Below are 72,089 nucleotides of genomic sequence, written 5' to 3'. Positions count from 1 at the left end.
AAATTGGGCTTTTGGCTTCTTCCCACAGATGGACGCCACCAGTTGATCCAACTCACAGTAGGGCTGTGGTTCTCATGCCCTGGATGATCGGCCAGCTCCAGGCCTCACAGACGCATTGCCTTTAACCCCACCTGTCTGCTCGCCATTGCACTACTGCAGCGTGAAGGAGAGGGCTGTCTCGATATGTGCATTTATCCTGCCTCCAGAAAAAGATGTATTTAGCAGTTTTACCACTCTCTCCTTTTCTCCTGAAGGCAGAATGTTCCAGTAGAGTTGCAGTCACTTTTGCAGGGTCTCTTATCTGGCAGCTGAGTGCTTGTAAAATTCCTTTGGCACATGATTGGAAAGTCCCTATCTCTACCTTCACGTCACTGGCTCAGATCTGGCAGGAGTCATCATTTTGCACAGGCCAATTTTCTTCTTCTTACTTTCATTTTTAGGTCGAGCCTGTAGCAGCACGCATGCGCTGCTCTGGCGAGACTTTTAGTAAGGGGCTTTGAAAAGCTCACCACACACTTGTGCGTGTGTGGCCTATTGCTTACGGTTACCCGCACGGGCGCCATATGTTTTGAATTATCATGCCCAGATACGGGCGCGATAATTCAAAACATATGGCCTGGTGCTCGCTCTCGCACCACTCGCTCCATCGTCATGGCTCATTAAGAGCATCGCTCGCGGGCACCCTTACAGCGTGCGCACATGGAACGTGCGCCGCTGCTCCCGCTAGTTTATAAGAATAAAGAGTGACCCGTTCAGTTTCTGTGTGGTTGGACCGAAGCCTGTGCTCTTCACATGCTGTTTTCATTTAGCATCTCCTAACCTTCATGCTTCCGTCCTCCTCAATCATTTTCTGTCCACATGCCATGTTGGGAGAGGTGGCTCCATTTCATTTTTACCTCCGCCACTGCGACCTTCAAATATGTTTTGGAATTGTTAATGAAGCAGCCTAAATCTGCAAAGGGAACCCATTGTAATTAATCAATGTCTAAATAAAATAGTTTCCCTCGAATACAGCAGTCTTGAAGCACAAAAATCCATGCTCTATACTCGAACAATGGTGAAAGCTGCAGCGCTGAAAGAATTAATGGCCTTCTTTTCTTGTACGATTTAAGCGCAGAACTTTTCGTTTACATTTTGAGGATGGTATGGTGAGTGACTAGAATGGCTTGCCAAAACACCTGCATAGACACTGCTCATAAATGGATAAACATTTTCTAGCAACAGTCTCCTCAAGTGTCCCTTCTGTCGCTCTTCTCCATTGAGGAGCAGAACATGTGGTGCATTTGGACCAGTCAACACCTGTGCTGTGTTTACTTTCTTATTGCCTTTTTTAAAAACTTCTGAATGTGGGTTGAATGGGAGTATTTTTCAGTTTTTTCACTTATTTGTCCTACAGACACCACCCCAGACATTAGCTCAGAAATCAGAATTGCAAGTGTAGCATTTGGGATTTTCCTTTTTAAATAGTCAGGTTTTTTTATCATATATTAAAGATACACACATGGGCAAAAAAAAAAAGAAATAGCTCACCTAGCACATGTCAAACATAGCAGTCCTTTCAAGCCCACTATTCACAGATTAAAAGGGTACGATGGGAAGTGGTACATGCATCATAAGAACAAGCTTTCCTCTGCCATTTCTAATGTGAGATTCATCACCTTCATACTCCTCAGGCGCCAGACTGTATACTCTCTCTCTCTCTTTCTAAATCTCTCTGAATCTCTCTCTCTAAATCTCTCTCTCTAAATCTCTCTCTCTCTCTAAATCTCTCTCTCTAAATCTCTCTCTCTCTAAATCTTTCTCTAAATCTCTCTCTCTCTCTAAATCTCTCTCTCTCTCTCTAAATCTCTCTCTACATCTCTCTCTCTCTAAATCTCTCTCTCTAAATCTCTCTCTAAATCTCTCTCTCTAAATCTCTCTCTCTCTAAATCTCAATCTCTAAATATCTCTCTCTATCTCTAAATCTCACTCTAAATCTCTCTCTCTAAATCTCTCTTTCTCTCTAAATCTCTTTCCCTAAATCTCTCTCTCTAAATCTCTCTCTAAGTCTCTCTCTAAATCGCTCTCTAAATCACTCTCTAAATCTCTCTCTCTAAATCTCTCTCTCTAAATCTCTAAATCTCTCTCTCTCTCACTCTCTCTCGCTAAATCTCTCTCTCTCTCTCTCTCCCCCCCCCCATCTCCCCCCTCTTCTCAATTTCCCCCCCCCTTTTGGCATTGTCTCGCTTTCAGACTCATCCAGAATCTTTCATTATTTTCCAACTAGCGCTTTGAAACCCGCTGGGTGGAGTTCGCGCTCACCCGTAAATCCTCTCCCAATCTCTCACTCTCTCTAAATCGCTCTCTCTCTCTAAATCGCGCACTCTCTCTCTCTCAATCTATCTCTCTCTCTCTAAATCTCTCTCTCTCTCTCTAAATCTCTCTAAATATCTCTCTCTCTCTAAATCTCTCTAAATCTCTCTCTCTCTCTCTCTCTAAATCTCTCTCTCTCTCTAAATCTCTCTCTCTCTCTAAATCTCTCTCTCTTTCTCTAAATCTCTCTCAGTGACAAAATAGCACTTGCATTGAAATTCTGAAGCGTGTACACCTTCAGCTATCTCACTGTAGGACGGACAGTCCCAGTCCCAATTTTGAGAAGTTGAACTGACTATTTGATACATATCTTTTTTTATGGTTGGCCCTATGTTAGTTCTTTTCATAAAAACACACACATCATTGGAGTCTTCAAAACCCATTCTTCTTCTGAGCCTATATCACACAAAAAAATCCCCCTTTTTAAACTCTGGCTGTTAGGATTTATAATGTTTAGAGCTGGGTTTCCAGCTATAAAAATGTTTTTTTGTGCAAAAGTGATAAATTAAAATACACTTTCTGAAGGTTAGAAGGAGATATTCAAACTCGCTTAGACTTCTACTGACAGTATGGGAACCTGCAGCATCACACACACTTTAAGACTTCTATTGATAATATGAGGACCAGGAAGACACACCCCTGAAATCAGATTGGTTGCTTTCGGTCCTTAGCAACTGCACTGTCTGTGTGTGTAGAGAGAGAATATTTTTGTGTGTACAGGAGGGCATTCATCACACACACTGTCTGAAAAATGGGAATTATGAAGCCCTCTTCCAAATTTCACTCAGACAGCTTTGAGAGCTCCCCTCAGTATGTGAGCACTGTAAACGTTATGAGGACCGGCTTTCCGGTCCTCATAGCGCATTGGTCCTCAGAGCGTTGGTGTGCAAACATGTTCTGGTCCTCATAAATATAGATATACAAACACACACACACACGCACACACACACACACACACACAGTAACACAATGAATATACCTCAAAATGCCTTCACACAGGTTTAGTAATATAGCTTATTATATTCTGAACAAAAAAAGACCAAAATGATAACAATTCAAAATGCTGTTCTCAAGTTATAAGTGTTTCCAAATTAACTAAAATATATAGTGCTTTACAGTTCTTAGCATTGAGAGAACACTCATGCTAGACAGATTACATACAGTCATGTCGACCGGATGACTTTGAGTTAGGACCTCAGAGAGGATCAGCAAGTCTGCATTTAGAAAATCACTATGGGTTCATGTGTGCCTAGATCATACACCCAAGGGGATCCTTCCTGAGTCATCTAAAGCCGGCACACTGAGTTCGATGCAATTGTCTGTGAGGAATGCAGCAGAGCTGACAGGGACCACTCGGTCTGTTCACAAGCAGATGTACCTTTATATGAAGCTGTGGGATTGGAGCAAGCCTGTGGCTTCACCAACCTCAAAAACTTAGATTCCAAGGCAGTGATGTCCTCAGTCAGGCCCTGACAAGTCTCGCTGGTTGGGCTGAAAATGGCTGAGGAAGCAACGGTGTCATTGCTGCACTCGGCATTACCCTGACAACGAGTCAAGCCAGGGTGCATTGAATTCACTCGGCATGCAACCCCAACATGGTTGCTTCTCTCCCACAGAGTGCAAGTCCTCACACCACATGTTTCAAGCCTGCCATTTAAGCCTGTGTGTGCAATTTATAAACTGGCATTTTAATATGGCAAAATAAACCTTTTGCCAGGACCAAACCTTTTAATACAGATAGGTTACCCCTATGGTAGGCCCTGAACAGGCCAGAGGGCAGGGCACATTGTATTTAAAGAGCTGGACATGTACATTTAAGTTTTACATGGCCTACCTGTCCCACAGGATAACATTGGAGTTTCTTCAATACATTTAATAAGCTGCACCTTCCGAATGGGAACGGGTAACCAGTTCTTGTTTGGTGTCTTTGAAACAGTAATGAAAAGTCCTCTCTTCTGACAAAGTCAAATTTGTATTATCATTAGAAAGTGGGCATTTTCCTGCCTTAGCCATTTGATGCCTGCACCCTGTCTCTAGGGCAGAAGACTGGGTGTAGTTGAGACTTGGGCTTTGTGCAGTACTCCTAGACAGCCACACACAATAAAAAGCTTTAGCAAGTCTGAGTGTGCCATCAATGGCAGGATGGAAGGGAGGAGCTGGGTAACACCTCTGCTTAGGCTTGCATAGGATGTGCCCTGCCTGTTAGGACCAGGAAGGCAGACATCATTTCTTCAGTATTCTTCTCGTCCTGTGGACATTCTGCCATAAAGAAGGATTGCTGTGCTTCTCAAAGGACTCTCTGCTGGGCTTCTGCTCCGAAGGACTACTGCCCTGCTGTGCTACCCTGCTACCTGGTGCCTTCTTTCCTGGGTGAGAAGGATTAGACATGTATCTCTTGAACCCAGGACCACCAGAGTGACTCAAATGGCTTGTTCAGTGGCCTCATGACTCCAGGACAGAAGGATACAGCAACCTAAACCCCAGCACCTGGACTCTGCCGTCTGTGAGTCTAACCTTCCAATTGGTGCCACCCCAGTCTTGGACTCTTGGAAGTGGGCATAACCAACCTCTGTGGATCCATCAGAAATGATGCATCTCCTCTGATGTGCGGTACAATCCCGAGCAGAACTGACACATTGCGGCTGCTCTGCACATTGGTTCCACCTCAAAGACCCGCATCCATCACAGCCCATCGCCTCTTCAGAACCGCTTTTTCATAGACAGAGCACTTTCTGGTTTGCTAATAACTTTGTTGCAGTTTGACAAATCTTCACCAACCTTTCCATAAATCTTTTTTATCCACCTCCGCTCTTTCCTAGAAAGTGTTGGTGTGATCTGTCAAGTGGGGGGAGATAAAAAAGAGACGTTCCAAATGCAAATTTCACTATGCATTTTCCATAGACTTCTTTCAGCAGTGCTACCACAAAAACTGCTAAATGGAATTACACCAAATTTGTCTGCATGCTAAACTTTGGTCTGTAGATTGTGTTTTTTGTGATCGGTGTAAATTATTCAGTATTTTTTCTAAACATTTTGGTTCTAAAATGTTTGTATATCTGGACGGTTGGATCTTAGAAGCTGTTTAATTGTATATGGTCCAAGGGGGATGGAGTCCCCAGGGCTTTTCAGGTTTGGTTATGGGGGCCACATAGCCCCCTCTCTTTTTTATTGGTATTTGGCCCCTGGGTATAGGGGTTGTAAGGCCAATTAAAGGCTGTGGACAAAGTGGGGTTGGCTGTTTGCGGGGAGTTGGACACAGGGCCAGGCCAAAAGTCAGGGACGGTGACCAACACAAGAACAATGGTCATGCACATCATGGTGTTGGCTGCCTCTGGGTGGCTGCCTGCAGCCAAACCCACACTGCATACAATGAAAGTGTGGAGTTGGTTGCCTCCAGATGGTTTGGTTACAGGGTCTGGCTACAGGTCAGGCTCTGTGGCAAACTCTTAGCGATACCCGGCCATAACCCCAGAGATGGTTATGCTTGTATGCTGTGCTTGCTCATTTATAGCAAAATAAAAGTGGTAGTGACATTTTTCCCATGCTAAATTGACTTTTGGCCCAGCCGAGGCTGCTAATTGGCATGCACATTCTTGGCTAGCTAAGACAGCCATAAGGCTGATGTTTACATGGTTGCTGACAACCCATTATCTAGATTATATGGCTTGCTCATTAAATGTTTTGAAACTCACTGTGTGTGTGTGAAGGAAAAGTCACAAGTCAACAACATTAAAATGCCATGTTACATAATACTTTGGCACCATTGAAATACCTCATCTATCGTGTCAAGCCAACAATATACCAAGAGAAATGTTTTTCTCAATTCAGAAATGTGTTTTTCACGCAGATACAAGTGTGCTCCTACAGGTAACCATATGCCTATCAGAGGTGCTTGTACTGGCTGTTCTGTTGCATCTTTATTTTCAAAATGTTCCTATCTAAAAGGCATTTTAAACTGAATTGTTTGCCTTTCATCTGATAAAAAACATACTAATTCCTGAGTTCACAGCTTTCATTTTTGCCTCCCAAAGAGGTTCTATACATTAGTAATGGGTATGACTTAGGGGATATTTGAGTCCCAAATTTTGTAAGGCCAAACACACAAGTTCAGTAAATAAATCTAGGTGCAACACCTGGGAGCTATAGCACAAATCACATAAGCTTGACTTAAAAAAAAATGTATAAAATATTCAGTAGTACCAAAACCGTTAAAATGTCAAAGGACAACACAATAAAAATCCCTCAACCAATTTCAAACAATGGAGACAATGTCAATTTAAAGAAATTACCCAAAAATCATTAACATCCCGTAAGGGAAGCCATAGGTATAATTCCTTTAATGTTTTTATGCAAAAAGAGCCAAGAAAAAGTAAAACTCCAAAAGGAAGTCACTGTTTGTGTTTGACTGGACACAGACACAATTCCAGGCTGACTGCAATGGATCGGAGGTTGGATACACCAGTGAAAGATTTTATCTTCTGAATTAGTCTCTGACATGAAAGTCAAACTCCTCCAGTGGGGCAACGTTAAAGGCTATATATGGCGAGGTCCTCTCAAAGTCAGATAGCTGTTGGAAGAGATCCTTTTGAAGTTATTAGTTTTGGCATGAAAAGCTAATGGTGGGAACATTTAGATTGCACAGTACCAAACTTCTCTTGCTGGGTGAATACCTGTTGCGCCTTTCTTCATGTGATTCAGGTGATTTATAGTTTAGCATACAGGGTAGTTCACTGCAAACCCAATGACGTACCTTTTCTGCTAAAATGACAATCTGTTCGCTCTATATAAGATCGGGAGGACCAACAGCTTTTTGTCAATTGAGTCCCAGTAAGTTTGGTCTATGGAAAGCTTCCTTCTGCGGCCCAGCAGAGTAGGGGCCATCGAAGGAAGGGCCATACACCAAACACCTATTTAGGGTGTACAGTGTGCTATTCTTTTTCTTTGCCAGTCACCACCGAGATTTACATGGGATAGAAATGAACATATAATGATGCTCTGCACTTAAGGAAAAACCTCCTGGGTATGGCGATCCTTAGATTTTGTTTTCAGAAACAGATTTCAATTTTGTAGTATTTTTTGTGAGAAAAAAAAAATGCATTAATGTTTGGTCAGAGTGTCCACCAAAACTGTTGTACCTTGACAAGAGTTACCACGACAGTGGTTTCTGTCAAGGTACAGAAATCACCACTGAGTGTGTGACAACACAAACCTCTAATAGAGCAATCTTGAATTGGTTTCCAAGTAGTCCTCTTGAAGTCAGACACCTTTGCTGTGATGTCTCTCATGCTCCAGAGATCTTGGAAGCCCAAAAGCTTTCTAAGTACCATCTTTTCAGACTTTCCACTTCACTTCCTTTCGGTTACTTCAAAGGCTGCCAGACCCTCAGGGTCAGCCCTCAGAAGCTAGGACTCACTTCAGCAGAGACTAACACCAGGGTCCAGTAACAGTCCAGTTGAATCTGTGCAGCTCGTCATCACAGGAATAGGCCTCCTGCATCTTATTGTTTTGCTGTAGCCACACAGGAGGTCAGAGAACTGAGCCTTAGAGTTCACTTCCTTCTCTTGGGTACACGTGATAGTAGGTCCAACCTTTTAGATCCACAGGCTACATATAATAGGTCCTGTTCTCTTTTCTACATTTGCAGGTCCAGATTTGTTCTAATAAGCTAGGGGTCAAGTGCCCCTTTTGTAGGATTCACTAGCCAACAGGTAGGGGCAGGGGGATTCCTGAACACTCATCAATCTATGTGAAAAAGTTCAAAATGGTAAACCTTCCTTCTTTTTCAGCAAATCCTGTTTGTCTTAATGCAAATGATCCCAGAGTGCACTATTCTGAGTAAAATCCAGCATGACAGAACCCTTTTGACTTAGAAGGTGGCTGATGTTCAAGCCCAGGAAAATTTGCAGCCCTTCCTCCTCAACCACACCAAACTGGTTTTTGTACTATCTAATCCTCCTACTGGGCTGGTGCCAAGCTGTTACAGTTGGTGCCAGGAACAAAGATGTCTGTTCCTCAGGTCTCCCAGTACACTTAACTATGAATGTGCAGGCTCCCCTCTGGTCCTTTTCAAGATAATGAAGTTCTTGAATCCTCACCAACGGCCCTCCCGAGTTGAGATGCATCACATATCTCACACCCATGTACTTCTACTGAAAGACCTAATCCATTGTTTCTGCGTTGGGAGATGTTTTCAAAAATGGGTACACTGTCAGGGGACAGCTGCTGGCAGACTAATGCTTATTATCCTGTTGCAGCTTCAGTCAGACAAAGTCTAACTTTTTAAATGTTACTCTTTCTATATATTTAAAATAAAATCCAACATCACTATTGAATTGGACTTTTAATAAACATTAACAACAGTGATTGAATAATTTCTGTAGCTTATCTAAAACCCAAGTACGCAAAAGTAGTAATTTATTTGCACTTTTGTTTTGCTCTTAGGAACAGATACAGCTCTGTACAGTAAAAATAGCTTTTGGGGGCTAGTCACTCTAGGTACATTCCAACACGAATATTTCTATGTACCATTTTAAAAACGTGGCATTCTTCCTTGGGGCTACATTGCATACTTAGGGGGTACCTCATTTTTAATTCAAAAGAAGGGCTCTTCAAGGGTTTTCACCTGCAGGTGTAAAAGTTGCAACAGCCAGGAAGTCATATTTTCCATGCCATCCTAGTAGATTATGCAATACGTGCTGCAGTCCACTGATAACATTTAATTGTCCATGCCATTGGTGTATTTCATTGCACCATATACTATGGCATTACTGCAAATTTGGGATTAGCCAATTTAAACGAGTTTTAAGGGTCAGAGCACATACACTGGAAACTTGACAGCAGTACCTCTGTGTGCTAAGTTCACAAACCAGTATGTGCAGTCTACAAAAAATGGAGGTGATAGCAAAAAAAGGGGAATTTCCCAAAATTTGAAATAATCACTGACGTTTGTGTTTTCGTGTGTTACATAACAAGTAGCAAGGGGCCAAATAATTTACACAATACGGGGCATTTTTGCACCATAGTTTTGGCTGAAAGGACGTGATCACATCAACTGGCCACTACAGGCCCTCACAAGCTTCCACTAAAATAAAAAATAGCCTTGGAAACTCCTTGCCTCATATGTAAGACATTTGATCTCAAAGTTCCGGAAGTCTTGCTAAATTGTTCCCTATCATCTGATGTTTTCCAACAGGGACCTTTTCACGACTCTTCCTTTGAGATAGACTTCGGTGGATTGCTTCACACAGGACTCCTTTTATTTGAATCTCCTACCATCACAACCCAGAACTGAAAATAAGCATCTGAATTAAAAAAAATCCTTAAACAACATCCTCTCTGCAAGGGCATTAGCATGAATATCACTGCTACAGCCCCCCTCATTGGATTCCTAGTCTTGTCCCGCCCATGCATTTGAGACTAAATATGGGGCCAATATCTTGGCTTTTCAGGACTTTCGCTCCTTTGTAATCATTTTGGTTACATATTCTAAGGTGATTGTTTATTAAGACTCTCCTTCGTATCGGAGAATTGTCTGGCTCCCCATCCACTCATTCATGTGACTGTACTATACTGAAACCCCCTACTCCTACGTGTGTATTTGCTAAGCCTGCGCGGAACTTGATGTTGCCGAGCGCGAGTGAGGATAAAACTCCGGTCTGCTTTGCTTTATGGCCTCACCATCAGGGGTGTACACAGTAGCGGCTTGTGGAAGGAGTGCTGTGGGGCGGTGGGGCGGGGCGGGGGAGGAGCAGGGTGAGTGGTAGTAAACTACGGAATTTGGCCAAACAGAGGTAAGTAAACAAATACATAAATACAACGAGTATCATTGCGCGCGCTGCATTGCCGTATTCCGTAGTTTACTACCCCTACCCTGCTCCTCCCCGGCCCCACCTCACCGCCCCGCAGCACTCCCTCCAGGAGCCGCTACGGTCCCTAGGGTCAGGAGGGTGGTGCCTGAAGAGCTAGACTAGGCACTCACATTGAAGGAGCTGCGTGCGGCATTACGAATGCTCCCTAAGTCTAAGGCTCCTGGGGGAATGGGGTTCCTGGTGGAGTTTTATCAGGAGTTCTTGGCTGTCCCTATGCAGAGTCTTCTTGAGGTTTTTCAAGAAGCCAAGGAGAAAGGGGTCTTACCACCCACTATGAAGGCAGGGGGCATTTGTATGTTGTACAAAAGGAGGTGTGATGGACGGAGCATCAGAACCAATCAAACACTCACACCCAGTCATTGTATGCTGCCAAAGCCGGTGGGGACAGGGCAGACAAGGCAGTGTATAGATCACTTACCAGGAAAAACTCAGATGTATTAGTCTTATGAAAACTTTTGGCTAACTGACTGAATCCAGTGATGAGAGGCCTGGTACATGTGGACCAATACCGATTTATACTGAGCCATAGTACAGGGATGAACTTATGGAACCTGTTACGTGCTTCACAAGGTGGAATGAAGTTGCAAGGAAATGGCATTTGTATCTATAGCCCTGGAGAAGGCATTTAATGCTGTGGGTTGGGGTTACTGCCTTGAGGTCCTGCGGACCATGGGGTTCAGGCCTCAGTTTTGGGGGTGGATCCCACTGCTCTATACTGGGTCCAGTGCCAGGGTATGGGTAGGGTAGTGTCAATTTGAGGGGTGTGAATTGGGCTGGGGGAATTGACAGACCTGCCCATGGTCTCCTATTCTATTTGTGATGGATCCTTTGGCAGTGTAGGCTCACAGTGAACTGTACAAATAGGGCATCGATCTGGGAGACGCACAGCACATTTTATCGCTATATATGCAGATGTTGCTCTGTTTTACCTCAGAGCCCACAGAGAATCCATCTGGATCTTGCTTTGACTACTAGACGAGTTTGCTGCAATGTCCTGCCTGTGGATCAATTGCAAAAAATCGTTACTGCTCCCTATGGTTGCGTTGGTGGGGTACGGTGAATGGCTACTTCTTGGTATCAGCATGAGGGGGGAGCTGGACAAATATGCTACCTGAACAGATAGCAATTTCTAAAATGGTGAGGCCTGTACACTATTCAGAACTCCCTGGGCTAATTTCCCTCAAGAGGGTTCAGGCAGCTGGACTCCATACTCACCTCACTTATTTGGGCAGGTGAGCACAGTAGGGTGGCTGGAGTCACCTTGATGAGGGGTTATGAGAAAGGGGACCTGGAGGTGCCGCAGCTGGAGTTCTATTACTTTGCTGCTATCATGCAACATGCTGTCCTTTCGCGGGCGGATGTCAGTAACTGGGAGAAACGATTGTCAGGGGGTATCGTTGATGGTGCAGAGCCTCTGGAACAGTTCATGGAGGGGTCACACAAATCAAGCACTTTACCGTATATGGTTAGACAGACCTCTCATGTGTGGCAAAGGCCAGTGACTGTTGCTCTCCGGAGGGCGCCTTCCCACCATGAGTTACTGGTATACATTGTTGTTCCGGTCCGACGCAAAGAGGATAACGTCCTTTCAGGCATGGTGGGAAGGGGTTGTATGTTGGTGAGGGATTTACATTTTATTGAGCTTTTCATCTCTGTTGAGGACGCACAAGCGGAGTTCCTGGTGGGGCCTGAACATTTTCTACATTATGCTGGTTTGGCCGAACGTGCCAGGCAGCCTTAAACTATGCTCCCTGCAGCACCAACGGCATCTGGTGTATTGGGCGCCCTGATGACCTGCGGCTCGGGCTGGCACCAGATATATCAGCTGCACAGAGCAATGGTGATGGGGCACACCCAGCTGAAGTGGAAGATTGGCCTGGGCGCTCCACTGCTGGACGCTGACTGGGCTCCATGTGTGCCCTGATGAGGACTGCATCAAGGAATGCTCACTTTAAACTAGTCCACTTTGACTTCCTCTATCGCACCTATATGATGCCCTTGACCCTTCACCGGATGTCCTGGTCCAAGTCAGATGTGTGCCCACACTATGGTATCCTAAGGGCTGACTTCCTGCATGTGGTCTGAAGTTCACGCAGGTGAAAGACATCTGGGACCCGGTGGTTAATAAATAATCTCGCACATATCACAGCGTCGCGGACACCCTTACCCCACAGTTTTGTTTCCCAGGGAACATTAGCAGGCCTATGGGTCCTTAAATGGTGTACATATATTTACAGTTGGGTTTGATGCTGGCCTGGCAGAGGGTGGCTATCACATAGATGGGGCAGTGCACCCTGTCGGAGGAGCACTTGCATAGGGATGTAGCAGAGTGAGCTTTAGTGCAGGATTTTCAATTAAAGCATAGCAGGAGGAATGCTAAGGTGGGGGATGACTTGCTCACATGCAGGGCCCTGGTGGAAAGGTTTGCAGCCCTGGGATACGCATTGTCAAGCTGGGAGAGCACCGACACAGACATTTGGAGCTTCTTTGACCGCAAAGCATCGGGCAGTGATTGGTGGTGTGCCTTGGAGATTTCACTGCATTGTCACTGGTTGATTGACCCCTGTGGATTTCTTGTTCTAAGTGCATCATTGCTCCCTCTGCTGCTCACTATGTTTTGTGACTATTGTTGAAAAAGCTGCACTTTTAGTTAACATGAAACTTATAAATAAAGGTTTAAAAAAATAGGGTGTTGGAAGTTTCAGGGCTGATTCTCAAATACATTTAAGAGCGCATAAAAGAGAACTGCGGAATTTAACGTGCTCCAAAATGCCTTTCAGGAGTTACTAATTTGTAAACGAACAAGTTCTGGTACCCAAAGCTGTTGTCAAAAGCCCACAGCGGGTGCAATTAAATTCGGTGAGTTGAATACCAAGTATGCATAGACTGAAATCCATCTCATGCTGCTTTAATCCACTACCAGACACTCCCTGCTCCTTCATCACACCCTTGCAGGTTCCTGCTTTCTCCCTTTGTGACAGTTTTTCCATCTTTCTCTTCCTCCATCTTCTCGTGCTACATGTTTTTTCCACTCTTGTTCTCAGTAAATGTCTGATTTGTAAAAATATGTGCTGGTCCCCATAAATGAGCACCATCGGTCTGCAGCAGCAACCACCGTTTCAAATTAAGCCATGCCTTTGTGAATAGCTTCCAAAATAAGTAAGCTACCCAGAGGTACACTGACATGTAAGTTGTTGTTTTATTCTAAATTGAACAGTAGCAGCTGCTACCGGACCTGGGTGGTGGGAGGTGGGCAAGAGGCTGGGGGGCAAAAAAGGAAAACTAAACAAACAAAAAACACTCACCTTAAACGGCTGCTGCTTTTCCTCCATTCTACATCCCTCCACATCTTCATGGACTCCCAGCCAGCAGCAGGAAGAACCCACCCTCCCAGCCTCCCCATAGCCAATCACATCGCTGCAATGCAGCGTTGTGATTGGTCTGAGCACCGTGGATCAGCGCTCGGACAGGGACTGGGAGGGTTTGCATGTTCCTCACCAGGCTGTTCAAAGCAACCTGGTGGGGCACATGCATAGTGCGCAGGACTGCTTGGGGAGGCCCGAGAAGGCAGATCAAGAAGTCCTGTGCACTTCAGAAGCTAAAACCACTCCTCTCCCTACTCCGCCAGCCCCGCTCAAGAGCCACTGAAGTTTATGGGGAAAAAAATAATAACAATAGTTAATATCATTTCATGTTTCCTTTTTTTCAGTGCGGCTACACTCCTCCGTCTTATTGGAAGAGCTGCCACTGAAATAGATTTTTTTTTTCCAAATATTTACCACTTCTTTACCAGAAGATGTTCTGGGAAAGGTTTAATTTATGCATGTAAAGTATGTAGATGGATATACAAATATTGTATAAATGTACAGACGCATGTAATAAAACAAAATAGCAGAAAGGTAAAGCACAAATATTCAACCGCCATCACCTTCACGGCTTAAAGTCAGCCTCTTGTGACTTTCTCCAGTGGAAAGTTAGTGTCGGATAATGACTATTTTTAACATTTTTGATTTGAAGCACTATATAGAAACGATCGTTACATAGATTTTATTTCGGGTGACTGCAACAGCTTACTTTCGTATTTTCATTTGCTTGAAAACTAAAATCATACTTTTTCTTCATATACTGTCAAATGTATGTGTCTAAAAAATCCTAGGTGAAAAACGCAGGTCTCATTCACTTGTCAAGCGAACTATAAAGGCAACCAAATAAGCTCTGTGACAGAAAAAAAAGAGCATTTTTCCATTTAGTGTACGGTGAGCCAGATGTGACTGCTCAAATTGTGCTCAACATGTCATGGATTAAATTGCAAATGACAAGGAGTTGAAATAAAATCCCACTCTTATATCCCTTGGGATTCAGCTGGGCATACAAGCGAAACCCAAATAACTCCCACGTTGAATAGATGGATAAAAACGTTGAAAGACAACCATCATCTACTAAGCGCACACTTTTGCCCTGGATTGCCAAGTAATAGCAAGAATTACAGTTTTACTGAGTATCAGCATCTCTGCAGGAATCTTATTATTCAACATTTATGCCTACTTGCAGTTTATACTCTGAACCCTTGTGGATCAAATAAGTATCTATCCCATATTCTGTTCATGACTGATTGATAAAGGTGGAGTGAGTCTACATTCTAATGGTGATGCTCTGCATTGTAAATGCGCCGTGGCACATGCCCAGCTAAGTGTACCTAATTATTTCAGCTCTCCGGCAGATTTCACTCCCTGGTGCTTGTCCCAAGAAATAATGCCAGTCAATCTCATCCCCTTAAATTAGAAAGGGACTCGGCTGCCTCATCCATTACTAAAAACTTGAATAATTTAACAATTTTAGATCTACGTATATGAAGAACTACTATGTGTTTAAATAAATGAATACGCTATGCTATTTCAGCCATTTGGATGGACATTGCAGAGTTTTGCTGGACTAATAAAGAACCTTTTCTTTCTCAGACAAGCAAACTGGACATTTTTGCAGGGAAACAAAGGGAAGATTTTAAATCTGGAGGAAAGTTTTAATTTCGAAACTTTAATATTAATGTTAAATTCGGGACTCTTCCGTTTATATATTTGTCTTTTTGTGGCCAGGGTCTCAGAAGACCAATCCCTGTTCTTTCCCTTTATTCCCTTTCTGCAATGTAATTGTGCATTTCTACTTTAATCAACATAATCTCACTCCTGCTGTCAGCTGGGGTCTGTGTCCAAAATTATTGTTTTCATTTCATAAACGCAGTCCTCATACACCAGTGTGGTTAAAATAGCATTCTTCTTAATTTTTTTAATTTTTTTTATTGAGCAGAGAAAAGAGGGTGCAATGTACATGGTTTCAAGCATTACATCTGAATGACAACTGAAAATATGTAAACAAGAAGACTTGAAATGGGAAATCGAGATAATTCCTAACATCGATGCTATGGACATTTCACTCTATTATATCATATAATGAATCGGTACTAAAGTGCAGTGCAGGATATAACAACTCCATGGCATGTATATATCTGGATAAATATTCGATCTTGGACAAGAAAAAAAATGCTACTCATGTCTTCAAATAGAATATTTTTTTTTTTTTAGAAAACCCCAAATAAAGTGCAAATGCAGTAACAGCAAATCATTGCCTTGATAGAATACAGTACAATGAGCATCACACACGAAGATTAATTCCACATAAAGTGCAAATACAATATCAGCAAATAATTATGTCAAGAGAGTACAGTACTTAAGTCCTAAAATATGGAGCATGGAATGGAGCAACCAAAGAGCATATGCAAATAGCAACCAATAAATACCATTGTAAATTCACCTTCAGGGAATCAAACATTTTTCCCCCCACTGCACCCGCCGAAACTTTCTAAATCATAGTTAAACAAATACAGGCACATTACCCCAATCAATACATCAAAACATACAGATCTAGACATTTCCAAATAATCCTAAATCATTAAAATTCTAAGAATCATCGAGAACCAATAGATCCGCAACTGTCCTTAAATACGAGCATTTCCCTAAACCCCTTCCAATTTTTGTTAAATTTCATTATTCCCCCGACTCTCCTAGCATAGGCCTCTTCAAATCTACAAATCCTTTTCATTTTATTAAACCAAGTTAGATGGATTGGTATCTCCTTCGATTTCCAATTATGAAGTATCAGGGAGCGAGCCACCATACAGGAGATTGCTACAAAAGCTTTATCAGCGCTGGATAGAATAGCTTCGTCCCTCACACCCCCAAACAATGCAGTTTCAGCTTGAGGAGAGAGACACAAACCCAAGGCAGTGCCCATATCGCTAAATATTTCTCCCAAAAACTGGTCCAATAGCGGACAGGATAAAAAAATATGATGCCAACCACCTTGATCCTCCTGATGACACCGAAAACAGCTATTCACACAATCGCGGAATTTTTTCTGTAATATGGACGGTGTCCAATAGGCAAACCACCTTGATAGAAAGGACATTCTTTTAAAGTTAGCGGCACGTAAGGACCTATAGCCTAAGAGACAGATTTTCTCCCACTCCTGGAGACTAAACCTACAACCAGTTTCCCGAACTATTTTCTCCAGATGTTTTAATATAATTTTATCCTGGGCTTGATTCCTCAGTATAGAGTACCACTTACCCAACCCACAAAAATCAGAGGCATATAAATCTATCATAATTTTGTGTGAGTATTTAACATGCCCGCCGTATTAGATATAAAGTGGACTATTTGTAAATATTCGAGAAACGTGTGTTTTCTATGACCTTCTGCTCTTGTGCTAATTTCTTGCCAGGACAGAACTCTATTTTGGACAATAAAGTGCTTGAATTGAAAAAAACCACATTCTTCCCATATATCAATATGTCTAGATTGAAGGAATAGTCCGATGGTATTACACTCCCTTAATGTAACATATTGAAAACCAGAAGAGGTTGTTTTCTTAAAGACTACCTGAAGCCTAAACAATAATTCTCGAAGAGACTTGTAGCGGGTCTTTTTTGGTAATTTAGATGTTTTTAGAAAAAAGGAAGATTGAACTCCTGCTTCTAAGATCATTTTATCTAGAAAAAAACTATCAAAGTTGCGCTTGTAGTATAAAATATCGACCACAAAGTTTAACAAAGCAGCCTCATAGTATGTCCGTACCTGCGGGAGCGCTAGACCCCCTTGAATTATGGGTAATTGCACTATAGCTAATTTTACTCTGGGGGCTTTTTTTCCCCATATAAATTCCCTAAACAAAGTGTCTAATTCATTAAAATATAATTGGTTAATACGAATGGGGATATTTAAGAATAAGAATGTTAAAAGAGGAAGGATAGACATCTTAATCATAGAAACTCTCCCTATAATAGTAAGAGGGAGCACAGACCATTGTTCTAATAAGCTTTTTATCTTCTGCTTAGTCCTCAGATAGTTCAATTCGAATAATTTATGGTACTGATTCGTGACGTAAATGCCCAAATATCTTATTGGATCTAATTTCCTGGCTTGAGCCCTGAGATTATTAGGAAACAAGTTGGGGTCCGAATTGAGAGCGAGTAGCTCAGTTTTTTTTCTCATTTATTTTATAACAACCAATCTGTTGGAACCGAGAGAATTCAGAAAAAACTCAAACAATTCTCTTTGTCCGGGGTTCGGTATAAAATAATATCATCAGCAAATAGCTTGACTTTAGACATCGCAGGTATTGGAGGAGTAATAGCAGCATTATTTCGAATTTTTAAAACTAAAGGTTCGATAAAAAAAGTGAAAAGTAGAGGGGAAAGTGGGCATCCCTGCCTCGTTCCCCATTTTATTGCCACTTCCCCTATCTGTTCTTCATTAATGACCACCTTAGCACTCGCACTCTGATAGATATTTCGAATCATATTAATTACTTGTTGTGGGACACGGCAGGGATGTCCACTGTCCCCCTTACTTTTTGCCCTGGCAGTCGAGCCCCTAGCCATACGACTTCGGCAGGAGGGAACACACTGGGGCATCCCTATAGCAGGCACGGTGCACAGTGTCTCTTTGTACGCTGACGACCTGTTAATATATGTGCGAGACATCACGGAAGACTTGACTCCCCTTTGGGAGACATTGACGGAATTCGCAGCGGCCTCGGGACAACGGGTGGATTGGGATAAAGCCACGGTATACCAGCTGCACCCGGACCTATCCCCTCAGGAGGTTAGACTGGGTACTCAACGGGTGCCCTGAAGTGTGGATGCTCCTCGGTACCTCAGGATCCGTCTCTATCATTCCCCAACAGATATTTTCAAGGGTAACCATGGCAGGGCATTGGCGGGCATTAGAGCTGCAGTCGGTTTTTGGAAGAGCCTTCGGCTGGACCCAATTGGACGAGTGGCATTAGCCAAAACGATTATGGTCCCACGATTGTTATACTTTTTTACCAATCTGCCAGTGATTCCACCTAGAACCTTTTTTCAGGACCTGGACTCCCTCCTCAGCGCATTAATCTGGGGATCTACCAGACACAGAATAGCACTGAAAAAACTGCAGTTGCCCACCACACAGGGTGGCCAGGGCGCTCCCTCATTCGAGGCCTACTTTTTGGCGGCGCAACTGCAGTGGCTTTCCCACTGGACGGCAGACAGGTACACTGTGGAAACACATACCATAACGGAGTGGATACCTGCTCCAGAGATCCGTCGCCTACTGTTCCCCGGCACCAAACCGAAACATACATACCCCCTTCAGGTGGCGGTGGCACGGAGGTGCATGCAAAGGATTCACTGCATGTCCCTGGGGACACCATTGTATTCCCCTTTACTCCCTTTGGTTGGATGGCCCAAACGGGAACACTATTACACCAACAACGTGCTTCTCACGTGGACATCTTGTGGTATCACAGAGATGGAGTCCCTTTTTGAGGTCGGACAGCTTCGACCATTCCGCAATCTTGTGGACGACTACAACCTTCCCCCGGGGCAGTTCCTGCTTCACCGCCAACTACTAGATAGTTACCGGCCATACCAAGACCTCGCAAGGGAAGAACCACACACACATCCAGTTCTCCACGCGATTTTACACATGGGGCGGGTAGCCATCTAACTACATGGCTCTGTAAGGCCATACGAGAGCTGACCAATAAGCCACTAGAGACCCTGCGGGCCACTTGGGAGGCTGAAATCGGGCGCGTGCTACACGAGAAGGAGTGGGAGAGGGCCCAGGAGTACCCCAAGAAGGTATTTAGAAATGCGCGCTTTAAAAATATTCAATATTACATACTTCATAGAGCTTATTTAACACCAGTACGCCTCCAACGATTTTACCCCGACACGCAGTTCCTTTGTCCCAGATGCCATGCTCCGGATGCAGATTTCCAACACATGTTCTGGAGTTGCTCCGTCATCCGAGTTTTTTGGCAGTACATTCACACTGCTCTGGGTGACCTTACAGGGATTACTTGCATGAACGCTTGGGAAGCCAGCGCCCTGGGTATCTTCCGTACACGCAAGCAGCACAAGGTACAGACTCGCTTTCTTTCCCTTGCGGTGTTATTGGCCAAACGAAGCATCGCTATGCACTGGCGTTCCCCCACCGGTCCCCCACTGGCGGCTTGGGTGGGAGCTACACACAAATGGGCGGCGGCGGAGGAGGAGGCATTACGGGAGGAGAAGGTGAGAGGGATCCGCAAGAACCCTATATCCATGGAATGGGCTATGTTGTTATATCGCTTCAAGCAGTTAACCCCTGGTGAAGACCCTAAAGACGACACACCTACACTACCGACCCTGCAAGCGCAGTCTCAAACCCTGACCGTCCAGCCCCTTAATATACCGGGGACATGATCACATACAAAGCAGCATTATAGTGCATACTATCACAGTTGCCGGTTGGACATAAGAAGAGGTTCAATCGTGATTCATTGGGGCGCCACACCCACACGACAGCTCGAGCATTTGTTTGCGAGGTCCGGCCGTGAGCTTCCATGTCCATCCCCTAGATTGTACCTGTGTTACACCCCAGTTCAAGTGACATATTCTTTATCAGAGCCCATAGGGTATACACATTGTTTTCTATTTGATTGTTTCTTTTTATCGCCAACTCTCCATCAATCTATGCAGATGATATGTGATACCGCATACTGTGCTATATGGCATAATTACTTGATAGATCTGTATAATGTACAGTATATCAAATCTGAAAATGTAAATAAAAATATGTTACAATAAAAAATTACTTGTTGTGGGACGCCAAAATGATCTAAAGTAAGAAATAATGTTTGCCAATTCCCCAAATCAATGGCTTTTTCTGCGTCGACCATTATAACAGCCGCAGGGATTTTGTTAGTGCTAAAAAAATCTAAGGCATGTATTAGAAATTGCGTGTTCATAGCCATTGATCGACCTGCGATAAATCCTGTTTGATCCCTGTGAATTACCTCTTGAGCCACAGGAAGAAAACGCAGGGCCCACAACTTCATCAGGATCTTGTAATCAGAGTTGAGTAGGCTTATTGGTCTAAACGAGTTGACATCTTCCGGGTTTTTATCTTTTGTTACAAATGATATTATAATAGATTCTTTAAACTCACTTGGTACCATTCCACCCTTTCTAATATTATTAAAAAGTCTCCTTAATGGAGATGCCAATTCTTTCATAAAAACCTTATAAAATTCCAGTGGGAACCCGTCCTGACCACACGCCTTGCCCCCAGCCATTGATTTAATTGCTTTTATTATTTCCTCCTCCCCTATATCCTCGTCCAACTCTCTAATTTTATTCTCGGAAAGCCTGGGAATATCTATGTCTGAAAGATACACCTGGATTTGTTCATTACTACTACGATATTCTGTTGAATAAGCTGCCCATAATGTTGAAGAAAGATCCATGCAATATTATCCCTGTCTACTATAACATGATCAGAAACCGGATCCCTAAGTGAGACAATCAAGGAGGATTCTGGGTTTTTTCTCGTGGAGTTAGCTAATAACTTTCCAATCAGCTGGCTCTCCTCATAGATTTGTTGTTGAAAGATTTTAGAATTGCAAATTTCCTCCAAGATAAAAAATTCCCTTAGTTCTGAGCTAGCTTCATAATAGTGCTTAACCCGATGCTGGATCATTAAGGCATATTCTTGATTAACCTTATTCTGTAGGTCCTCTATTTTCAGTCTCCGAGTTTTAGACTGACCGGCCCTCACTGCTATTATTTGGCCCGAGCTGCGGCCTTGAACCCCCCCCAAATAGCAAAAGGGGCAGCAGTATTATCATTGATCAAAAAGTAACGCAAGATCCATTCTCTAAACCCTGAAATCCATTCTGCGTTTTGTAGGAGAAGACGACCCATCTGCCATCTAGGTCGATCCCTAGCCCTCCACCCTAAGACTAGGGATATTCCTACAAACGCATTATCTGAAAAAGGATTTGCACTGATCCATGCATTTGAGACTTGTAACGACCTAGATATTAGGAAATAATCTATCCGGGAGGCTGAGTGGAACCGGTGAGAATAGAAAGTAAAGAATTCTATATCTTGGTGGAGTTGCCGCCAAGGGTCTACCAACGAAAATTCCTCTTGAATTGCTCTCATTATTTTTTTAGTATTTGGTTTTAGTTGTTTTTATTTTGTTAGTAGTATCCTTCCTAATATCTAAGATGTAGTTGAAGTCCCCCCCTAAAATAATTTGTCCGGGGGAGCCAATCAACATTTCATAAATCTGATTCAGGGATACTACATTATCAATAATTGGACCATAATAATTTATAAAATTTAACCTTATACCCTTAACTACAGTTATTACCCAAATCCATCTCCCGAAAGTGTCCCTATGAACCTGCAAAAATTCTTAATCTATTTTGTTAGAAAAATAAATTGCGACCCCTCTCATTGCTTTCCCTGCAGAGGCAAAAAAAGCTGTAGAAAATTTTTGGGGGATATATAAATTGGGGGAATTAGATTTAAGATGTGTTTCCTGCAGGAAAAGAACATGGGGGTCCAGTGAGGAAGCCCATCTAATAAGTGCACCATATTTCTTTTTATTCAATAAGCCATTGGTGTTTAGCGACAGGATCTGTAATCTACCACTTGCCATGTTTGATCAGTAGAAACAGCATTCCATGGACCTTTTTCTCTGCTCCTTTTTTTTCTACAATACGCCTTCCCCTAGCCCCCAAAACCCTCGACACAAACCCCCCCTCGAAATGTGAAACCCCCTCTCCTGCCACCACGCTATCCACATTCCCCCCCCCCATCTATCCTGGGAGGCATGTTGTTGCACCCTTTGTAGCGGCCAACAATGGCCACCCCCTCCCCTAAAAAAAAAAAACAGAAAACAACAAAATAAAAGAAAGCAGGAGGAAAAGAAGCAGGAAAAGAAACACGGTCTAAGAAAAACAGCGGAGAAAGAAAAAAAAGAGAAAGAATACAAACAAGAAATTACCCATTTACAGAACCTTTACAAGACTGTCCTGTGCGTTTCACCACTAAGATTCTGCTGAGGGTCTAGAGAACTCTTTCAAAAAGATCTGGGCCTCCTCTAGGTCCGAAAACATAAAAAACTTCCCCTTCACCAGGACCCGTAGCTTGGACTGCTGCGCAATCGAGGCCTGGGCACCATGTGCCTTAAATAAATGCAGCTGCAAAATCAACAATTGATGGACAGAATGCAGAACAATGTCATACATTCACCCCAGTACAGAGAACTGGGCCTAAATCCATCGTTTTTTTGCTCACCATGCCGTTCCAGTTTGAACCCAGCTATATGCAAATCAGTCTTGACCCTGTGCCTCATGGGAACAGTCCAGCCCGAACTGCCAAGCCAGGTCCTCCCTGGACTGGAAACAAGCATCCTAGGACCGGTTTCTGGCATTTCAGCCGTCTTCAGCCAGGCTTGCTTGATTTCCAGTGGCATGGAGAGCAAGGGACCCACGTCTGGGCATACCCTTTCCACTCGGGGTGACAAATGCAAAATCAACAATTGATGGACAGAATGCAGAACAATGTCATACATTCACCCCAGTACAGAGATCTGGGCCTAAATCCATCGTTTTTTTGCTCACCATGCCGTTCCAGTTTGAACCCAGCTATATGCAAATCAGTCTTGACCCTGTGCCTCATGGGAACAGTCCAGCCCGAACTGCCAAGCCAGGTCCTCCCTGGACTGGAAACAAGCATCCTAGGACCGGTTTCTGGCATTTCAGCCGTCTTCAGCCAGGCTTGCTTGATTTCCAGTGGCATGGAGAGCAAGGGACCCACGTCTGGGCATACCCTTTCCACTCGGGGTGACAAATGCAAAATCAACAATTGATGGACAGAATGCAGAACAATGTCATACATTCACCCCAGTACAGAGATCTGGGCCTAAATCCATCGTTTTTTTGCTCACCATGCCGTTCCAGTTTGAACCCAGCTATATGCAAATCAGTCTTGACCCTGTGCCTCGTGGGAACAGTCCAGCCCGAACTGCCAAGCCAGGTCCTCCCTGGACTGGAAACAAGCATCCTAGGACCGGTTTCTGGCATTTCAGCCGTCTTCAGCCAGGCTTGCTTGATTTCCAGTGGCATGGAGAGAAAGGGACCCACGTCTGGGCATACCCTTTCCACTCGGGGTGACAAATGCAAAATCAACAATTGATGGACAGAATGCAGAACAATGTCATACATTCACCCCAGTACAGAGATCTGGGCCTAAATCCATCGTTTTTTTGCTCACCATGCCGTTCCAGTTTGAACCCAGCTATATGCAAATCAGTCTTGACCCTGTGCCTCATGGGAACAGTCCAGCCCGAACTGCCAAGCCAGGTCCTCCCTGGACTGGAAACAAGCATCCTAGGACCGGTTTCTGGCATTTCAGCCGTCTTCAGCCAGGCTTGCTTGATTTCCAGTGGCATGGAGAGCAAGGGACCCACGTCTGGGCATACCCTTTCCACTCGGGGTGACAAATGCAAAATCAACAATTGATGGACAGAATGCAGAACAATGTCATACATTCACCCCAGTACAGAGATCTGGGCCTAAATCCATCGTTTTTTTGCTCACCATGCCGTTCCAGTTTGAACCCAGCTATATGCAAATCAGTCTTGACCCTGTGCCTCATGGGAACAGTCCAGCCCGAACTGCCAAGCCAGGTCCTCCCTGGACTGGAAACATGCATCCTAGGACCGGTTTCTGGCATTTCAGCCGTCTTCAGCCAGGCTTGCTTGATTTCCAGTGGCATGGAGAGCAAGGGACCCACGTCTGGGCATACCCTTTCCACTCAGGGTGATAAATGCAAAATCAACAATTGATGGACAGAATGCAGAACAATGTCATGCATTCACCCCAGTACAGAGATCTGGGCCTAAATCCATCGTTTTTTTGCTCACCATGCCGTTCCAGTTTGAACCCAGCTATATGCAAATCAGTCTTGACCCTGTGCCTCATGGGAACAGTCCAGCCCGAACTGCCAAGCCAGGTCCTCCCTGGACTGGAAACAAGCATCCTAGGACCGGTTTCTGGCATTTCAGCCGTCTTCAGCCAGGCTTGCTTGATTTCCAGTGGCATGGAGAGCAAGGGACCCACGTCTGGGCATACCCTTTCCACTCGGGGTGACAAATGCAAAATCAACAATTGATGGACAGAATGCAGAACAATGTCATACATTCACCCCAGTACAGAGATCTGGGCCTAAATCCATCGTTTTTTTGCTCACCATGCCGTTCCAGGTTGAACCCAGCTATATGCAAATCAGTCTTGACCCTGTGCCTCATGGGAACAGTCCAGCCCGAACTGCCAAGCCAGGTCCTCCCTGGACTGGAAACAAGCATCCTAGGACCGGTTTCTGGCATTTCCGCCGTCTTCAGCCAGGCTTGCTTGATTTCCAGTGGCATGGAGAGCAAGGGACCCACGTCTGGGCATACCCTTTCCACTCGGGGTGACAAATGCAAAATCAACAATTGATGGACAGAATGCAGAACAATGTCATACATTCACCCCAGTACAGAGATCTGGGCCTAAATCCATCGTTTTTTTGCTCACCATGCCGTTCCAGTTTGAACCCAGCTATATGCAAATCAGTCTTGACCCTGTGCCTCATGGGAACAGTCCAGCCCGAACTGCCAAGCCAGGTCCTCCCTGGACTGGAAACATGCATCCTAGGACCGGTTTCTGGCATTTCAGCCGTCTTCAGCCAGGCTTGCTTGATTTCCAGTGGCATGGAGAGCAAGGGACCCACGTCTGGGCATACCCTTTCCACTCAGGGTGATAAATGCAAAATCAACAATTGATGGACAGAATGCAGAACAATGTCATGCATTCACCCCAGTACAGAGATCTGGGCCTAAATCCATCGTTTTTTTGCTCACCATGCCGTTCCAGTTTGAACCCAGCTATATGCAAATCAGTCTTGACCCTGTGCCTCATGGGAACAGTCCAGCCCGAACTGCCAAGCCAGGTCCTCCCTGGACTGGAAACAAGCATCCTAGGACCGGTTTCTGGCATTTCAGCCGTCTTCAGCCAGGCTTGCTTGATTTCCAGTGGCATGGAGAGCAAGGGACCCACGTCTGGGCATACCCTTTCCACTCGGGGTGACAAATGCAAAATCAACAATTGATGGACAGAATGCAGAACAATGTCATACATTCACCCCAGTACAGAGATCTGGGCCTAAATCCATCGTTTTTTTGCTCACCATGCCGTTCCAGGTTGAACCCAGCTATATGCAAATCAGTCTTGACCCTGTGCCTCATGGGAACAGTCCAGCCCGAACTGCCAAGCCAGGTCCTCCCTGGACTGGAAACAAGCATCCTAGGACCGGTTTCTGGCATTTCCGCCGTCTTCAGCCAGGCTTGCTTGATTTCCAGTGGCATGGAGAACAAGGGACCCACGTCTGGGCATACCCTTTCCACTCGGGGTGACAAATGCAAAATCAACAATTGATGGACAGAATGCAGAACAATGTCATACATTCACCCCAGTACAGAGATCTGGGCCTAAATCCATCGTTTTTTTGCTCACCATGCCGTTCCAGTTTGAACCCAGCTATATGCAAATCAGTCTTGACCCTGTGCCTCATGGGAACAGTCCAGCCCGAACTGTCAAGCCAGGTCCTCCCTGGACTGGAAACAAGCATCCTAGGACCGGTTTCTGGCATTTCAGCCATCTTCAGCCAGGCTTGCTTGATTTCCAGTGGCATGGAGAGCAAGGGACCCACGTCTGGGCATACCCTTTCCACTCGGGGTGACAAATGCAAAATCAACAATTGATGGACAGAATGCAGAACAATGTCATACATTCACCCCAGTACAGAGATCGGGGCCTAAATCCATCGTTTTTTTGCTCACCATGCCGTTCCAGTTTGAACCCAGCTATATGCAAATCAGTCTTGACCCTGTGCCTCATGGGAACAGTCCAGCCCGAACTGCCAAGCCAGGTCCTCCCTGGACTGGAAACAAGCATCCTAGGACCGGTTTCTGGCATTTCAGCCGTCTTCAGCCAGGCTTGCTTGATTTCCAGTGGCATGGAGAGCAAGGGACCCACGTCTGGGCATACCCTTTCCACTCGGGGTGACAAATGCAAAATCAACAATTGATGGACAGAATGCAGAACAATGTAAATGCAGCATCTTGACAAACTCCTTTCTTCTACGCACTGCTACCGCAGTCATGTCTGAAAAAATTCGACACTTCTGAGTCTCATTAATCGAAAACTGGCGTTGGTAAATAGCCTTTGACAGAATTTTCTCTTTTATTCTATAGTCGGCGAAATTCAGGAGAATTGTCCGCGGGAATGGGGAATTAGGGAAAGGCTGAGCTGGAACACGATGTGCCCTAGTAATGGAGAGATCCCCCTCATGTTCCGGCAAAACTTGCTGCTTTATAAACGAGTTGACCCAGTGAAGAGTTTGTGAGCCCTCGATCCCTTCAGGTACCCCTACTATCCGGAGATTGGATCTCCTTAAGTGGCTCTCTAATTCCTCGACCTTATTCTCAAGATGTCTTCTCCTTTTTACGTCCTCCTTTGACTCGGACAACACAAAGCTCATTTGATCCTTGATTGTAGATATTCTAGTCTCAGCCTCAGCGACTCTAGAAGGGAGACCATAAATCGCGTCTTCAATTTAGTCTAGCCGCTGATTTAGAATGCTAATCTGTTTGCTGTATTTTCTTCATATCCCTTATTTCGTCCAAAATCAAATTTAGCATATCCCTAATATCTACTTGAAAGGTTCCCGGATTTTCAATACTAAAATTGGCTAGGGATATATTTTTAGAATAAGTTAGCGGCGTCGTGGAGGATAGGGGCCCTGATTCTGCTGGCGGTTCCTGTATAGAAGGCTGCAAAGACGGCACCGAGGCCTGGAGGGGCTCAACAGTTATTCCTGGTGCCCCTAAATCCCCATGCACCACGGAGTCATCAACGTGTTTATTACTATATCCACCCCAGGGGATAAATCAAGGGTCTTTTCCTTCCCTGTTGACTTTGTAGGTTCCAAGAGATAAGGATCGTCCTGCAAGGTGAGATTCTCGCAGCCAGTCAGGGTCACAGGCGAGATTAACAAGGATGCTGTAGCCTACTAGCTGAGGTGGTGAAGGTTGCTGAGGAGGCTGGGGAGATTGTAAAGATTGTATTTTGGTGAATAATGGGAATTTTTTAATCCCCTTTGGAGCATTGCTTGTTGTATTAGAGTCACGATTAATACAGGAGAAGGCAGGCGTAGCCCCACCCAGGCTACTTTTCTCTCGAGGCACAGACGTACTATCTTCGCCAATATCCACTATCATGACCGAGGAGGCATCGTCTTCTGAGCGTTCCAGCATACTACGACTCTCTGCTGAGGATAAAGCCACTCCCCTTTCACTTTTGCGAACCGCTTGACACAACATTTTTGTAAGAGCACGGCGCGTTTTCGTAACTTTTTGAACTTCAGTTCTAGTGGTTTTTGCATTTGTCGCTCCCTCTTTCTGGGGTCTCACCATGCTTATTTATATATATTTTTTTCCTTTCTCTCTTCCCTCCCCTAATCCTTTTTTTTTTTTCTTTAGACTCCAAATGTTGCTCAGGTTGCTTTTTTCTCCCCCGTTTAATAATCTCCCAAAACAACTTGTCAACTCAGCTACCCCACCACAATTTCCTCCTTACGTGTTACAGCAGGACTGTGCAGGATTCAGGCGTCGCTTTGCATCCCTTATGCCGTACTGGCGTCGCAAGGTTCAGCTAACGATAGCAATGAAGCCTGTTAGAGCCTGAGCCTAATCAAGAATAAAACTGTAGAGCCTCATGCTGTTTCCCATTGCATCAGCGTTGGAGCCCGTTTTTCTCTCTTTCTTTCTGCTTTTCCATCTTTACTCCCTTTGCCGGCTTCTGGCAGCTCAGCTTCTGGCAACTCGAGTGGTATTCAGTCCCTCACCACCGCCATCCGCCGCGTCTGCTTCGTCCTGCTACTAGCGAGAAGGGGGCGGGGCCATTTACGCGCTAGCAGTGTGGAGGCGTGGTACTCCTACTCGCCGGCATCCCCGCACCGAGGTTCCTTAAAATAGCATTCTTAACAAGTTTAACCCCAAGAATTTGGGTTTTTATGTAACACGTGTTCTACTTCATGCCAGTCTATCAACACAGCAAAGACAAACTGTCAACGCGATCAGCTTTAAATCAAAGAATGCATATCTGCTGGACCCTATGCCTTTGCTATTGGAGAGCAGATAGTGATGAACATATGCGGGGTCTAATCAATTCAGGGCCATCACAAGAGAGGGACCCCGCGCTCTGCACCCCAAATTCGTCTCTGCTTCAGCACACTTGTTTATAGATTTGTAAATGAAAATAATCCTGGTATCATCATTAATAAGGAGATAGATTTTTTTTATGCATAAGCCACTCGATGGCTCAAGATGCCATGTTGCCATGCTTTCTATTGTGATGGAAAGGTTTCCCGCAGTGTGATGGACATGCACCCCTACCCTGAGTCCCTCAGCTGTGTGGATATATGGATCCCTGGTACTGACTCTTGGTCATGGGTAAACATGGACATTGCATGTGTGCCATGACATAGGACTGTCTCACAGTAATGCGGTCTGCTTAAACCTGGAGTGACGCAACAAGTGATATCCGCATGAAGGTAGAGGGCTACTGCCCTTACCTGGAGTGATGTGACACAAGCACGGTGGAGGCAGTATGACTATTTTTTGTGTTCAGTATAATCAGTAATATGAACTGGCTTTTTTACCTGTGTCACTGTAGAGGAACCTACTAACCCAGTTGTGTAAAGTTCCATGGCTGTGTACTTAACTCACCCTTGGCCTGCTTGAAGTGCATGTATACCCAAACAGTGCGTTCTAACTGCGTTTGAGTGCTGGTTTGCATGTATGTACCTGTGGTTGGTATATAATATGGAAGCCTGTGGATTCAATTTTAGAAGCCTAGTGCCTGGAGAGGCTGGATAGGCTAGGACTGCAAACCTTGCACAGAAGATGTGTATTGCTGGCATTACCGAAGGCAGGGGTGAGACACAGACACACTGAGGAGAGAGGAGCAGAGCATCCTCTGTGCACATCAAAGGTTTCTTCATTTAGAGGAAGAGTCACCCAACCCCAACAGGTGAAATCAGAATCTCCTGCTTGTCCTGTGGTTCTCTGAAAGTGAGTCTGACATTTTCTTTTTTCTCTGGAGTGCATTTTTCATGCATGGAACAGCTCCTTTTGGGCCTGCCAATATGAGTGAAACGTGTGTCGGCAAAAAGTCACTGTTCTCGAGAACTCTTGCTGAACGTCAGCATACTCAATAACTTCCCCTCAAGTCTGGTGCTGCATATTGTTTTCAAGAAGTAACACCCAAGTACAAGACTGTAATCACAAAAACACCACAAAAATGTATTTATAAGAAATCAAGTGCCATCCACTTACGTAGCCCTTTATAAATATGTCTCAGTCCTGCCATTGCAGCCTCTGTGTGTAGTTTCAAACTGCCATTTCAAACTGGCAAATACATGGATTATTTAACGAAAGATGGAGTCTGCTGAATATATCCTGAAACTGCTGTGTGACTGGTGGATGGAGCATGAGGACGCTCTACATGTTATGAAATCATTCATTCGTGCTGTCGAGGCAGGACACAAAGCAAGTCTGCACACGAAACGTTTAGCCTATGAGCATCTTGAAAACATTTATTTATTTATTATTAAGGTGTGCATTCTGTCACTTAACATGGTCATTCAATTAATCTTACCCCTTTGATCATTTGCACCCAGAAAACAACACAACATCATATCAAAGGCTGTTTGGAAATATCAAGTTTTCGAGAGGAAGTCCATTTCGCTTTTTGAGAACTGCTAACAATACTTTTTTGAAGAACTTAAGACCTGTAAACATTGTTCATACTATTTTACAACTGACATTAGTCGTAAGCAATTTTACTAAAGCTTCGGCTATTGTTGTAAATATAATGTGTAAATCATTAGATTCATGTATTAAGGGTGTGTTTTAATGAAGGACACACAATTGTTTGTGGAAATTATACTTCTTTGTGGTTCGGTGTTTCAATTGGTAATTAGAGTCGTGAATGGTTGAGATGCATGTAGGGGGTTTAAAGAGGAAAACAACATTGAGCTGGTCTAATTGGTATCACTAGGCAGCAGTTGGCTATCTGTGCACGGTGGTGTGATGAGGAGTGGAGGAGGCTGTTTAACTGCCTGGACCCATGTTAAGTATTTTCAGGTACAGATAATTTTTTGGGGATGTCATCACGTTGTGGTTGTTTAGTTTGCATACACTGGTTTCATTAGGTTGCACAGGAGGAGCAGTTGGTTGATGATGTTTTATTAGGTTTTTATCACTCACAACTTTCATCAAGGTAATAGTGGGGCCTCTTGATTTACAGGTGTTTGTGCATTATTCTTTTACACCAAAAATGCATGAATTTGCAAAAGGAGTCAATATATTACAGCTTATGCCTTTTCTATACTGTTGTAAACTATTAATAGTAATTTTAATTTTATAGCCTCCCCTGATGAAGGGCTGTTCAGCCTGAAATGCATTGGGTTGATGCGAATTAAGTTGTCCAGGATGAACTATGTATTCCTACGTGCTATAGAAAAAGGCCTGAATAGACATTTCTTTAGCATTTGAAGAAAATGGGAAACAAGAAGTCTTTTATGTGAATGGAGAAAGTAATTAGAAATGTAAATTGTAAAACATGGATTAAAATGGATTATATAACTAAAGATGAAGTCTGCTGAATTTTTCCTGAATCTGTTGTGTGACTGGTGGATGAAGTGTGATGACGCTCCACATGTCATGAAAATGAACTTTTTGTCAGGCCTAAACCTTCCTTTTTAATCCATAGGAGTCACCCTTAGAGTAGGGCCTAAGCAGCCTATGGGGCAGCATGTGTTGTATCTTAAATGTTAGAGACATGTTTCTTTAGGTTTTACATGGCCTGAGTGCGAGAAACTCTCAAATTCTTTTTTTACTATTGCAAGGCCTACCTCTTCCATAGCATAACCTTGGGTTACCCTATTTCATTCAATAAGTGATAACTTTTGTTTTGAAAGCAGGTAGGAATGTCATGTTTGATGTCTGATGAACTCTGATTTGAAACCTTCTTCAAGGGTATAGTCTGATTTCAAGTCAAAATTCAGAATATGCCACTTTTAGAAAGTTGGCATTTTCTAGTTCTAACCATTTTGTTCTTGCAGCTAGTTTCCTAGATCACATGAGTAGGTGTAGTTGGAAAATGGCCTTTGTGCATTCCTACCAGACAGCTAAACAATGGAGGGCCTGGGTGCTGGGAGGGTAGGCCATCCAAGGCAGGAGGGCAGCTGAGCTGTGCTTAGCCCTACTTGCACTTTAAAGACTATGCCTCAGCTCACACACAAAGACCTTCACACTAGTCCATTGTGATAGCAGAAAGAATGGGGCCAGGAACGGCAGACATGAAATTCCAAACACCTTTGTGGGGGGAAAACTCCAGAATCTTCTCCTGCCCAGTTACTTGAGGCCTGTGCTGCTGTCTGAGAAGGATGCTGGACCTGCACACTTCATCTCAGGCTACTTGAGTGACCCCAATGGCTAATTATCTGGCCTCCTGTTCTAAGCTACAGGGACATAACAAGCTCCAGAGGCCTCCCTAGAACTGCCTAGCTGATGTGCTGCACTGAACCTGCCCAGACCTTAGACCTGCCTGAGCCCTGCTGGCCTCTGCTAGAGTGAATTCCTAATCCCAACGATGTGCCTCCCAGGTCCCGTTCCCTCGATGTTGCATCAGTTCATCTCATCCTTGAAATTAAGGATTGGGGTCTTTGTGACCACGAATGAGCCAGTTTGCGCTAATATCTTGCTGCCTCAGTGACCACCAACAGAAAGCTCCCGTGGACCCAACTCTTTGCACTACAGCAACTGCCAGAGATGACCGTCAACGCAAGATCTACAGCATGGACAGCCCAACGTTACTGCCAATGCAATGCTCCAGCTGTGACTGTCCACTATCCTCAACATAATCTGCGCACTATAGAGATGACCATCTGTAGTCCCCGGCTGCTCTTAGTGCTACAGAGACAACCATCCCCAAAACTCTCTCTGCTCCTCATGGCCTCAGCCATCGCAAACTTGACTCTTCTCGTTGGACTGTAGAGTGTAACTCTTTCAGCAGGACTAACCTGGTCCCTGTATCCTGCCCTTGCTCTACAATGGTCAGCCTGAATGTGTGCCATTTGCCCAGTCATGCACCACCAGATGACTGTGAGTAGCGCTATGTGCTTTTAGGCACTATATACACCTTAAATCGTTGAAATTGTGTAGGCAAGTGCCTCTTTTGACATGGTTTGCCCACCACTCTTTGCCTAGAACATGAAGTGATTTTGACTGAAAGAGCACTGGGTCCCTGCTAACTAAGTTCCCAGTGCCAGAGCTCTTTCCTAAAACTGTCTCGCAATTGACACAGCTTCAGCCAACATATAATTCCCTGGTAAATGGTACCCCCGGTACTTAGGGCATTGGTACTGAAGAGTGTCCTCTAGGGCTGCAGCACGAATTGTGACACCCTAGGGACCCCTCACCAAGATTATGTAAACTGCCATTGCAGTCTGCATGTTTTGGTGCAGACAAAACTGAAGAGTCGACATGGCACACATCCCTGTGCCTCTCCATGCCACTGGAATCAAGCTAGCATGGCTGATGAGGGGTGATGCCCAGAAATTGGTCCCAGGATGCTTGCTTCCAGTCCGGGGAGGATCTGGCCTGGCCTGGCTGTTCAGGCTGGACTGTTCCCTTGAGGAACAGGGTCAAGACTGATTTGCATATGGCTGGGTCTGAACTGGAATAGCATGGGGAGCAGACAAAAAAAATGATTTAGGCCCAGAACTCTGTACCGGGGTGAATGTTTTGACATTGAGCAGCATTCTGCCCATCAATTTTTCTTTTTGCATTTATCACCCCGTGAGGGATGGGTATGCCAAGACGTGGGTCCAGTGCTCTCCATGCCTCTGGAATCAATCTAGCCTGGCTGATGAGGGGTGATGCCCCGAAACCTGTCCTAGGATGCTTGTTTGCAGTCCAGAGAGGACCTGGCCTGGCAGTTCAGGCTGGACTGTTCCCATGAGGAACAGGGTCAAGAGTGATTTGCATATGGCTGGGTGTGAACTGGAATGGCATGGGGAGCAAATAAACAATGGATTTAGGCCCAGATCCCTGGACTGGGGTGAATGTTTTTACATTGTGCAGCATTCTGTCCATCAATTGCTCTTTTTGCATTTGCAAAGCAACCCAGGCTCCTACAGTTAGGGGAGGACGCCACCCCCCTGTGCAGAACCCACTTTTCAAAGGAGGACAAGAGGGAAAATTAGTTTGATTAGAAGGTTGGCCCACATTTAGCCAGCATCACCCCTAAGGTGGGGCAGGTGATGTGGGCTCCACTTTTCCAATCCCTCCCTCTCGTGTGGTAGAGAATTAGCCAATTAGGGTCAGGGTTGTGCTCACTCATCAAAGGAACGAAGTGGTCACATAGAGGATGTAGAAACCCTAACAGTAGGTAGCCCATTGGCTACCACCTGCCACTCCCTGCAAGACCCCTCAACCCTTAACTTGAGATTAAATGGACCTAAAGAAGAAATGGAAAAAGAAGAGCTGGTGACCTGAGAAAGGGGCTACTTATGCTGAATTTTGGGGAAAACCCTTTCTGCTGCCTCAAAGACTCAACCATCATGATGTGCTGTATTGTCCTGCTACTGTTAAGTCTCTAAGATCCACAGAGCACCCCTAGCAGCCGCGGCCCGTGGAGGGAGTTCCGTGGGGCGGTAAGGCAGGGCAGGGGAGGGGCAGGGTGGGGGGTTCTAAAAACCGGAATATGGATAATAGCAGGTAAGTAAACAATTAAATAAATACAACGAATTTCGTAGCGCGCGTTGCATCTCAAAATGCGATGCAACGCGTGCTCCGAAATTCGTTTTATTTATTTAATTGTTTACTTACCTGCAATTATCCATATTCCGGTTTTTAGAACCCCCCACCCTGCCCCTCCCCCTCCCTGCCTTACCGCCCCACAGAACTCCCTCCACGGGCCGCGGCTGACCCCCAGCACTTTGATAATAGCCAGAGAACTCCAGTGGACTAGAGGAACTACTCCCCTGCTGTCCGCAGACAACGATACCCCAGAGTCCAACTTACCAACTTGCCAGTCCCTGGCATTGCCAATGCAGCAATCAAACCAAAAGTAGTTCACACGCTCCAGATGGTCAAATCTGTCCCCCCACAAAGTGAAAGGAAACCAGGACCTACTGGAGCCCTGCTGTTCCATCACAGTTAAATGCTACTTCTAGACTGCAGCACCTATTGTGTTATATACTACACTGGCACTGAAAACATGATTCCAAGCCTACCTTGTGTAGCCTGGTTGCTGTTATATAAAACCTTCAGTGGGACCTGTCAAAATAACCCTTTTTGACAATTAAAGACCTCCCCTTTTAATATTACTTAGTCACCACTATGTAGCCCATCATCCCACAGGCACACTGCATATTAATTAAAGGTGGGATATTTAGAAAATTAGACTTACCATTACCCAGCAGTCACAAGGCCACAAAAGCTATTTTCACTATGGAAGGCCTATTGTCTTATGTAGAAAACCAGGATACAGTTTAAAATAGTTGTACAAGTATCTCAAGAATGGGACCAGGTGGCAAAATACTTAAACCACTATTTTTAGTGGTTGGTAAGAATCCAATCCAATCTTGAAGTTGGATTTTTGATAAATATTTAGGAAAAGCAACTTTTAGAAATGTACCTTTTACCTCTCAGAGCTTTCAGAGGACTTATTAGCATTAGTCTATAACAGCTAATCAGTCTGTACTTGGCCTTTATTGAGGTAGGATGTAGGAGAATAATTCCTCCCATGAACTGCACTATAGGTCAGTTTGATTGACAGGTTCGGAACTTCATTTTGGGCAGGGATGACTCCTCTAAGCTCAGTAAAATATACAAGGTGGAGCTGTGGGCATCTTGTTAGGACAACAGTGTAAAATCATGCCTGACAGGTCTGACTGAGACACATTTAAAATTGTTGAAAAGAATCAAATACAACCAGAACACCATTCATGTGTGTCTCCAATCTGGTAGCTAAGATATCCTACTTTACTAGACATCTGTCTGCTGTTTTGTTGGGAGTCTAATGCCTGCTTCAAATTGGAATTGAAAGTTTGATATGGGAGGACACTAGTAAGTTCAATAGTACCCTCCCAGACACACCCACACTCTCAGAATCCAGGCTTGATGTAGAGGAAGAATGCATCCATCTTGGTATTGACCGGTCACATGGCATTCTGTGCCTGCTTGGAGTAAGGCAAAGAGTAACTACTGAAAAAGTAGGGATGGTTGGCCCTGGGAACGTTTACCTTATTGGCTAAGGAGAGGCTAGGAATCCTCCTCACCCACTTCTTAGAGCCAGCCTTAAAGGTGATATCCCAAGGCACCTCTTTAGGACACTTTCTGGACCAGCGAAAGATCAGAAGAGGAATTCACCTGCTGTCTGTGACCTGAGACTTTTTGGCTGACCCCTACCTCACACTCGGGAGTCTCTAAGTGCCTCTCCTGATGTCAAGGGGGTCTTATAGGTGTATTCCTCTGGTTGTTTGTATCCCAGAAGAAAGTTTTAAACTTTTGAAAGCTTTTCCTTCAAAGCTACTGAGCCTCGGTGGGATCTGCCAGAAAACACATCTGATCAACAGATTGGCTTTCAACAAGTAATCTCCAAAGCTTCAGAGCTCCAGTGGGAAGAACCTGCTTCAAGTATCTGGCAGCCGAAGCTCCAGTTTCAGCAATGGCCAACTCAGAAAAGATTTGTCTTCTCAATAAGTGACAAAGCCCCTTTTGACAATGAGTCTTAGAAGAAATATATACGCTTGTATTAAAAAACATAAGAAAGTCCCTTTCTTAAGTGAAGCTGAGAAATTATTTCAAATGTTTTGACTTCCATACCTTTTACCGGCACCAGTCCACTTGTTGTATCAGACCAGGGCTCTATCATGGGCATACAGCCACAAATTGAACCCAGGTCATGGTTGTTAGACCTGGCCCTTTCTGCAGCGTCACCCCAAAGCTTTTGACTTCACTCCCTTCATTTGCTTGGCTTTTAGGACTCTGTACAGTTTCCCTTCAATGTATCAGTGATCTCTCCCTCAAATATGGTACAATCTGCATATTTCTGATTGGTACTTTTAATTTACTTGTGAGTCCCTAGTATATGGTACTTCATGTACTCAGGGCCTGGAAATTTAATGCACAAGGATGCTTGTTTCCGGTCCAGGAAAGACCTGGCTTGGCAGTTCGGGCTGGGTTGTTCCCATGAGGGACAGGGTGAAGACTGATTTGCATGCGGCTGGCTCTGAACTGGGGTGTCGAAGTGAGTTAAAGAACAATGATGGAGTCAAGCTAGAGAGGAGCTGGAGAAAAACATATGCCCCTGATCTCAAATCAGCTTACAAAGCAGCTATCCTGCAATATCATAAGAATATTAGGAAAGCACAAGCAGACTTTTTTGAAGAAATGATCGAGAAGTCCTCCAACTCCTCAAAAGAGTTGTTTAAGATTGTGAAGTCTCTTACAACAGTTGGAAAAGGTACCCACATTCCTCAATCTTCAAAGGAGAGATGTAATAGTTTAGCCACCTTCTTCAAGAGTAAGGTGGAAAATATCTACAACTCCCTTCACTCAAACACAAGTCAAACTCTATGGTCTCCTTGGAATTCTCTATTGGCGCAGAGTAGTCAAACACTCCCCTCTCCCCGGCTCTGCTCACTTATCCTAAACTGAGTAAAGAGCAGGCCGGTTCCCTTCTAAGGAACATCAAATCAGGGTCCCCTATAGATCCTGCTCCATCACACATCCTCGCTCAAGGGGGGACTGCGTCCTGGCCCAACTTACTAGCCTCATCTCCCTGTATCTTGAGAAAGGTAATTTACCTAAAGAAGGGAAGCATGCCATCGTAAAGCCTCTGTTGAAAAAACCCCAAATAGACCCTGCCTCCATGGTAAATTATAGTCCCATCTCACTGCTGCCCATTCTGGGAAACATCACGGAGAAACATGTGAATAGTACTATCTCACAGTTCCTGGAAGATAATGGCATCCTGCACCAGACCCAGATGGGGTTCCGACTGGAACATAGTAGAGTCAGCACAACTCGTGGTCACCGAAAAATTAAAAATCATACTTCATCAAGGAAAAGCCGCTGCTATTTTGTTATTAGACCTAAGCACAGCCTTTGACACGGTGGACCATGAGATCCTAATACACAGGCTTAAAGACATAGGGATCAGAGGTACAGCCAACCAATAGGTGTCATAGTTTCTGAGCGATAGATCTTTTCAATGCATGGAGGCGGGCATCTTGTCTGACACATTCTCGGTCCCTCTGTGGAGTACCTCAAGGATCCTCCCTTAGCCCAACCCTTGTTATTATCTACTTGAGCCCATTGGCTCATATAGTGCAGGAGTTCGGACTTTCCCTCGTATCATATGCCGATGATACCCAACTAGGGGTCTCAATAGCAGACACCCACAATTCCAACCATCGGCAGCTTATCCCCTGCCTGGAAAAAATAGGAACATGGATGGCCGATTGCAGCCTTAAGCTTAACGGGGATAAAACTGAGCTTATGATCTTGGGTAGCAGTCCAAGCCCATGCACCAAGATTACCGGGCCAGTAAACTGGGGATCCCTTTCTACCCCGAAAACCTCCATAAAAAACCTAGCGATGGGGCTTGACCAGAACTTAACCATGGAAACGCAAGCCAAAAAATTGGCGGGGACCTGTTTTGGGATGCTTCAGATGATTCAGAAAATTCTGAGTCTACTTCCAGAGAAATCAAGAAGGACAATGGTACAAGCCTTGGTAGTCTCGAGACTTGATTATGGCAACTCGTTATATCTCGGTTCCCCCAAATATGTCACTGATAGGTTACAGGTGGTGCAGAACGCGGCCACTAGACTGCTTCTCAAGATACCCAGGCACCAGTCAGCGAGATCATCCTTGAGGGAGCTACACTGGCTGCCTATTCAGGCAAGGATTAAATTCAAGGCTAACCCTGGGCGTAGTACTACGCTACGCTCGCGTAGTTTGCGCCACTTTGCACTACACAAATTGCATGTAGCACTGTGCAAAAATGCGTAACGTAGCATTGCGGGCATTTTATGCTTGCTCACGGTCCTCAACGTCAAGTTGCCGACAGCGAGCGAGCAAAATGACACCCCGACGAGACTTTTTCCTCATTCGCGATCAGCAACATCAAGTTGCCGATCGCGAGCGTGGAAAATAAACCTCCCGGCGAGATTCTCAACGCGGGGAGGTCAGGTTTCTCATTGCGAGTGGTCGCGTATGCTCGCGATGAGAAACTACCAGTCATCGTTGAGAACTGCCGCTCGAGTACAAATCTACTCAAGCGGCAGAAAATGACCACTTGCACTGTGCAAGATGCCATTTGCAATGATTGTACAGTGCGGATAAGCATCCAGCACTGTGCAATCAGTGCGAACAGCATTTTCCCTACCGCACTACGCAGCTCTCGTAGGTACGCATAGCTTGCGTAGTGCACTTCGTGTAGCGTAGCATAGAGTGACTACTCAAACTACACCCAGGGTTATTCAAGGCACTCTGTCTGGCTCACAGAGCCATGCATGGGAGAGGCCCCACTATATTGTGAACCTTGATTTCCCACTACTCCCCCCCACAGATGTCTCAGGTCAGGTGCACATTTTCTGATGAAAACAACAAAAGCTAAGAGATCAAGGTGGGGTTGAAGATCTTTCACTCATTTGGTCCCCAAGATCTGGAACAGCATGGATCCAGAACTCCCATTAATCAAAAATGAACAGTGTTTTTTAAAAAAACATAAAACGTGGTTGTTCCCTTAAATCTCACACATGATACCTGCTCCCCCCTGTTTCAGTGCTGGGATGCCTGCGGGTAGCCATGCCCTTTACAAATCCCTAACCCTACATACAAAATGGAGCCACACTTGCTAACTAAAGCTTACAAGTTGCAGGGATAACTCAGTGGGTTGCATAACGTTGAATACTTGTGGTGTCTATTTAGCCACACACTGCTTACCTAATATAGCATGGAATGAGTGCATTGCAGGAATGGGATTTTAAAACCTAACAGACACTCCTTCTATCATGTTTTGCTAAATGCTTTATTGAGGCTATCCGGTAGGGTCTTTACACTTCTATTTACAAGGGAGAATAATGCATCACATGAGTATCAAAATCCACTTAGTATTCAAAAATGCCTTTATCAATGTGCATCATGTCCTGGATATCCTGCATCATCATAGTAGAGACCTTATTTACACGTCCTGACAATTTAGGTGTAGGGGTGAGCTTACTCACACAATAGGTGCAACAGGCTGGAAGGCATTCAACACATAAGCAACATGTAAAGATGACGCCTGCGATAGCTACTAGGAAAAGTAGTATCTTACAACCCCATGATGTCAGCAGACCCCAGAACTGCCCTGTGAGGGACCGTGATCATTATCCTGAGGGATATCTGAAGCAAGCCTGTGTAATTTCTGTATTGCGGAGTACATATTAGGGGCATTATCAGGAATGTACACACAACAGCTGCTACCGATGACGTGGCAGGCTCCTCGCCTATCAGCAAGAATGACGTCTAAAACCATCCGGTGTTGAAGAATAATGAGCCCCGTAGCCTGAATCTCGACTGTAGGATTAGTCAGTATACCTGCAGTAGTATTAATAACTCCCTCAACTCCTCTGGCAAGGCGACAAATATTACGACTATAGAACATGGGGCCCCAAAACGGCAGAATGCCCTTTGTTAAATCAGTAAATTGCTGTACGGAAGTATCTGTTTGATCTATATCCTCTGGATTGGCTACTCTTTTTTTTATGTTGTCAAAATTGTTTTTATTAGCATCAAAAAGAATGACAATCGGGACATACCATGACAATTGCATTACAACTGAGTAGACCAGCAAGCGAAGATGTAGGAAAGAAAAGAGTACCGACCCTAAGCCATACACAGAAGAGGCAAACTTCCCCAATAGTAACACATGCTAATAGAGGGGTATAGTAGTGCGAAAAAAGGAGGGGAAGCAAGCCCTGAAACTACGCCCTGGAGGACTCCAGTGGGCTTCAACCGGAATCTAATAGTCCGGCGCCGGTTGGTTATGCAGAAAGGTAAAGTCCAAACAACCCGCCGTCTCTGTGCCACGGAACTGCAAATTCGTTTTGTAAACACCCCAAAATCCCTCCCTCCCCACCCCACAAACCCCATAAAACATGAGAGAGAAAAAGAGAAAAGGAAAGAGAAGGAAAAGCAAGAGAGAGAGAGAGAGAGGAGGGACTCAAAGAGGGAGCTCAGAAGCCTAGGGCCGGAGAGAGACCCATCAAAGGTGGAGACAGGGCAATGCCTCATCCAGGGGACCCCGCAACTGTGAATTGGATGATCAGGAGAGTCCATCCGTGGCCGCCTCAGCCGACTACAGCTGAAATAGCCGCAATCCCCTGACCTGGGGTGGACAAACGGCCGCCGGTAAACCCAGAGAGAGGAAAGTCACCAGCGGACCCTACTTGAGATCGAATGCGGCATAGTCCTCCCTGAACCTCCCTGAAGATGACGCCATTCTTTCTAAACTTAGGAGTCTCCAAAGGCGGGCATGCCACATCGAGGTCGTAGGTGCCGCCTGTTTCTTCCACTTAGCGGCGATAGCCACCTTCGCCGCCCCCAAGCAAAGCCACATTATGGCCTTATCTGCTCTGGTTTGGTAGCGCAGGGAGGGATCCCGAAGGCCCAACAGTGCCGTCCCAATGGAGGTGGGGATCGGATAGCCCAGCATAGATTTAATTTGCGCTAGAATCTCCTCCCAGAAGGGGCGGATCGTAGGACAGGTCCACCAGATGTGCTGAAAGTCCCCCAGCATCCCACAGCCCCTCCAGCAGCAGTCAGAGGTGCCCGGAAAAATACGCCGCAGTTTAGCTGGGTAAAAGTACCAATCCACCATCACTTTCACGTGAGCTTCTCATAATTCTATCGAGTGGTTGTGTTTTGAGATGTCGGACCATAGGGCCTCCCACTCCCGCTCCTCAATCGGTCTAAGCACCACCTCTTCCCATTTAGACTTAAATCGCGGGGACGGCGAAACCACAGTGGCCAGAAGGTGGTCATATAAAAAGGAAATTGCCCCCTTCATGGTGGTGGTAGTGCGAATTAATTTTTCAAACGGGGTCTGGGGCCTGTGGATCACCGCCTGAATCTCCGATGACTGGAGCCAGTGCCGTAATTGGAGAAATCTATAGTGTTCAGTTTGCGGGAGGCTAAAGTAATTCCTACATTCTGAGAACGTCATCAACCTAGAACCCCTAAATAGATGTCCGATCATTAAACAGCCCCCCTCCTCCCAAGCTGTGAATGGCCCTCTATTGAACGCGGGCGGGAAGGCCGCTTGCCCATGGATGGGGGTGTGAGGGGAAGGGAAAGTGGTCCACCGGTCATCCGGGGACAGGGAGTCCCAGACCCGCAGCGTTGTTCTGGTGGGCGTACTAATGTACGCGTTATCTGGCCTATCTCGCTTTGCGCGCCACGCTAAGTCCCAAATAGTCCGTCCCGCCACCGACCTGTCCATATGTAACCAGTGTTTATCCGACTCTCTTTTAGACCATTCAATCAACACGCGCAGTTGCGCCGCCTTATAGTAGAGGTGGAAGTCGGGAAGGCCCGCCCCGGCCCGCCCCGCCCCGCCCGCAGAGCGAGGCCTCCGCAACATGGAATACAACAGGCGGGCTCTTCCCCCCTGCCAGATATAACGGGAACAGAGGGAGCGCATAGTCGAGAAAAAGGAGAGGGGGACGTCAATGGGGAGGGCTTGAAATAAGTGGAGCAGTTTTGGCAATACTGTCATTTTAAGCGAATGAATACGCCCCAGCCAGGATATGAACAATGGCTTCCAGCGTGCTAGGTCCGCCTTAATTTGCGCAAGGAGGGGGGGAAGTTAGCCTTATACAGATCATCCACGGACGGAGTAAGCCGGACTCCTAGATATTGGAGCGATGTAGTCTCCCATCGGAAAGTCGTGCTCTGTTGGAGGCGCGGGAGCTCCTCCCCGGGTATCGTAAGATTGAGGATGTACGACTTGTCCAGGTTGATCTTGAACCCCGCCACCTGTTCAAAGCGCCGTAACTCTGCATGTAGAGTCGGGAGCGGCGTGGAAGGGTGAGTGAGGGAGAGGAGAACGTCGTCAGCGAACAGGGATATCTTGTGGTCCTCTCCTGCAAACGGAATACCCTTTATCTGTGGGTTGTGCCGAATGGCCATCGCCAGGGGTTCAATGCTCAGGGCAAATAACAGGGGGGATAGAGGGCAACCCTGTCTCGTGCCCCTAGAAAGGGTAAACGGAGCCGAACAGGTCCCATTGACTTGGACACGCGACGTGGGAATCCGATAGTTGGCCTGAATTATTGCGATAAAGGCATCCGCGAAGCCCATCCGTCGCATTGTGGAGAAGATGAAACCCCAGTCCACCCGGTCGAACGCCTTTTCAGCATCCAGACCGACCAGGAGGGCCGGCATGCGTCTTCTAGAGGCTTTTTCTATGAGATGTACAATACGTCTCGTGTTGTCATGCGTTTGCCTCCCCGGAATAAAACCTGATTGGTCGGGGTGTATCAGCGCTGCCATAAGAGGATTGAGCCTGGCGGCCAGGATAGAGGAGTACAATTTAGCGTCCAAGTTTAACAACGCGATAGGGCGGTAAGAGGAACATTTATCCTTGCGTTTCCCCGGTTTTGGGAGGACCGTGATGATCGCCTCCGCCATGGACGGGGAAACAACCCTTGAGCGATTACGGTGTTAAAAAGAGACTGCAAGCGTGGGGCCAGGTCCGGTGCGAAAGTACGGTAGAATAGGGCCCTGAGGCCATCGGGCCCGGGTGCCTTATTGAGTTTAAGCGCCATAATGGCTTTGGTAACCTCTTCCAATGAGATGTGGGCATAGAGGTCCATGTTGGTAGAGGCGGCGACCTGGGGGAGCGACAACCCCTGCAGATAGTCCTCCTGCACCGGGGCAGCGAGAGAATCAGATGTGTACAATGCGCTGTAGAAGGAGCGAAAACAGTCCGCCATCCCCTCATCGGAGTGAGTGACCACATCCGCAGCGTCTCGAATCCCCTCAATATATTCCTTGTCCCTGTCGGGCTGGATGTCTCCCTATCTTATTCCCTTGAATGTACGAGGTGTGGTTTAGGTGTAAGAGGGTAAGCTCGGCCCTGTTTGCATATATCGACTTCAATTTGCCCCGCAATGCCGTAAGGGGCCGTAAAGTGATGCGAGAGGGCTTGGCCTTATGGGCCTGCTCTGCCGCCACCAGCTCCTCCTCCAGTCGTTCCCGTTCCGCTGCTCTCTGCCGGTTGAGCGTGGAGTTAAGTGCGATGCACTTGCCCCTAAGCACCGCCTTAAAGGAGTCCCACCGTATCAGCTCTGAGGTCTCCTCCGCGCTATTGAGTTCAAAGTATTCATCTATAGCCTCACGCAGATATGTGCGCAGTACTATGTCCCTAGTGAGGGAGGCGGGGAAGTACCACTTGCGCAGGCGGTCCCGTTTGCCAGCCGAATGGAGCGTGATCATGACCAGACTATGGTCAGAAACGGAGAGGGTAAGAATCTGTGCATCTCGTAAGGACCCCGACAAAAATCGATTAATGAAAATATAATCCAGACGGAAATAAGACTGATGGACATGTGAAAAATGGGTATAATCCTTCGTGGAAGGATGAAGTGTGCGCCATGCATCGCAAAGGCCCAGATCCGATAAGCGTTGCTTGGATGCCGGGGAAAAGGAACCCGAATCCGCCCTCTGCAAATGAGAACTTTCAAGATCCGTCTGCCATACCAGATTAAAGTCCCCCATCAAGACGACCGAGCCTTCCGCAAACAGTTCCAATTTCGCGCAAAAGGCGGACAGAAACCCTGCCTAACCGGTGTTAGGCGCGTAGATTGAAATGAAAGTGCATGTCCGACCCCTTAGAACCCCCTTCACCATCACCCATCTCCCCATCTTATCCGAGCACACCTCTAAGGGTTGAAACTTTACCCCGCTATGAAACATCAACACTACCCCCCTATGCTTGGTGATAGCTGAGGAACTGTATGTGAGTGGGTATGACCTATGTCGCAACCTGTGTTCATCCCCCTTACGTAGATGTGTTTCTTGGAGTGCAACTATGTCCAGGTGACGATCCGATATGTATTTCAGCACCCTCTGACGCTTCTGGGGGGAATTAAGCCCTTGCACGTTCCATGAGCCTATGGATAAAGGCATCGTGGGTTTGGAAGTAGGCTACCAGCATTATCTGCTCCCACGACTGGCCGGATCTCCTCCGTCACCCCCGGCCTCCACCTGCGCGATCTCCGCTGAAGTCCCTCACCAGCCCCCCGGGGGGAGGCGCGTAGCTGATGTTCCTCGGCGTGTCCACGAGGGGACGTCGCACCCACCAGTGCCCCAGGAGCGCTCCGCCCGTGGGCCCGCCTTGCAGGGACTCGCACAGCGGCTCACCGGCAGCTCCACCTCTCGGCCTCTCCAGGCTCATCAGCTCCACCGGAACTCATCCGTCAGCTCCCACCTCCGTGCGGCACAGTGCAGCCTCTGATCACGCTCCGGTCATCCCCAACGCGGCCTCCACATCCGGGGCCGTCAGGTTGCGGGTCCCGGCCGCCTCACAGCCTGCAGCCTCAGGGGAATCTCCAGCGGGTCGGCAACTGGGCCGCGCCCCGCCCTTCCGGGCCCGCCACGGAAGCACCCAGGGGGAGTCAAAGTTGTTCGCCTCCGGCCAGGCTCCGCCAGACTGTCACCCTCGTCTGGCATGGAGCGCGGATCCGTCCCCGGGGACCGCCATCTTGCGCGTCACAGGCGCCACCGCAGTCGCGAACTTCGAGCGTTTCATTCAGCCACCAAACATGTCTCGCCCACCTCCACGAGTGCCCATCAGCTTGCCATGGCACTTAGTAGGCGTCCAGCCTGCCCAGAGGCCCAGGAACAGCGCTGCAACCGGGGTAAGCCCAGGGTGGTGCGGGAGCCGACTCAGATTAGGTCCGATTGGCCATCTTGCCCAAGCCACGCCCCGACAATCTTGGCTACTCTTTTGACAGGGTGCAAATATAGATCCCTACGTTGCAGCCTATGATCTTTGTGATAATTATACAGTGCAATGTAAACTGGGGGTAAAAGAAAGGAAACATAACACCGACCAGACCATTCCCTGGGAAGCCATGTGTAAGCCTGTTCCCCACAAACGAAGTATACATTTGGAGGCAAAGGTGGGCTACTAGTAATTTTTAAACGGTAGGTGTAGTTACAACTGCTCTTTCCTACTGGGATGTGCCCTGAACCTTCCACACAGAAACTCGCTGCTGTATTGATCACAGGGACAGGCATGGCTTTGTCTTCAGTGATATTTTGTTCCCGGAAACATTTAAAGTATTCAGTAACATTAAATCCTTGGAAATCCAACATTTCATTTTGTAACCAAGTGATATTCTCATTAGCTTAGAAAATGTTCATACAAGCTTCTGTATGTAGGGTACCCTCCTTGCCATCTACCCCAGGTGTATATCCTTGGTGTACCACTATATACTCCAACACTGTTTCATAATCCGACTGTACCATGTTCATGGCATCAGCATGATAGTGCATGTATACCATAGAAAGTAACTGGAACCAGGCCTCACAACTACCCAAGTATGACAGGGGCAATGACATCATCTTGTGCATAACTGAGGGAAGTAAACCACAAACCCAACAATTAGTGGCATTAGTGGAGCTGTGTATCTGATCAAGCATTCTTCTAAATACCATACCACCCCAAATAGTGTTATCGTTACTATGTGAAGGACCACTACCACTACTACCCTACTCCCAGTAGACGAACAAGACCACACAGGACCATTCTGCTGTAATGGAGCGGCCACCAGGGGCTGTTCCTTCTTCATGACTGCACAGTAGGGGTGGGCGGAATTTGCGAATTCCACTTTTGCAAATTATCGCGAAAATGTTTAAAATTATCGCAAACAAGCGGAAATATCGCAAAGATGCAGAAGTTTTTTTCCCACATGTTTGCGAGATTTTCTGCATGGTTGCGGGTCGCCAACTTACCCAACTGGTTGCTCGCGGAAGTGGACATCTTATTTTGAGTTGTCTCGCGGTGCATGATCGCGATAAGAAAGACGTGATCGCGCGACACATGACGTCACTGCGGGCGCGAACTGTCGCGAGACAGCGCAAATGGCTAAAAACAATACAACATCTCATGGAGAACGCGACCGAATCAAGAAAACTTGTCGGCGAACGCAGGGATTCAGGTAAGGCGATCGCGCGCATGCGAGAATGTATTATTTTACAGCGCGAGCAAGAAACTAATTATCGCCAAGCTGCGGAAAGCGGAAATTTTGACATTTTCGCGCTCTCCGCGGAACGCGAAAATGTCAAATTATCGCAATTTCCGCAAACGGAACAAAATTTTAGCCCAGGCCTACTGCACAGCCAAATTGGTGAATAGAAAGAAACCTTAGCAATTGGAGTCACAAATATACAACCAACCAGAGGGTCACAAGTCACCCAGTGTCCTTCAGAGCCTCACTGGTAGACTCCTATTGCTCATCAATGACGGTGCTATGAAGCACTCCCATGGGGGAGCTGCACGATCGCAGCCCGTGCTGGAAAACAAATCCTCTTCTTTCAGGCTAGGGCACCCTCCATCCTGGGCAGGCACCCTCAACGATCCTGACCAGTGTCCAGGGCAGTGCACCAGTGCAGCTCACTTTAATCTAATACAGGCACCTTGGTCATGGCACCAGCGCCCTAAGCTCAAGTCCTTCCCTAACTCCTGGACTGTCCAACTGGTGCACTGTCCTTCTTTTGGGCCACAGGTTATACCTGGTGACTCCAGGCACTGTTTTATCAACAAAAAGGGGCTGAAACTCAGGGTCAGGTAGGCATTGAGACTCAAACTCTTTTGCACCAGATACGGGAGTATCCGGGCGGCCCTTATTTTTGGGGGAACCGCTTCAAGCAAGGCCGCATTGCTTTCTTTGTCTGTCTGCGCCCACCTCAATTGGGCATCAGAGAAAGGAACGAAACGGGCACTTGCTCCCATTCCTGGTCAGCAATGCCGTCAAGGACCCACCGGTCATATGGAAGTGGGAGAGGGATCCTCTAGGCGTGCGATCCATGCACCCAATGCTTCCGGCCTTCAAGCTTGACTGACTGGGGTGTGGGTGGCAAGCAGGAAAAGCAGTGGGCCCTTCCACCTCGGCTCCAGGCAGTTCTTCTGTTGAAAATTTGTTATCAAAATGAATTCCCCGGGCTGTAGCTGATGCCTGGGCCCCTCTGGTACTGGTTGCAGCGTGGCATGAATCTGTTGGTGGTTAGCTCATTTAGATGGGGTACTCTATCCCGGAGAAGCATTTGGTCTTGTGATGCCCCAGACATTGGCGGGGGGTCCAAAGACCACCTCATACCCTGTTCTAAAATGCGCTGTGTCTCTGGTAGATAACAAAGCCAAAGGTAGAGCATCGGGCCATTGCAAACCTGTGCTTTCTTGAATCTTCTCTACCTTTAGTTTGAGAGTACCATTGTGCTTCTCAACCAGGCCTGCTGACTAGGGGTTGTTCGCTGCATGAAACTTCTGCTAATTATGCAAGCCTTTGCACACCAATTAAATGACTTTTGAATTAAAGCAACTTGCGTTGTCACTCCAGATCACAGGAGGTAATCCATAGCGTGGGAAGAACTCTTTTAAGAGTGCTTTCGCTGTCGCCATAGCCGTATTCTCCTTAGTGGGGTAAGCCTCAATCCATATACTGAATGCACAAATCACTACTAGCACAGCCTTCAACTTGTTAACTCATTCCGTTTTGATGAAATCCATCTGGAGGACCTCGAAAGGGAAGGAAGGTGGTGCAGATTTACCAGCGGGTGTAGGAGTACCTTTCCCAGGATTATGTTTCAAACAAATAATTCAGTGTTTCACTAGGTGTGTGGCTACCTTAGAGATATTATCGTTCTGCATACTGGGTCCAGTAGATTACATATTCCTTTGGCGCTAATGTGTGCTGGGCCGTGGGCCATGGTATCCAACAGGGAGCACGTAGGTGTTGGGTAGCAACCATCTTGTTTCCCAGACAAGTCAGTCCAGCACCCATCCTTGTCCAAATGCCCTGTACTCTCCTACCATATTGCCAGTTCATCTACGGTCGCCTCCCTCTGTATTACCCTGACATTTTCTAATGTGTCCTCGCAAATTCCATTGTCTGGAACCCATTTAGCGGGACCTGCCACAAACATCTTTTTCATCTTCGATCTAGCTGTCTCCTTAGCTGTCTGATCTGCCAATGCATTTCCCCTTCCTGCGTCATCTGTCACTGTTTTGTGGGCACTACATTTTATTATTGCCAACTTATCAGGAAGTGTCAATGCTGATAACAGACTATGTATCAATGGGCCATGTTATATTCGCAACCCATGCGAGGTCTAGAACCCTCTTTCTGCCCAGAGGCACCCGAAGTTATGGGCCATCCCAAAGGCGTACTGGCTGTCAGTGTAGATATTGACAGTCAGTCCCTCACTCAACTCACAAGCCCTAAGGAGGGTAACCAGCTCTACAGCTTGGGCCGATTAGTATGTGATATGGGATGTCTCAACTACAGTGTGTAATGTTGTGATTGCATTAGTTGCAGTGGTAGTGCCATCTGGTAGTTTGAAACGGGAGCTGACTGAGATCGAATATTCGGCATTGGAGAAAGGATTGGGCTTTGTTCACACTGCCAGGGGTGATCCTTTCACTATAAGACAAGAATTGGCAGGTTTGTTTCTGCAAAATTAGATTACAGGCCTTCTTCAAAGGCCACCCTGAACCAAGGGATGACGCTAACACCAACACTGGGCTCAGACCAAAGTCCACCTTTAATCCATCTAACCAGATGACTCAACCGGAGATTATCGCTTTTGAGAAAGCGGTCCTACATGACACAGAAATCATCATGAATACCAACACGAGACAATTTCAGAACCTCCCCAGAGCGGAACGGATGGCTTTACAGACATTAGCCAAAGAGGATTGCATCGTTATCAAACCCGCAGACAAAGGCGGAGCAACTGTCATCCTTGACACTGAAGTCTATAGAAGAGAATGCATACGCCAGCTTGAAGATAGACAATATTTCCGTCCCCTCAAGATGGATCCCACGAAAATGCTCACTACCTCCATCAAGGACCTTGTCAGCGAAGCTAAGGAAGCTGGATGGATAACCAACCATGAGGCCACCTACCTGGTTACAGAACATCCGGTTAACCCGTACTTTTACGTGTCACCCAAAATACACAAAGGAAGAATACCGCCGCCCGGTAGACCCATTATCTCCGGGATAGGCTCCCTACTTGAACCCCTATCCACCTTTGTTGATGTGTTTCTCAAACCTATCGTACAGAAGATGCCAACATTTGTGCAAGACACTAAGGATCTACTACGCCTACTACATGATATGCCGTTCAACCAAGAAGAAGAACTCTTGGTGTCTTTTGATGTAGAGTCGCTATACACGTGCATCCCTCAAGACGAGACACTGACTACCATCAGGTCTCTGTTAGAGGGAGAGCACCTAGACTCCATGACTCCATTGGATTTTATCATGTCTTGTGCAACTATTGCAATGAAGGAGAATTTCTTAAAATTCGAAGATGGGTTGTTCCTACAAATATCAGGTATATCTATAGACAGTGTTTTCGCCCCTAGCCTGGCGAACCTCTATGTACACCAGTTAGAACAAACTGAAGTGCTTCATCCGACTAATCCCTACAGAGATCACATAATAGTATGGAAGAGGTACATCGACGATATTTTTGTGGTCTGTCAAGGGACACCCGAGACCGTTGTGGATTTTCATAGCTGGCTGAATACAAGAAATGAATTTCTGCGCTTTACCTATGAGTTCTCACACACCAGTCTTCCATTCCTAGATGTGAGAATCTATCCTGATAATGGGATTTTGTCTACTGAACTGTACCGCAAGCCCATGGCAAGGAACTCACTATTGTCCTACCACAGCTTTCATCCCAAAGCCCTTCGGGATAATCTGCCCTTTGGACAATTCTTACGTGTGAAGCGCAACTGCTCTAGTGTGGAGAATATATGAAGAACACGCTAGATCACTGTCCACACAACTGAAAGACAGGCAATATCCCCACAGCATCCTACGCAAATGCAGGAAGAGAGCACTCAACAATCACAGAGAAGCCCTTATTGAGGTACCACCACCTAGAGAAACACAACAGCGCTTGACATGTGTAAACACATTCTGTGGTTTCTCCAACCAAATCAAGAAAACCATCCTCAAACACTGGCGCATCTTGAACATCGGACCCACATCACTGCCACCGCCACTATTTGCTTTCAAACGTATGGGGAACATAAAAGACATGCTGGTGCACACCAGACCCCAGCCCAAACAGACACAGAACCAGTTGACATAGGCACCAACAGACCATGGTCTCTCATGAAACACACTAATTGCAATAGTGACAAACTGATCTACATGATCACATGCCCTTGCCTGATGCGTACATAGGCATGACAACGAGAAAGGTGAAGACAAGAATTCTGGAACATAAAAGCCATGTGAGATGCAAGAAAAGTTCAACTAAGATGACCAATCACTTCGTTACACAAGGACACACTGAGAATGACATTAGTTGGGTGGTACTAGAGAAACCAACTATTGCCCCACATATCAGTGACATTCATCAATTCTTACTGATCAGAGAACAACGATGGGTACACAAACTACGTACTGATGCCAATGGACTGAATGATGACATACCCTGGCTTCCATTGTAGATGTATCATACTACTGATCTGTTACATCACAATATAAGATACAGCACACATGATTTCCAGTGGTTGATTCTCCTCTGCCAATGCTTTGTATCTCCACCCTACTCTGAGGCGCACCACTCAATCATTCCTCAAATTTGCAGAAGGTTGTGCTTAATATGACATCTTTTGGAGATGATTCTATTGTAAATCTGCTTCTTGGGCTATGATTAGTGTCTTTGACACTGCACATGCGCAACACTACAGCAGAACCTTTTTTTGATCGTTTTTTTGATCGTTTCACTGTGGAACTATCCCCCTCTCTTTAAGCAATGCCTTACTCCATCATTGCCATTTACTTTCATTCTATTTAATTTAATTTAATTTACTTTAATTTTGAGTATTTTTCTTCAGGCTTTGAATAAGTATGTCCTTCACTAAGCATGCTCACTCATCGCGCTATGAATAAGTGTCTCGTTCACTGAGGATGCCCACTCACTGCGCTATGAATAAGTGTCTCCTTTACTGAGCATGCTCAGTCATGACAGGGCCTCATTCTTTAAGCCAGGCGATATACTTGGCCACCTCAGGGTCCTGACTGACACAGGTGGGTACAATTCACTGTCTTCCACTCACTATATAAGTGCAGAGCTGGCCAGCCGTTCAGTACCTCCGGTCTCAACTCATTGACCGCCACAGGGTAACGATGGACAGGTAAGCTTTGCGCTTGGAATTTAGATACTCTCTCCTTACATTAACAGAGCTAACAGTTTCTCTATTTGTTTACCAAATAATTATTATTTATATATTTTTTTCCTTTTTTTCAAATTTTAAAATGACTGAATCCTGTCCTAAGTTTTTCTTTTTATGCCATAATGTAGTTGTGACTAGGTGGGTGGTTGTGTTCATAGTAAACCATATGATCAGAGATCTGTCTGTACACTCTGACATCACAAATTTTGTTTATTATAGAGCGGGGCCCCCTTCCCTGAGCTGTATCCAGGTTGAGGTGAGGGTGTCATCCAAACTATTTGGGTAAGTGCGGGACCCATACATTTAGGGTTAGCATTTTTTATGTTTTATAAAAATATTACCTGCATTACTAGAACTTTATATATGTAGTGACCCTTTCTGACCAGGGGAGTTGTTGTTTTTTTATCTCCCTCAGATGGACCCAATAAATACTGATCACCTGCATCAATGGTGTAGTATTATTACTATTATTTTGTTCAATTTTAGCACACCACAGCAGTAGCTTTATCTTTCATCCGGTCCTGAAGAAAGCCCAGATCCTTGTATGGATCTCAAGGGCAGAAACATGTCGACCTATTGCGAAGAGTAGTGTTGAATCTCCACTACTCTACCTTATGCACTTTTTTAATCCTGACAGTTAAACCTACACTGTAAAGCCTTTTTTGGTATTCACTAGCCAGTTTTAACTTCACCACTAGTTTTCTCACCACTAGTTTTCTCACCACTGATTCTCTAGCACTGCTCTCTTTTACCTCACTCACAGTATAAGGAACACTACTCCTTGTACATACAGCCTCATCCTCGCTGAACAAAATCCTCTTAGTGAGGGGGTTGTAGCCCCCTTTGGAATTAGGTTTTTCCACTGGAGGAACGAACCTGATGATGAAGCATGTCACCTCTTGGTGAGTGAGGGCTCCAGTCCTCTTTTGGGATTATCCCTGTGGGGATTCAATTCACCTGCCTTGGTCTTTTGTGTTCACTACCTTCTTAGACCCAAGATGACCTCTGTGTTTACTTAGTATATGGGGAAACTTCATCTTGCTGGTCTATAAACTTTTTCCCCTTGACCCCCCTAATTCCTGTTGTTTATAAGTTTGAAACAAGAGCCATCGACACATAGTTCCCCTTGGGGTTCAGATAAGGAAACATCAGTCAGTTCTACCTGTCCTTTCGTTTCTTCCTCAGTCCAAAATAAACAATCATTTACATCATTGCCCTTTTCTTTCGAAGGAAGGGGTGGTAACCAGGCTGGGTTCAGAGAAGCACATAGTTTGATGACAATGTGCGGAGCAAACAAGGTTAATTCATATCCAGTCAGACTCACACTAGTAAGGTGCTACGTCTTTGTCTTATTCAATAGCGTATCCACAGCATGATGTACCATTACTGTGAGATCAATATCATGGAGCCCTGCCAATTGTCTGATAGAAACTGACACTGCCGCGGCAGCTCTCAGGCAACTCGGGAGAGCTCTGGCGAGGTTATCAAGAATAGCAGAGAAATAAGCGCAGGGTCTCTCCTTACCACCTAAACCCTGTGTTAGAACAGAAAGCGCACAACCATCCGCCTTGTGTACGTAGAGCACAAAAGGCTTCTGGTAATCAGGAGTACCAAGCACAGGAGCAGAGCAAAGCGCAACCTTTAATTGCTCAATAGCTTGCTGGCACGCAGACGTCCAAGGCAAGGGTTCATGCACTTCGTTGGTGGTCAGGTAAAGGACGGGTTTTGTTATTAAGGAATAATTAGGGATCCAGTGACGACAATACGAAGTTATACCAATGAAGGCACGCACCTCGCGCTGGGTCTTAGGAACAGGCATATTAGTAATAGCAGCGATGCGTTCAGGTGTTAGTCTGTGACCCTCCTTCGACAGTCGGTGACCTAAATAGGTGACCTCCTGTCGACAATATTGACATTTTGAAACTGACACCTTGTGTCCATGGTGTGCCAAATGCAACAGTAATTTAACTGTGGCCTCTTTACAACCATCTTCAGTGTCTGAAGCCAAAAGGAGGTTGGCAACGTACTGCAACAGCACAGTACCAGGGGAAGTGCCAAAGAATCCAATTGAACTCTCAAAGCTTGGTTATAGATACTGGGACTTGCTGCATAGCCTTGTAGAGCACAGCAGAATCTAAAGCTCCTTCCGGCAATTGCAAATCCAAACAGATATCTGCTATCTGAATGGATTGGAATGCTGAAGAAAGCACTCCAAATCTATCCCAGAAAAGAATTGTGCTGACGGGGTATCATTGCCAAGATCGTGGTAATGTCTGGAACCACAGGGTACTGGGGAACCACTATTTTGTTCACCTCTCTAAGGTCAATTACGAAGCGGTAAACATCAGGTTGAGCATCAGAAGAATCCAACGGTGTCTATTTATTTATAGGAAGAATAGATTCTACACTAATTCGCCACTGTCTCCTCAACCACACCAGACTGAATCAGATCCTGTATTTACAATAATGCCTTTTCTCCTGCCTGGGATATCTTGTACAGAGAAATACGTGTCAATAAAGCATTGTCTTTGATCGGTATTGAGACCGGTGGTATCTGGAGTAACCCCACATCTGTGTCTCCTGTAGCCCACAGTGTGCGTGGCACATTCTTCAACTCAGCGGGAAGGGGAGCATCCTTTACGGGCCAGCTGCGGTCCAATAGTCATGTAAACGCCGTCTGGAGAACAAAAAATTGTCGCATACAACCTTTTTAACAAATCCAATCCCAACAAATTCTCCCCACAATTTGATGCTAATAGAAATGGTGAATCTATTGTGAAGGGACCTATAGTTAAAGCAAGAGGTTTGGAAATGGGGCTAACAACCGGCACGCCTGAGAAACCCACAGAAACATTATTTTGGCCAGACAGAGCTGCCCCCGGGACCAGTGAACGGGAAACAGAGCAATTCATATCCCCTGTATCAACCAAAAATGTCTCGCCGTAAATTGTTAATCTGCAGTGACATAGGGTCTGTGCTGAACTACAGGCACCGGAACTGTTCCCTTACTCTGTCCGTGGCTATCCTAGCTGTGAGATATCCAATTCACTTCGTCCATGTCATAGTCATCATGATAGAACTGCATCCCTCGGGAGTCGTCAAAATAGTTCCAGCTCTGTCTATAAGACAACGTATACCTTCTCTGACCGCATCTCCCCACAGCCTCCTCCTCCTCTTCCATGTCCTCTAAACCCCCGACCTCTCAGGGCCTCACCTTTCTGCAATAACTCAGCGCACTCATTCCTCCAATGTCCCTCCAGTTTGCAATATGCACATTGGTTGAGCCCAATGGGTGCATATGAAGTACCACCCCTGTTAGACCGGGGGGAGCCACTGGGCCGAACCCAAACTTTTTCCTCTTCCACTTGCCCTCGCAACTTGCTGCATCAACACCCTAATTTTCAACTCTTTTGACTTAATCTCCACTTTCTCCTTTACTTCATTCTCTCTATGCTTGTGGTACTTTGCCATACTCGGTATTACCGAAAGGGAGGAGGTGCTCTAAGTACTTTCTGAAGCCTGCAACCTAGTCACAATCTCAGGCAGCAAATTATTAATTAATCTGCTAACAACCAGACACCAACTTCCAATGACAGGTCCTGACCACTAAAGTCGAGAAACACCCCTTCAAACCTAGTAAAGAAATCAGACACATTCTTGTCCTTCTTCTGACAACATGCAGTCAACTTGTCTCAATCCACCTGTCTCAGCGGGATAAGGGAATACATATATATGATAATGCGACCCAGTAAAGCCAATAACTCTGCCTTCGGCTGTTCGCCCAGCTTGTGTTCCTTAACCCACGCCCTGATCTGATCTCATGTTTCACCCAATTCCACTACATGATCCTGTGTATGCACTTGCTTCCATATATCTTCTTGTACCAACAGGCCAAAGAACAACTCAATATCAGCTAACGTCATCACCGTGGAGGAGGCTGCCTCTGTCAACTCTCTGTAGTACGCTGTCGGATTTTTCTGAGGGTCCAACAACTGACCTTTCAGGGATATTACCTCACTCCTTTTCCAAGGAGTATAGATCCACTGTTCCTAAAACCGAGCCTCGACTCGTGGCCTTATTACAGTGTTCATGGAGTAGCGCAGTTCTGGTATTTCAGGATGGTAAATGGGATCGACCTCCCTCATGGGGGACTGGGTCACCATCGTCGGAATCTTTTGGAGCAATCTGCCCCGGTAACCCACCATTACATTGCTAAAAACCTCAATGGGAGCCATACCTGTAGCATATACCCTGTCCCGCATGTCATAGATGATCTGCGGTAAACACCCTGAAAACAGTGCTCCCACAATCCTATCAGCATAGCTGACATGTGCTCAAGAGCATGCTGCTGTATGAAGGGCTCATAATCTTCCATCACACTCCATACATCTTGCACACTATAGATTGCATTCCGGGCCCACTGAGCTGCTTGATTCGCCACCATTTGCTTTTCCTCATCACCCACAGCAGAACGCACCAACACATTCTCCATGCGGTCTCGTGCTGCCGCCCAATCCCCTGCATGCATCCCTCGTACAGGCATATCGCCATTCTGCAATGCTTGGGGTGTCATACTCGAGGGAGAAAGAGCAGATGAGGAGACAGGCATCATCATGAAAGGAGACAGTGTTGTAGGAGTGAAAGGGGGTGCAGCGGCAGATGTGGAGTCAGTAGACAGAACAGGAGAGCTAACGGCTCCTGCCCCAGTTACTGGCGTAAGCAGAGAGGAAGCAGGAGGGGCTGGGGCTGAAGCAGTTTGACTAGAAGTAGAAATACCTGGGAGAGCGGCACCAGCGGCCGGGGTCTGAGATGTTGGAGTCTGTGGGTATATTCATTCAGGAGCATAAGGTGGAGGATTGCGAGAATCTAATAACTCTTCAACAAAAACATCTCCATCCTCTCTAGTAACATAGCATTTATCAGTCTGCAACCGGAACTCTCTATCTGCACACTCTATGCTTTTCACTATCTTTTCCCTTTCATACACAACTGCTTTCTGCGTTTGCGTCTGTCTCTTTCGGGCCTCTCCCTCTGCTCTCCTACGCCGTTGCTTCGCTTATTTCTGCCATACTCTTAAACAATCAAACATCGACTGTCTGCTCTTTTAGCTAAACAATTTTTCCTGAAATTTAATTTTTGTTCATCAAACGAGCCAGTAAGTGGCTATTGTAACTCAGCATTGTCCCTCGTATATTTATTCCACAATGTGCTGAACATAATAGGGCCAATACCATGCTTGATGTATACATCAAAATTTGGAGTACCCTCCGGAGGCACAGGCTGGCTCTCTTCCAATCGAGCCTCAGTAGAGCAACACCGACATCCAAAACAACCCCAATTAACTTAGACAAGGCATCTTAATATAAGACACATGGGCTGTTCCCAATGGACAAGTACAACACCAACAATAATAATAAAAGAAAAGATAAATGTTAAAAAAATTGTTCAAGAACCATACCAAAACGTCCTGAAAACCGCTCCCTACAGTCCGGAGACTGTTCCAAGTTCAAGAATACAGTCCACCGACTGTACCGAGTTCAAGAAGACAGTCTGGAGACTGTACCAAGACACAGCCCGTCAGCTCATGCCATTCAAGCAAGGCAGTCCGAGAACTGTACCAAGCCATTCCGGAGACTGTACCAAAACACAGCCCGTAGGCCCGCACCGCTCAAGAATGGCACAATAGTTCCAAGAATCAAATCACTCACCTGGTGCACACAGATCGAGGCAAGTTATTCTCCACTGCCGACTGTTCGGACCAAATGGTCAACTCTAAGGTTTCGTCTTCTCAGGACCCCAGTCGGTGACCACTAGACGAAGAGTCGCCCGATCAGACGGGCGGGGCAGCTCTGAGAATCAAGCTCGATCGTGTGGGGTACCTCTATCCGCCCGCCCGACCGGATGCAACCCCGACCCTGCAACCTGATTGCGAGTGAGTCGGTCACCTTGTGGGGTCCTTGTTCGGGTGCCAACTGAAGGAAGTGGCCCTTAGGGGCCACCCGGGTTACTTACAACCACCTGCTATTCCTTCCCAAGAATGAAGAGTCGGTCAGACAGTAGAGAATACAAACAAGCTTTATTAACAATACTCTGCAGAGCAGTCCAATCTGTCCTGCGCCCTAATATTTCTGCCGAGGGACTGACCCCCAACGGTCTGCAATGAGTAATCATTCCTACCAAGAAGCCTCCAACCACTACCACAGTGGAAAGTTACCAGCCTGGGCCGAACATGAACAAAAGAGGCACAGAAGGATGGGCTACTACCTGACAGATGGGTACATGCTATCTGTAATTCAAGGTTACTGCTCTGAGTCTCAGCATCTCCTAACGTGGGGCCAGAACTACACACTTGGGTAGGTATGCTAGGGCAGGATGGCCTATTCATTAGTAAGTCAGGAAACAGCCTTGAACAGAAGAGAAAATAATAACAAAATACAGTGGTCTGCTGAGGCAAGCAATATGAATAATGAGGCCTAGTTCAGTCACAGTCTAAGAAGCCTAATAGGTTTTGTGAAATACAAAATGGAGTCACACTTGCTAACTAAAGCTTACATGTTGCAGGGATAACTCAGTGAGTTGCATAACGTTGAATTCATATGGTGTCTATTTAGCCACACACTGCTAACCTAATACAGCACGAAACAAGTGCATTTCAGGAATGGGATTTTTAAACCTAACACAGTGAACCTGCCTGGACCTGCAACTGGACCTGTCTGAGCCCTGCAGGCCTTTGCTAGAGTGAGTTCTCATCCCCAAGAAGTGCCTTAGAGTGTCCAGGTCATTTGACTGGCATCAGAGTGTATTCCGCTAAAAGAAAAGGTGAGAATCCAGAAGTTTGGGCTCCCAGCAAGTGCAAATAGACAAGTTTACTCCAAGACATCAATGATGACTGGCAACGCAAGACTTACATTTCTCGATAAAGTAACTACAGCCCACGATGACCATCAATGTGAAGCTACAGCAATGACTGCCTGTGATGCTTGACCAGCTGTTGGTGTTACATCGATGATGCTCGGCCTCCTCTTCACAGCCTCCTCTGAGGCAAACAGAACTCTTTGTGCCAGCCTACCTGGTCACACTGTCCAACCCATACTCAATTGGGGTCAGCCGGAACTTGTGACCTTCCCTCATTCTGAAGCAACCAGATGATCATGAGTGTTGCTTTGTGTGTTTTTTTATTAACCACATTTTATTGGGTTTAACAATGCGCAGCATCATCCACTGAGATGTACTAATAGGAGGCAGAATCATTCTCAACCAGAGCATCAGATAGTCACAATCACATACCAAAGTTAAACAAGTTACATTGGTAATCCATAATAGGTGCACCATCTTCCCCATATTTTCTCATGTTTTGGGGGACATTTCTGAGCCTCATCAATTGGCTGCCCTTGGCGTGCAAGCCAACTGACACCTCTCTGCCATGCCACCTGGGTGGGAGTCTAGAATGGTTCCAGTTATGCACAGTATCGCGTTTAGCAACTAAAGAGGCCACCCCTGTAAATGTCCATTCAGAAGAGGATTCACCAGTTCCATCCAGGAGTCCCAGAAATGCCTCTTGAGGACCCATCTCAATCCAGTGACCCAGCACCTCCGAAACCTCGTGGCTCACCCCACTCCGAAAGGGTGACAAAGTTAAACATGACCAGACAATGTGGTAAAAGTCAGTAGCAGGTGTGGAGCAGCACGGTAAAGAGGTTTGGTCTGTATGACCCATCTGCTGTAATTCCTGAGAGGATAGGTATATAGCATGGATATAATTAAATTGGACCATCAGTTGTGCAAGAAAATCACCAGCTCCCTCTGGACCAGGCATGTTTCCTGACAGTCAGCATAATCTAACTCACCCACCCAGTTTCACCCAGTTTTCCCAGCGACGACGGAAGGGGACGAAAAGATCTAGTGCATTAATCATCAGGAAGCGATAAGTCACTGAAATTGCTCGTCTTCCCAATCGTCCCATCATGAGTTTCACCTCAAGGGGGCTATATTCAGGAATCTGCTTGGATGCTGGAGGGGAGATAACAGTGCATAGCTCAGCTGAATATTGCAAAACAATTAAGTGCGAGATAGCCCATATTGGTCTTGTATCTCTTGAAAGGACATCAAGGACCCTCTCTGGCGAACGTCTACTAGATAAGTAATACCTATGCGGTCCAGCGGGAGAAGCCCTCCAGGCCCACCACCTGTCTTAGCCAAGTACACCACCACAGTGGAGTTATGTCCATCAGGTGAAAAGCCCATTGGGTAAGGTGCAAGGCTGCTCTCCAACTGAGCAGCAACACTTGGGTCCAAGAGGGTGTTGTAGAGGGTAAGGGACTACCATAAAGTAGTGTAGAAGCCCATCAAAGCCCAAGAAATGCAGTTCCATTCTATATGCAGGATTAACACATCGTTCGGCCAACTATTCATTCTCCGGGGCTAGATGCATCGCAAGGTAATGGCCATACAAATCTGGGATGCCAAGGCTTCCATCAAACTTCAACTTGCGAGCTGAGGTGAAAGACACACAATGGCACCCACCCACCCAGACAAAGGATGCCAACTTCGAGCTAAAGACAAAAACCACGTTCATGGATTAGGATGAGGGTAATTCACCAGGACGTATATATACCAGGGGGGCTCATCATTTTAAAGACGCAATGCGCCTCAATGAATTAAATGGCAGGCAGGACTATTTGTGTAAATCACAATCCAGTATTGAGGCAGGGGGGCGGACAATTAGGGACAAAGTCAGGTCTGGAAGGCTGGAGATGTGAATCCTTAGGTACATGTAGGAGTTGAGCCTGATTTGAATATCAGGACACCAATGCCGCCCTGCAGCATCACCAGTTGCCGCCACTAAAATTGACTTACTGGCATTCACATGCAGACCGGATGCCTCAGAATAAAGTTGGAGGATCTCAAGACATCTAGGACCTGACATTTGTGGTTGACTGAGGAAAAGCAGGACATCATACGCAGGGAGGGCAATCTGGTCCTCCACACCACCCACCCATTGCCAGCACCAAAACTTGATGTCACATTGCATCAAGCGTGTCAATGGTTCTATGGCAAGGGCAAAGAGCAGTGGGGACAGAGGGCAGCTCTGCCTTGTTCTTCTGCAAATTCAGAAGGGTGGGGAGAGAATTCCATTTGCCTGATCCTGTGCTGAGGGGGCTCTATATAGCAGTCCCATTAGTCTATGAAAGGTGGACCGAAGGCCGCCCTCTGGAGTACAGTCTCAAGAAGTGACTAGGAGACTGTCACTTTGTGCTTTTAAGTGCTATTTTCAGTTAGCACTTCAAAAATTGCATATTTTCGGCTCTACTGATTGGAATGTTTCAATCTGGTATCATTTTATTTATAGAAATGTATTTTATTTGTCTCAATTGATGTGGGTTTTACTTTTATAGAATTTTCACTTTATCACTGTTTGTGTACTGCATGAATACTTTACACATTGAATCTAAGTTAAGCTTGATTGATATGTACCAAGCTACAAGTGGCTTTAGTACTGATGAATGTACTGAATTTTTGAAGTTCCCCTTGACAAGGATTATGGTTGTTGCTTTAGTGGGGCTTCCAAACCCCTCAACCAATAACCCATTTTTCAACCACTTCCGTACACTATTCTTGGTGGGTTGTTCTTTTTGGTGCTATTTCTAATTTAAAGTTAAAAAATGCATCTTTCTGGAGCCCCATATTAAACTTTTAAATATTTTAGTGTCATTCTATTATTATGTTTTACTCAAGTTTGCTAATTCAGTTTAGGATTGTAATTGCTTGGTGGTTTTACTTTATAATAATCTTTAAAATTTACAATTCATATCTCCGGTTTCCTTTATAAAATTTTAGTGGTTTTGGTGCTATTTTAGTCATATTGGGCCCTATTATGATGTCAGTCTGACGAGCATCTGACTGACACTCTGGCGGCATGGAATCCGCCCGACTATTAGTAGGCGGTTCCACCCGAAGTATTAGGTCGGAAACATCCATTTGTCTATTGCAGCTTGTGCGGCAGCTGGAAAAGTGCTGCAGCAAAAGATGCAAAAGAAAAATCGATGTTTTCAAACATACCTGTACCATGTGACAAGCACCATGCGGTGCCTGCCACATAGTGCAGGGATGTTCAGGGAGGCACTACAATTCCCCGCCTCCTCCCAAGCCCCATAGTGGAGGGCCAGGGATGAAGAGGGCCCTGCTAGTGGCTCCCATAGTCACTTTCCGCCTGCCTTTTCATGGCAGGTGGAAAGCGACATTGTAATCCCAACGGCGGAGTCGAGCCCGGTTACGATGCCATTTTGGAAGTTCAATTCTGCTTGCCACCTGCCTGGTTCCGTGAGCCTGTCGGAAGCAGAACGGATTTCCCCACGGGTTTGCCTCCAACTGCCATTATCGTAATACGGCGATCGGACAGAAACCTTTGATGTGGGGCGGAAAGCCCCCAAAGAGCAATTTGATGACTTTCTACCTGACATCACAATGAGGGGCACTTTTTTGTCTTTATTTTAAAATTGGTTATAGAGTTTTGTGGTGTTCTGTGTTGCATTTTCTACTGTGGATGTACAGCTTAAATACTTAAAAATTCTTGTGTCGTAAGCCTGACTGCTCTGTGTCACATTACCAGGGAGTGTGCACATGTTCATTACATTTAATTTGTGATCCATGTAGCTAGTGGTGGCCTTATACTTTTAGGTGGACACTTGCCCATCCAAAATAATAATCCACTTTACTACAGGAAGTTAGATGGTTCTTTGCCTTTCTTTACTCTCATACTGATTCTGTAGATAATCTGAGGACCTGCGTTGGACAGCAAGTATTTACATTTGAGAGATTTCCAGTTTTTTGTTATGCTATGGAAAGATTCACAAATCATGGTGCTGTAAATAATATTCTGTGATCAATCTAATGACTCTGATTTTGTAACTCTCATAGCATCTATAGTTAGTTTATTTCCCCCTAGCTTCGCTATAACTGTGTACTCTTGGGATTTTTAGGTTAACCAGGGTATATTCTACCTCTTTAAATGGATCAAAATAATAATTATAAGGACAATCTCTGTTGTAACATTTTTGCCTCATTTCCCCTTTACTTGTTCGAAATTTACATCTCATTAATTATAATAAAGACAACCTCTGATGCTGCATTTTTCTCAATACTGTAAGGGAATCCATCTTTTTGCCGCTTTTCCTCCATGTCTTGATCGCGGTACCTGATTTTTGGACTCAGTCATAGTTGCGGCCTACCGAACTGACGCTCACTACATATGTCCATCAGGCTTCAGCTGAAAGGCTTTTACTTTTTTTTTCATCAAGCAAATTGTCAATAAAATCTCTGTGCTATTAAGACTCCTCTGTAGTGCAAAGTACAAATGTGCAGCTTATGGGTAGAGGAAATTAATATCTTCCCATCTATAAAGAAAAAAAAACGTGATTTTAGATTGAATGTTTTCTCTAGAACCCTGGTGCATATCGTATTTATATTGTGTAAAATGTATTTAATCCTTAATCAAAATTATGTTTCCAATGCCAAAGAATTACGGAATTATGGGCCAGATGTAGGTAACTTCAATTTAGCGAGTCCTTTTACCAAATCGCTATTAAGGACTCTCTAAATGGAATGTAGTTAGGAATCGCTAAAATATTAGCAATTCCTTAACATTCCTTAATAACGAATCGGTAATTGAGATTCGTTATTAAGGAACACCTACCCATTCATTCCTATGGGCTAGGAGGACCATAGGAATGAAAGGTAAGATATTCACTATTAGCTATTCGGTATTACCGAATCACTAATAGCGGGAGGTATTTCAAGGGTGCCAGGGTGTCCAAAGAACACCCTGTTGCACCCCTGAAATGTGCATGTGTGCACATGTGGCACACATCCATGCCCTAAGGGCATGGATGTGTGCCACATGGCACATTTAAAAAAGCAAAAAAGTGTTTTTTTTTCAAATGAAATCGCTACTTACCACCAACTTGAAGTTGGAGGTAATTAGCGATTCCTTAAGGCTGAGGTGCACTGTTTTTAGTGCTACGTACATTGCATTCCTTAAATGCAAGAGCAAAATAAGGAATCGCTATTTTGCGATTCCTTATTTTGCAAGTAGGTTTCAACTCACCTACATTGCACTCAGCCAAATACCAGTCGGTAACGCAGAAATTCAGCGAATTTCTGCGTTACAGCTCGGTATTTGGCCACCTACATCTGGCCCTATATTACCAATTGTGAACCCTCTGTACCTACCACCTGCTACTTTAAAGGACTGCCATGCAGTAGCCAGAACAGGAACAGTGAACTGTCAGATCGCGTCTGTATTGCCATTTTGTTTTCAGAACAGACTACCATTGAGTCTCACTCAAACCAGGCATTACAGAAGGCATTGAGAAAGTGGTGACTCAGGGGATAATGTTTCTTTCAAAACTTTGCAGCCTGAATTAGAATGGGCCAGGGCGTGATTGCAAGACAGTAGAGCTCTAAACATCTGAGCAACAGATCATTTTTCAATTATAGAAAATGCATCACTTTACAGGAAAACAGGGTGTCCGAAGCTGTTAGATTTATTTAGCTTTCGTCTGGGGTTATCACTAATAGCTGAATAGTTATTATTACCATCTTATATCTGACCTACTCCAGTGGATGAATCCGCCTCAAACTAGAGAGGTTCAAAAACATCTGTACCTGCTACTGCACTGAACAATTACAACCTGCCTACCTAAGTGGTGCCTCTGGTTTGGACACTTTTGTGCTTCATTTTTCTTAAGTATTGGTACTGCCATTCTCCTGCTGATCATATGGCTGAAGGGCTCCACGTCATACCTGAGTAGGATGCTCCAGAGTAGGATGCTCGTCCCTGTCTCTCCCCCACTCCCCTCCCTGTGGCTGGAGTTTGAAGAATGTCCAGAAACAGAAAGTGCTGTTGTGGGGGGCGTGGCTTCGGAGCCGTTGGTGATGGCCGCTGTTTTCGGGAGCTCCGCGGCGACGTAGACAGTGAAGAGCTTCCAGGCTTCTTTTCTTCTGTACTGGGTCACAGAAATCGGCATGTCCTCCGTCGGAATACTTCAGCTAGCGGTGTGAGGAATTGCGGAGAGTTTCCATGCCGTTAAGGTGATTTTATTTCGAAAAATGCGGTCAGTCAGAACAACGGCCGCCATTTTGTTTTCTGTGACAATAGTTTCCTGATGCATTCGCTACCCTTTTTATCAGTACCAGTCACTACGGGACTGATAGTATATCACATGAACAGGGATTTTTCTTCATTTACGGTGTAATTTCCTGGTCTTGTTTGGGACAATTGTTGGAGTACCTCCTACAGAACCTTTTTTCTTCAGTTTTTCGTTCTCTTTTTGTCAACGCTCTGTTGCGGACTTCTCCCAACTTTGACAGGTATTGTTGTTTGAATCATCTCTCCTTCTGACCGTCTCTTCCGTCACCAAAAGAGACTTTGTCTTCCGTTTCTTCATGGCAATGCCGCGTGGTGCTTGCAGTGGCGCTCGCGCTGGAGCTCATCAAGCTATCTCTCTGCCACTGGCTGATAACAATCCTTTTAATGTCCTTCGAGATAATATGGATGAAGCTCCTCCGGAATCTTCTGATCCTAAAACTTCCTCTTCGGCGGATACTCGCCCCAAACAACTCTCCAAATTACCAGCAGCCTCGTCCTCTGGCAAACGGGCAAAAATTAACCCCCCTTCTCCTACTAATCCATCCTCCTCAGTTTCTATGGAGCTTCTCCTTGATGAAATTCGTGCTCTGAAGCCTTATATGGAAGAAACTAATTCGCGCCTACAAAGCCTTGAAGACAACTGGTCTCACACCATCCAGAGAGTTGTGACTCTTGAACAAAGAGTTGACGTGTCTGAAGATACCTTACGTCAAGTACCCACCTTACATACAGAAATTGATCGTCTTAAACAACAAGTCGAACAATTGGAAAACCGCAACAGGCGCAACAACCTGCGTATTTATGGTCTGGCTGAAGGCCTTGAAGGTTCCAATCCACTTTCATTTTTCCAGTCATTCCTACCGTCTCTTCTTGGTCTCCCTGAATCTCCTCCTTTGAACATTCAACGCGCTCATCGTTTGGGCCGGTTGTCTGCTTCTTCCTCCTCCTCAGCGAGACCTAGAGGTACTATTTTATATTTTCTGGAGTATACGGACCTCCTCAAAGTACTCCAAGCTGCCAAACAAAAAGGAAAGATCTCTTGGCATGGCTCCAATCTATTTTTTACCCAGGACTACGCCAAAGTGACTGCAGATTGTCGGAAAAAGTTCCTGGAAATGAGACCTGCTCTCCGGAGTCTTAATGCGAGATATGGCCTTTTTCATCCATGCCTTTTTAAAGTGACATATAATAACAAGACTGTCTCTTATGAAGATCCGGCTGTTCTCCAACAATTTCTGAATACCTGTCGTCATGAGTCCATGGATGTCTCCAGATTATAATTATTCTGTCTCCCTCATGTAGAATGTTTGCCGTTTTATTGTATATGGTTTTATTGTTCCACATTGTTAACATTTGTATTTGGTCTTTTTCCCCTTAGTTTTGGATACTTGGGCCCCTGTTTGTTGTCCTCTTCAATTTTCCTGGATGCCGCCCTTCCTGCCGTTGTTGCCCTGTGGTTTCCCGTTCGGCGTTCCATTTCCCTGATGTGGTTCCAACACCCTCATCCTTTCTTGTTCTCCTGTGGTATGTCTTTTGCCATTGTGTTCTTCTGTTTATGGAATTGCTTGTTTTTGCTTTGTTGCTTTCTTCTCTTTACTCTACCCTCTTCTCTTACTCCTTCTTTCTTTTCTCATTACCATTGTTTCATTCTTTTTTCTTTTACTCTTACCTACTGCTCCTTTCTTTCTCTTTCTCTCTTTCTCTTGATCCAGTTCCTTCAATCTATTTTTTACTCTTTTCCCTTATTTGCTTATTCCTACTTCATTCTCGTTTCATCTCTGTACTCTTTGATTTTCTTCCCTTTTCAATATAATGTGTTTTATGGTGGTTCCTTGGTCGTATTTATTAAATTATGTATATACTTTTCTTTCTTGTACTTGATACTATTTTTCCTCCCTGCAATGCTTTGTCTTTCCTTCTTTTACTAATGTAAGGATTACTATCCAGTTTTTCTCTACTTATGCTTTTCTGTTTTCCTCTTATTTACATTTTCCTCCTCATTTGTGAATGACTTTGAATATTTTATCCTGGAATGTTAAAGGTCTTGGGTCACCTATTAAACGCCAAAGAGTTTTATCTCATGTAGCAAATTTAAAAGGGGATATTGTTTTACTACAAGAAATTCATGTTAAAGATACTGAAATTCCTAAATTGCGTCGTAATTGGGTTGGTCATGTGTTTGCCTCTCCTGGGTCTGGGAAACGCAACGGTGTTGCCATTCTGTGCCATAAGAAGTTAGACGTTCAGCTTGTCCATCAAGATAATGACGCAGATGGTAGGTGGGTAGCAGTCTCTTTGTTGATTAATAAAATTCCTCTGACTATTATCAATATTTATGCTCCCACTGTTCCAGATAAAGTCTTTTGGCCCCATATTCTCTCATTGCTTATGCAAGTCACCGATGATTATCTGATTTTGGGTGGAGACTGTAATATGGTTGTAGACCCCTTTTTGGACAAAAGATCTGATTCTAGGTTCTCCCCCTCCCACATGCATTCTTTGTTTACCTCCACTATTTCCCAAAGAGCCCTTGTTGATTCGTGGAGGCTTTGCCACCCTACTCTTAGAGAGTACACCTTCTACTCACCTCCTCACTCTTCCCAGTCCCGGTTAGATTATATTTTCATTTCCAAAGCCCTCACTCAGCTTATCACTCATTCAGACATAGGTTCTATCTTAATTTCTGATCATGCTCCAGTCTCCTTAAGCCTGGAATTACTCCCCCCAGTGAAAGGCACTAGGAGATGGAGGTTTAATAACTCTCTTTTACTGGACCCGCAATTTACACCAGCTTTTATGGAGTTTGCCTCTTCATTTTTTGTAGACAATGACTCACCTCAGTCAACTCCTTCCCTTATTTGGGATACATTCAAAGCCGCCTCTAGAGACTTCATTATTGCATTTGTTGCCCGTAAACGTCGTAAAGCTTCTCAATCGACTCAGTTGCTTAACACGCAAATTAAACAATTAGAACACTCCTTTTACCTCTCTAAGAAGCAATCCGACCTAGATAGTCTTATTAAGGCTAAGCTCTCCTTTAATTAAATTTCCACTGATTCTGCCAATTTATTTTTACTTAAGTCTAGTGCTAAGTATTATACTGCCCAAAATAAAGCCGGTAATCTTTTAGCTAGATACCTCAAAGTCAGGAAAGAACGTACTAAAATTGAATCCATTGTTACTTCCTCTAATGTTGTGGTCCATAAAGACGAAGATATTTTGGCTGAATTTACGGATTTCTACCAGCGTTTATATACTCCGGAATCCTCCCCAGACATATCCGAAATTACTCGTTATTTATCGTCCATTGCCCCACCTTCCCCCTCAGGGGTTGATTTCTCCCCTTTAGAGTCTGACATTACTCGCAAAGATATTCTGGATGCTATTCAAGTTCTGAAGAGGGGTAAAGCCCCTGGCCCTGATGGGTTTACTATAGAATTTTATTCCCATTTCTCCTCCTTACTCCTTCCTAGGATTCACCAACTATTCTCATCCTTTATATCATCCCAAAGATCAGAAGGTACCTTTCAGGAGGCCCTTATTTGTCTTCTCCCCAAAGATGGTAAGGATCACACCCTGTGTAAGAATTATAGGCCCATTTCCTTAATTAATTTAGATTATAGAATTTTTGCCAAGATCCTTGCACTTCGTTTAGAAAAAATTCTTCCAAAATTAATTGCCAAAGAACAATGTGGATTTATCAAAGGGCGTCACTTATCTGACAATACCCGTCTTTTCTTTAATGTTTTAAGTAAATCACACCCTCATAAGTCGTCATTGGCAGCTATTGCATTGGACGCTGAGAAAGCTTTTGATAGAGTCAACTGGCAATTTATTTTTTCCTCCCTTTCTTGGTTTGGTTTCAGCCCTAAATTTCTTTCTTATGTCTCAATGCTTTACTCTTCTCCTAGGTCCTTTATTCTAGCCAATGGCCTTGTTTCCTCTTCCTTTCCGCTTCTTCGTGGGGTTCGACAGGGTTGTCCGCTGTCCCCCCTCCTATTTATATTAGCATTAGAACCCTTTTTAACTAAAATTCGTATGAACGCTGATATTTCTGGTTTCCCTTATGGCTCTACACAGTTAAAGATTTCTGCATACGCAGATGATATTTTGTTATTTCTCTCGAATCCCCATACATCTCTTCCGGCATTTTTATCAGAAGTCTCGAACTATGCATTAGTGTCTGGCTATAAGCTTAATGTAGACAAGTGCGAAATTCTTCCTCTTAATAAATTTTGCTTTCATGCCGATTTCTTAACTTCTTCCTTTAATTGGAGCCCGAACAAAATCAAATATCTTGGTCTTTGGTTTACTCCTTCTATTAAGGACACAGTGGCTCTGAACTTTAAAAATTTACTAACAGCTCTTACCACCTCTACGAAACAATGGCACCCTTTGTTCTTATCCTGGTGGGGTAGGTTAGATTCTATCAAGATGATGTTGGTTCCTTTAATCTTATTTCTCTTGTTGAATCTTCCGGTTCACATTCCTAAGTTCTATTACAAGAATATCTATTCCGTTTTATCTAAATTTTTATGGCAAAACAAAACTGCCAGAATGTCTTTTTCTAGACTTAAATCTCCTAAACACTTGGGTGGTGTCAATTTTCCTGATTTTTCGTCGTATCATACCTCCTTTTTTCTTACTCATTCTGCTTTTCTCATTTCTGATCATACCCCCGACCCCTCTTCTTGTCCTCTGTGGGTAGAGGTTGAGACTTCCTTTTTTCAACCCTTTACGTTTGAAGAATTTGTCTCATTGTCACAAGCTCCAAAGAAATTTTCTCTCCCTATTCTTCAACATGTTTACAAAACTTTTCAACCTATTACTTTACATAACCTGGATGACCGTGCTCGTTTTTTACAATCCCCTATCTGGTATAACTCTCTTATCAAGATTAAAAATAGATCTATTTTTTGGAATGATTGGCTATCTCTAGGTCTTAAATGGACTCATCAACTCTTCCATGATGGTTCTTTTATCCCCTTTTCTGTTCTTCAGGATCGTTTCTCTCTTCCCCTCTCTTCTTATCCTAAATATATTCAATTAAAATCGGCGGCTCAAATTACTTTTGATGCTCTTACGGGTACTTCCATTCAATATACCTCCTCTCTCATTTCCTTGCCATTTTTGCATTCTTCTCCATCCGCTTCTCAAATTTACAAAAAATTGCGTGATTCATCTGCTGATCGAGTGAAATCTGCTGTGGAATGTGCTTGGGAATCAGATTTAGAGGATTGTTTTCCTCTCACTACTTGGGATAACATTTGGATCAAAATAAGGAAATCGTCTAGAGCGGCAAATACAACCCAAACGCTATTTTTTATATACAATCGACTTTTAATCACCCCATCCAAACTACACCACATTGACCCCTCCATCCCGGCCATCTGTTGGTCCTGTTCGGCTTTAGTGGCTGATCTTAAACACATGTTGTTTACTTGCCCTGATGTTCACCTTTTTTGGGGCAAAGTTTGGCAACAAATTAATTCCATTTTTTCCACCAATTTCCCCTTTTCTTTTTCTCATATTTTTCTTGGGAGTCTCTCGCAAATGTGGTCCTCCTTCAGTACTGATACCTCCTTTGTTGATCTCCTTCTTGCTGTGGCGTTTCGACAAATCACGAAAGCTTGGAAAGATACTTCTCTTATTTCCTACCAAGCATGGTGGTATGGGGTTTGTTATAACCATAGGTTAGATAGAGCATATGTCTACCCTATTTCCCTTGCGATTAAAAGGGACTTATTATGGCTACCCATTACTTCTTTTTTAAATGTATCTGCCCAATCCATTCCCTTACATAACCCTTGCAGGGAGGAAGTACCTAAGCCTCCTTGATGTTCTTGTTTTTATTAATGATTCTGATGGTATCAACATATGTACCTTTGTCAATCTGTTCTATCTCTTGTTAATTATTAATTCCTGCATTGTGAAATCATATTTGCTCTTTATACTGCCACTTATTTATCATAGTGTTGAAATATGTTTTTGATGATATCCCTTTTTCTTTCCTTCTTTTCTTCTCTCTCTTTTTCTCTCTATTTCTTCTATTACTTTGGAATGTTTTACATTGTATTTTTTATCACAAGTCTATATTATTACTGTACTGCAACTTCTTTCGTTTTTTCAATAAAATCCTCTTTAAACTGAAAAAAAGAAAGTGCTGTTGTGTGTCTAAAGTTGTTGCAGGTTCTGGTGGCTTAGTGGACTAATGCTTCCACCGTAGGAGGCTGTGTTTGACCTCATGGTTACTGGTTCAAATCCTGGCTGGTCCACTCAGCCTTTCATCCTTCTGAGGTCAATAAAATGTGTACCATTGGGTAACAGTAAACTTCTTCTATTTAGCGCCTTAGGTGATAATGTGCTTTACAAATATGCATGTTATGTTGTTGCAGCTGGAACGGGCATTTGTTTGGCTTGTGGACCTGATGGTAGAAGCCTGGGTACCCTCCTACGTTTTGGAAATGTGGACTTGAATCTGAGGAGCCTGTTGTAAACAGCACTTATACTTAATACAGCAAAAATAGCAGAATTCCAGACAGACCAAACCGCATATGAAGTCTACCAAAATTATATGCAACCTCAGCAGCCTGATCCTTGCTTAATCCTTACTTTTCTTTCTGTTATGAATTGTTGACAGGAGGTTTAGGGCTGCTGTAGGATCACTTAACTAACGTGTCCAACTTAGTGGA

Source organism: Triturus cristatus, chromosome 7, assembly GCF_964204655.1.
Source record: "Triturus cristatus chromosome 7, aTriCri1.1, whole genome shotgun sequence".
NCBI classification, from domain to species: domain Eukaryota; kingdom Metazoa; phylum Chordata; class Amphibia; order Caudata; family Salamandridae; genus Triturus; species Triturus cristatus.
This window is presented reverse-complemented; position numbering follows the sequence as displayed.